This window comes from Quercus suber, unplaced genomic scaffold (assembly GCF_002906115.3).
Source record: "Quercus suber isolate HL8 unplaced genomic scaffold, Cork oak 2.0 scaffold_456, whole genome shotgun sequence".
In the NCBI taxonomy this organism is placed as follows: Eukaryota; Viridiplantae; Streptophyta; class Magnoliopsida; order Fagales; family Fagaceae; genus Quercus; species Quercus suber.
This window is the reverse complement of record NW_027069907.1, coordinates 147,347-219,435: the sequence shown is the minus strand read 5'-3', so window position 1 is coordinate 219,435 and position 72,089 is coordinate 147,347. Positions and strand designations below refer to the sequence as shown.

Below are 72,089 nucleotides of genomic sequence, written 5' to 3'. Positions count from 1 at the left end.
TGATGATAAATTTATATTAGTAATTTTAATTGCATTGAACTTTCTTTTTTTTTTGGTGAAAGTTCAAGATATTAGGTGATTTTATAGTAAATATGTAATATAGCCCCGTCTTACAAATGGCCAACATAGCATTAGCATCCAGTCTCCTAAAAAAATGCTACTTTTAACACACATAATACAACTTTTACTACTTTTAACACACCATTTCACAATTCATTCTACATTTTATTTCCTTTTTTTTTCCATTTAATCCATTAAAAATAATATAAATCAGTCAAGAGAGAGGAGAGCGAAATGAGTAAAAAACTAGTTGTAGTTGCTACTCAAGTAAGTCCTAAAGAAATTTTTCCTTACCAGTAGCACATCGAATGGAGGCCACTTTTTGGTATTTGGTGTGTTTTAGCACATTGGATGCTAGTGCTCGATCCAAACCTACTCTTGATCTTGATCTGTGTGAGGTCATTGCTATTTATAGGATTCCTTCACAATAAAACATTAGTCATTGTAGCTTCCATTCATCCATACACTTTAGTGGATCCAGAAATTATGGTAGTCGTTAAAATGCATGAATGGAGGTGTAATATTTATTGAAAGTTATGGTAGTCAGTTGTTTTTTGAAACGTTTATTGATAGCTAGTTTCGACGCACCATACTTGATCATGTAGGACACTTGTTCATTAAGTTATCAATAGGCTTTAACTCTCTTTTTAAATCTCAAAATTATGGTAATTGATACCCTCACTCTGTTAGCATTTAAACATTAAAGAAAAACCGCTACCTCATCCATCACATGTCAATCATGTTATGTTCTAGCCTTATTTAGCCCTTCATGATCTATCACACTTGTCTCATCTCTCTCATACCAATTGCCATTTCATTATAATACTAACATACATCATATTAAGTTAAGTATTTGGATATTTGTTACCATGTGTTAGTTTAACTATTATTGAAAAAGTGGGTTCTAGTTAGCTCAACTGATAAAGTTTCTGATGGTTGAATAAGAGATCTAAGCTTCAATCCCTGCCTATACCAAAAACTGATTGGTGTCTTGGTCTGATGATAAAGAGCTATCATCAAGAGCGGATGCCATAAGTTGAAACTCTCTCTCAAAAAAACTATTATTGGAAGAAAATATGATTTAATAGGCCTGACAAAATAAGTTCAAATTTTCCAAATCAGTCACTCTGTGGTTTGAATCCTAGGTCAGTCCCTAGCACTTACATTTTTTTTTTTCTTATGATAGGTAGACTGTAGGGGGTGGGATAGATGGGGAGTTAAAGCCAATTGCTAATCACTTTAAGCAAATATAAAAACATTGTATTTCAAGTATTAACCTACCTTGATTGTAATTTATAAACAAATGGTTGTAACTCAGTTTGCTTGGAATGTGAACCTCTCTTTATACTCATGGTTTTGAAGATTATTAACAATTAATTACACATGTTCGTGTCTTGTTACCTACCTGTGATTAAATAGAACACTTGTCGGTTGTGTTATCATTAGGTGTTAATACTTTTTTTGAATCTTGAAATTACATAACTAACACCTCCCACTTTTGATGATTTTAAACGTTAAAAAAGAAACTGCTACCCTATCCATCACGTATCAGCCATGTAATTTTCTTGTATTTTTAGTCCATGATCGATCACAAGTGTCTCATCTTTCTAGTACCAATTGTTATTTCATCACAATACTAACATTTGTCATATTACATAAAGCATTTGGATATTTGAGTTCATGTATTAGGTCAAACTTCATGAAGATAAAATAACATTAGATGCATTTTGAACAAGAGCTTGTTCTAGAAAGCAATAATTCTCCTGCAGTCCTACTACCTTGCCGGTAGCACTTACATATCGGGTCTTTCTCTTTGAGACCGCTAGATAATGGGGAAAGAGGTTAGGAGGGGTGAGATTCTAACCCTTCGTAGATGGATCTACAAAGGATGTAATTAGCACATAACGGTCACTTAAACTTTAACAGTTAAAAATTGGTTTGGGTAGATGATTTTTTTGCAACCATATCATATATATATATATATAATAAATAAACAAAAAAATAGAAATTCCTTCAAAAAATGAAAGATTATTAACGTAATTGTCCAATTTAGTAGTGTGTCACCTACAGTCTGTTAGGCAAAAATAAAAAGGTCATAAAGGGAAATAAAGCTAGCAACAAAAAATAAATTTGGTATATACGGAAAATTGCAAAATTATAAATAGGAAAGCAAAACAAAGTAGAGTAACAGAACATCTGTATTCTACCCAAAACAAACAAAACGAAAGAGTAACTGACCATCTGTGCTCATCCATACATTTGACCTTCAAATGCTTTGGTCGTCGACGACCGCCCAGAATTCGCTATCTGATTTTGTTAACATGTGCTCCGTTTCCCCACTCTCACCCTCATCGCGTCAAACACACGCTCACGTAACGCACGCCTTAATAGTTAAAAGTACTTAACACCAGTTTTTTGACGCGCCCGAAATTATCGAGTATGTAGTTTTACCCTCGTGGATGAAATTTGAATATTGAAAAACAAAAAAAAAATAACCGAAGTTAGTTTTCACTTTGGTTTGTTTTTTTTTTACTTGGCCTTTAAAAAAAAAAAAAACCGCAAAATAAATTTTGAGAGAGAGAGAGAGAGAGAAATTAGAGCCTGAAACACATACACACACCTGTACCAAACAAGCATAAATAAAGAGAGGATAGTCACCACTCTTTTTTGCATAAAGAGAGACAGAGAAAGAAAGAGTTTGATTGTGCGTTCAAAGCGTGCAGATCAGGTAGAAGGATTTTTTTTTTTTTTTTCCTCAGTACAAAAAATACACACAGGGTAGAGAGAAGAAAAACAATCCGACGACGAACGGACGGATCTGGTCAACGCCATTTGACCGGAGAAACGACAAATAGAAGGGTAGAAGTGTAATTCGAAGTAAACCCACTTCTTTCTCCTTCGATTTAATTGTAATAAATATTTTTTGTTTTCCTTTAAAGCATTCGGCTTTGTGTCGTTGTATTTGTTGTGGTCTCCTTGAATTTGTAAAAGCCTTCTTATGAGTTCTTAGGCTTTCCTTCATTTCTCATTCCCCATCTATATAAAAGCCTGTTTCTCTTTTGGAGAGAGAGAGAGCGAGAGACGCAAACTAGTTATAAAAAGATAAGACTTTTATTTAGATAGAGAGAGAGAGAGAGAGAGTTAGAGAGATATGAGAACAAGGAGAGGGCTTTGTTACCCTAGAGTTGTTGAAGATAAGAACATGAGGGTTGTGAAGAGAAGGAGAGATTTCGCCGCCGAACAAGTTAGTTACCGGAAAAGAAGCCGGAATTCTTCTGATATCGCTGGAAAGCGTGACTTGTTCGATTCCTTGCCGGACGATCTCGTCATTTCCATTCTCTGCAAACTCAGCTCCTCCGCCACTTGCCCCTCCGATTTCGCCAACGTTCTCCTCACGTACGTTCCCTTCTGAAAAATAAATTCCGACCATTTCACCGGAGTTTCAATCGGAACTGCGGTCTGAATTTCATTTCCGAAATGCGAAAAAACATTAAAGACTATTTTTTTTAACGTAGTAAAATACCTGATATTTGATGGGTCGTTTTTGAGTTTTGAATCTGATGTAACTGATTGTTGTATGCAACGAACTTTTACAGGTGCAGGAGGTTAAACGGTTTAGGACTCAATTCCTTAGTGTTATCAAAAACTTCTCAGAAAACGTTCGCCATTAGAGCCAAGAACTGGTCCGAGTTCGCTCACCGCTTCTTGAAACTCTGCGCCGATGCCGGAAACGTCGAAGCCTGTTACACTCTCGGCATGGTTAGTCTATACCATATCATATACATACTTCATTGTTTTTCAATTTTTCAAATGCTTTTTTTCAACACACAAGTTTTTTAATATTCTTTTTTTATCTTTTGCAGATTCGATTTTACTGTTTACACAACCGAGGAAGCGGGGCTTCTCTAATGGCCAAAGCGGCGATTAGCTCTCACGCGCAGGCACTGTACTCGCTCGCCGTGATTCAGTTCAACGGTAGCGGAGGCACCAAAAACGACAAGGACTTGAGAGCCGGCGTGGCCTTGTGCGCGCGTGCGGCTTTTCTCGGCCACATCGACGCGCTTCGCGAGCTTGGTCACTGTCTCCAAGACGGTTACGGGGTTCGCCAAAACATAACCGAAGGTCGCCGGTTCCTCGTCCAAGCCAACGCTAGAGAACTCGCGGCGGTGTTTTCCACATCCGCGAACCCCACGCGCCCTCTCTTCACGTGGAACCCACTTCCTCTCCCACACCCCCATCCTCATCCGCGAACCATGAACAGTGGCGGCGGCGGTGGTGGTGGTTGCCCCTTGTTAAGCGATTTCGGCTGCAACGTTCCGGCCCCGGAGGCTCACCCGGCGAACCGGTTCATGTCAGAGTGGTTCGAGGCTCGGGCTGGGATTCCCGGACCGGGTTTGAGGCTGTGTTCGCACGTGGGGTGTGGTAGACCGGAAACTAGGAGACACGAGTTTCGTCGGTGTTCAGTTTGTGGAACCGTGAATTACTGTTCACGCGCTTGCCAGGCGCTTGATTGGAAGATGAAGCACAAGGCGGAGTGTACACCAACGGAACGGTGGGTCGACGAGGACGGTGACGGCGAAGGAAACGGTAACGGGAATGGAGATAACGGTGGTGATGGAGGAGGCGAAGACGGAGTTAATGGGAACGATGATGTCATGCTAGACAGTTGAAGTCAAGTGTTAACGGTGAAGATGACGGAACCGTTACGCCAGATAATGTGGGTTAATAGGACAAAGTAAAAAAAAAAAAAAAAAAAAGGTTAAAGAGATAAAAAGAAAAGAAAGAAAATATGGCCATTTTTGGGGAAAAATTATAAACATAGTTTTTTTTTTTTTTTTTTTTTATATGGCCAGTATTAGGTGGTAGCACCCGTTTTTTCTTTGTATAGAGTTGTTTTTCGGAGAAAATCAGAGGGAGCCTTTCTTTTCTTTCCTTTTCCTGTTTTTTTTTTTTTTTTTTTAATGGTACTTTTTTGTACTGTAGAGAAGTTCAGGTTGTCATCAGACTTTATTTCGGTAAAGTAAAACTGCAAATTTTCGATAATGTTGTCTTCGTTATAATTCACTTTCTTGAGCCATTTTTCTTTGAATTTGGTGGATCTTGGTATTTTGGGTATGGTAATCTTTCATATATATTTTATGGTTAAAATCTTTCATATATTTTGTGTGAGGAGAACTTCTTTGTCAAATAGAATCAAATAAAAACAATTTAGGTACTGGGATAGGATGTACAACCAAACTGGCAAAATATAAATCAGCATTTATTGCTTGGAAATTGTGGCTTTCCTTTGGGGTAAAGATATGGTTTTTATCTTAGATGATAGAGAAAGTCAAATTTCTAACATTCAAAGAAAAAAAAAAAAAAAAACAGAAGGACACTACCTACTAGATAGAAAATTTAGATTTCAGTGAGTAAAAGCTAAAGACCATTCATTTTTTCAGTACAAAAGAAAGGGAAAGGCTGAAGTGAGAGACAGGTAATATATGGAGAGGAGACATAACGCATCATATCAATAAATTATCACATTATTATGTTTGTTTTCCTTTTAAGCTTTTTTCTTGGGCCTTTTGGTAGTCAAAAAGGTTGGACATAGCAGGTGATTGACCAAGAAGCATACTCATAAATATAGAAAATATTAAAAGAACTACTGCGCACTCTTGATGCAATAATTACTCTATAAATATAAATATTTGTAGGGTAAAGATCGGGTTTTAAGTCTCCAAGAGTCTTTGGGAAGGAGTTTTACACACATATGCACACATATATGCACTTAGATCAAGTTAGAGTAGATATTCCATCTTGTATAAAAAAAATAAATAAATAAAGGAAACAGAATAGGAAAATGGTATAGTGGGAGAGGCATGCTTTGTGCAAGTGGATGATATAGTTGCTGGGAAAAAAAGCTTTATGCTTGCTCACAGGACCAACAGAACATTATTTTTCTCTTTTACATTCTAGCTCTCTTTTTTGAAAGGAAAAAGAGAAAGAAATAGAGATTTATACATAAAAAGGCAAATCTCATGGTGGGAGTTCTGTTTTACCATCATTATTGTGATTCAGTTAGCTTAAGAACGTTGATTCAGAAAGTGGTCCAATCCCAGCACAATATTCAAAAATGTGCTGAGTTGGGATTCATGCAGTGTTTTGAAAAACCATTGACTGCATGTAACCAATTTCATTATGAGTCTGTTTTTGTTTTTGTTTTTTTTTTTGTTTTTAGATGAAAAAATAAAAGGCGTAAATACACTTTTGGTCCCTACATTTTGGGCCATTTCTCGATTTGGTCCCTAAATTGATTTTGCTCTTATGTCAGTCCCTGATTTTTCAAAATCGTTTTTAAAATCATCCCTACCGTTAACCCGGTTACTGAAGAAGCTGACATGGCAAACGGAAGCGCCAGGTGTCAAAGCCAACTAATAAAATAATAATAAAATATCTTATTTAATATTTTTTAAATGCCACATCAGCATTTTTTGAATTAAAAAAAGCCACGTCAGTTTAATTAATAGAATAAAAATAATTTATATTTTTTATTTCAATTTAATTCAAACTAAATTAAAAAAAAAAAAACAAACTTTTAAATCTGATTTTATTATTATTATTATTATTATTATTATTATTGCTTTCATTATTTTTTAGCTAAGAACACAAGAACATGTTCTTCATGTTCTTCCCAAATCCAAGAACAATCAAACCCAAAGCAACAGTACAATCAAACCCAGATCAATGCAAAAATTCATACAAAATTCCTATCCTCCACCGAAACCTTCAGAACATGAAAAATTCATCAAACCCAAACCAACCCAGAAAAATTATCAAACCTCCAACCCAGAACTTCATCAAACAACACCCTGCCGATCAACACCAAATCCGCCATCAACAACACCAAATCCGCCGTCAACAAACCCAAATCCACCATCAACTCGCCGTCAACAGCACCGAATCCACCTAGTCGAAGCCCAGTCCGAGTCATGGTCAACTAAACAAAACAAAAAGGACCATCGATCTCCACCCGATCAAACCCAGAAAAACCCAGAAAAACCCAACCCTCTCCAACAAAAACGACCACCCCAACCACCGATCTCCACCCCGACCAAACCCAGAAAAGAGGGGGCCGGTTGGGTTACCCCGATCAAACCCAGAAAAACCCAGCCCTCTCCAACAAAAACGACCACCCGGACCACCGATCTCCACCCCGACCAAACCCAGAAAAGAGAGCGCCTTCTTGCTGTGGTTGACCCTGGGCTGGGGCCGAAGAAGATGCCTCCGATTAGAGCCCCAAAAACTCCTCAATACTGTCGTAATCTCCGCTGGAGATGGAGGGTACCGACGCTGCAGCGGTTGACGGAAGAGGAAGCTTTGTGCATGAAGCACCTTCACCTGACCCAACCGAAGCACCTTCATCGAACCTAAAAACCCAGCTCTCTACGCACCAAGAGACAGAGAAAGAGAGGATCTGAAGAAAAAATAAAAGGAAAAGAAAAGAAGAAAGATACAGGCACAAACATGGCCCAATAATATTTATTTATTAAGTTATTTTTATTTTGATTTTTCTTTTTTTGGTTTATCTTAAAAGAAAGAAGAACACAGACACTCTAGCCTAGAATGAGAAGGTTGTTAACTTAATGTTTGTTTCTTAAGAAAGTTCAAGAAAAATTGAAACTATAAATTATTTTCTCAATATTTAAAATTGAATAAAGGTTTTTTTTTTTTGAATTTTTTCAGTTTAATTTTTTTTTATTTTTTTATTTTTTATTAATTAAAATGCTGACTTGTCATTTTTAAAAGCAAAATAAATTTTTTAATATTATTTTATTTGCCACATCAGCGATTAACAGGCCACCTATGCACTCCGTTTGCCACGTCAACTTATTCCGTAACTGGGTTGACGGTAGGGACGATTTTAAAAACGAATTTGAAAAATCAGGGACTGATGTAGGAGCAAAATCAATTTAGGGACCAAATCGAGAAATGACCCAAAATGTAGGGACCAAAAGTGTATTTACGCCAAGTAAGAAAAAGCAACAGCTAGCTAACCATGTAATTAGTACAGATAATTAGATTAGACTTTTGCCCAGACCTAGGGCTTATTGATCTAAATCAGTTACCTCGAAAGATATAGTCACCAATATTTTCAACATCACCAAAATCCCTGGATTTTTTCGATGTATCCCAAAATATCCCTAAAAACAAACCATAAACTCTTTAAAAAGAAGAATAAAACTATAAACTAAGCACTTTATGGTTCAATGACATTTTCATGTGTTTCTCATAGAGAAAACTTAGGTTATTAGTTCACTTTCTAATGAGGTATGTACTGCTAGTAGCCACCAAAAATATCTGTAATATAAACTTATCTAATATAACCAAAAATTGCTATAGAAAAATATAATACTGTTTTTAGGAAATTTATTATTTATAAAAAATATTAATTCCTAAATTCAATGTAAATCTATTTCCTGAAAACTTCTATTGTATTCAAAACCAAAGAACACTAGATTATTCATTTTTAAGATTAAAAAAAAATGAAACAAAATACTGAAATTCTTTTTAATTTTTTTAAAAACTTTCTTGTATGTAAGACAGCCAAATATTTAGTATATTACCAATAATATACCCATGAGATGCAAAAATTAATTAATACAAAATTGTAAAATTAGAAGGTTAAAATAAATAATATATTGTATAAATTTTCTAAATGACAAAGTTTAACTACAAAAATAAATATAACTTAAGCTTACAAACTTACTCAATATATTTTGATTGGAAGTGAATTTTAACAAACCTATCATTGAATTATATTTTCTTCTTATATCTTTCATGCTTGCAAAATTTCTTGAAAATTAAAGATCAGTTGCTATGTCATCAATAAATTGTTTAAATTGCAAATTTTTGTAATTTAAAATTATGTATAAAATATAAGTTTATAAATCATATAGTAAATAATATCTAATTAGCATAAAATTTGACATATATATTAAGAACGTAAAGAACATGCAATTCAACGATTACATTTTCAAAACATTTAGTAATGTTAATTTTTTAAAAGAAAAATACATCCTTAAGTTACAACTAATTTTGTAACTAAATTTTATCTTTTTCTAAATATGAATGGCTATCAGTATTTTTTTTTTTAGAGGGTAATAAAATAGTACTAATTTATGAATAAAGTAAGTACTGTCAACATGTATTTATGTGAGTTTTTGGCAGTACAATTTCAAATTGCATAAAGAAGTACCGACTTCAAACTTTTGAGAACACTACAAAATTTCAATTGGAGCATGTTTTAAGCCAAAATGTTACAAGAACGGTATGTAATACCCACTGTACTAAAACAAGACGTTTTTAGAATATAATGTTCTCACTCAATATGAAAAATTATTAACTAGTACAATTAAATATATGAACTGGTAATGATTATATACTACCAAAAAATTTGAGAGGACCACATAATAGAATGCGGTTCTACAGCCACTTGACTCACTTTTGAGTTGTATCAGGTTCCTATTTTCATCTTTCTACAGTATTAACTAGTACAATTAAATATATGAACTGGTAATGATTATATACTACCAAAAAATTTGAGAGGACCACATAATAGAATGCGGTTCTACAGCCACTTGACTCACTTTTGAGTTGTATCAGGTTCCTATTTTCATCTTTCTACAGTAAAAAGAGGAGAAAAGGCTTTATTTTTATTTTTATTTTTATTTTTTTAAGATGTAAAGAAATATCATTCATCCAAACTGAAAGTAGTCAAAGCACAGAAGAGACTGGCACAGCCTGAGCCTATTAATGACACTGGCAACTTAAGCTGCGTACAAGCACTGCAACTGAGAGCTTTTATACATCAAAATACAGAAAAAAGGGAATCCTTCAAATTAATCAGAAAATAAATTTTGTAAATAGAGAAAACGAAGTAAAATTTTTGACTTTGTTGGGCTGAAAAATACTAGCATATGATTTCAAGTAGGGATCACTTTTTCCAACAGTTGATAAACCAAAATATAGGCTCGTAAAACGTATTTAATCTAAAACACACAAAGAAAGGAAAAAAAAAATACCATGGCGATAAGAGCATTAACATTGAAGGTGTAAACACCCCCTAATTGCTATTTTAGCATTCAAAACTTCAAAAATATTGCTCAATCCAGGTATGGGTTCTCAAAAAATTTTAGAACCTGTGAACAGTTGGTACTTATATATAGAACCAACTATTCACTTGGATGTAAAAAAAAAATACTACTATTTTAATTGAGGAAGGTAAAGAGAGGAAAAAGAAACCAAAAAAGAGAGAAACATAATTTTTTATATTATTTGATGTTGTAATTTATATTATTTTAATAAGTTGTATATAAAAATAGAAACGAAGATATTGGGTAAGTTATAAAATGAGATGATAAAATAAATAAAGTAAATTTCGAGGTTGTAAAATAAAAAGATATAACTCAATAAAATGATATAACTCAAAAGAGCACTAACTTGGGGGTGTAACTAGTTGCTATTTTACCTCCTAAACTTCAAAAATGTTGCTCCATCAATGTATGGGTTCTTAAAAAATTTTAGAACCTGTGAACAGTTGGTTCTTATATATAAAACCAACTGTTCACTTGGATTTAAAAAAAAATATATACTATTATTTTAATTAAGAAAGGTAAAGAGAGGAAAAAGAAATGAAAGAAAAGAGAGAGAAACATAATTTTTTATATTATTTGATGTAATTTATATTATTTTAATGAGTTCTCTATAAAAATATAAACCAAGATGTTTGGTAAGTTATAAAATAAGATGGTAAAATAAATAAAATAGGTTTTGAGGTTGTAAAATAGAATAATATAACTTAATAAAATGATTGCTTTCTTTCCAAAAATATATACTATAAAACTCGTGGATTCCAGTTAGTTAGCTCAGCTCACCCAGTAAAGTTTTGTCATCAAGAATATCTAAGATTTGAATTATTTATACCAAAAATAAATTAATGTTTTGGGTTAATGATAAGAGACAATCATTAGGAGAATGATATAACTCAATAAAATGACCGTTTCTTTCCAAATATATATATAAAACTCATGAACTCCAATAAACTAACCCGGTAAAGTTTTTTGCCTTTAAAAAGATCTAGGATTTAATTTTTACATATACAAAAAATCAAGTAATATTTTGGGTCAACAATAAGAAATAATCATTATGAGCAAACCTCATAAGTTGAAAGAAATTCAGACTGTATATTTAAGTAATCCTGAGTACATGTAATATATTTGATGTCATGAAGAATTTATATCCCTTACATTTCCAGAAAAGTCAAATGTTTTTCAACACATGCCATGCACCCAACCAACAACAAAAAAGAACGACAAGGGGCGGCAGGTTCATGCAATAACAAATTAACATGATATCAACAAGCCAATAAAATAAGGTGTTCAAAAGCCTGATATCACAGACCTTTGATCTCTCTCACCTTTAAGATGGAATAGAATTAAAGAAATGATTGAAGGACAAGTCATGCTTTAATAAGTTAAGCAAAACGCATTCCCATTGCCAGAGTAATAACATTATAAAAACCAGTTCAACTGTACTTGCTTCCTCGATCTACACACATAGGCATTGGCTTTATACTTTTTTAAGTACGTTTAGTGTAGGCTTTTTTCCTAGCTGAAAGTACGTTTAGTCACTTCTTTATGCACACGCACAGTTATTAAACAAATGAAATGAGCCTTAGCCCAAGAAAAGAAGCATTGCCTTTCATGGTGACCCATCAGCTCTTCGAAACTGACTCACCGCTGGTTTTAAATGACCAGAAAACACGTCGTTCATAGTCACACATTAAGGTTTTGTGTATATCATAATATAGGCTTATTCAAAAAAAATATAGGCTTATTCAACCAAAAAATGTGCATATAATAAAGGCTTATTCAAGTTTCAAAAAAAAAAAAAAATATACGCTTGTTCTACGTTTTCCTCTTTGTTCTCAATAAATATATATATTCTTTTTTGGCGAAAAAATCCTTAATAGATTTGTTCAAAATGTCTATATCTAACAACTACTCAGATTTAAGGTATTTCATCCCGTATAAAATGTTTTTTCCCCCTTGAGAAACATCCCGGATAAAACTTGAATATATAACACGTTTAGGTATATATATAGTACTTTATTTTTTTGGTTATCCAATTAAAATAAAATATGTGATTCATTAGTTGATTAAATATAATTTTTCTTAATAAAGATAAGACTCTTTTTGTTGTATTCATAGATTTGTTGTATTCATGGATACAAGTACAACCATGTGATTAATTTCAATTAAGAACCTAATTCCTAAGTTTTGTTTTTCCAAAAAATATAATGGTCAGCATTTAAGATTTTTTGGGTTTGGGAGACAAAAAAAGAAAACTAGATAAATTAAGATGTTAGCTTAGCTAGGGTGGCCAAATGTAGAGGCTGCTCTAGTATGTGGTCCTAGATTTTTTCGGCTAGTTTCTTTTTTCAAAAACATACACAAAGAATGACAACATTGTATGAAATACTAAAAAAAAAGTATATATATATATATATATATAGAAATATAATAGACCCTCACGAATGTCAACAAGACCACTATAGCTCCAAGTTCCAACCACCGCTTAGACTGCATTTAGCCCCACTTGGAGAAGAGGCGGGTTTTATGATGCCAACGCAACCCCAAAATATTAAATGCCATGCGCAGCATACAAAAACCTGGCCAAAAGAATAAAGACAACTCGCTCCCAGTTCTCACTAACAATACTTTTCCCCAAACAAAAAAAACAAACAAACTTTTTATAATAATATATCGTTGATCTCTTTCATCAGCTTTTCCCAGTGGTATATAAAATTAAATTCTCCATATTTTGACAAGAAGTGATCTTTTTTCCAGTGTCCAGGCTAGTCCTGACCATAGGAATTGCTTTGCAGAGCTATATTGGTTGCCACTGAATCTCTTTACGTAACTGATATTGACATATCAGTTTCTCCCTGGAGCTTTAAAGCCCCAAACCCCCCACAATTTAATTCTGTCTGTGTAACAAATGGAAGTGGAACTGGATGAGCCATTTGGACAAACATTTTGTTTTTGCTTCTTTTACCAAAATTTGACCGTCACAAACATTCTCATACGAAAAAGGACCATTACCCAAATAAATGAAATGTATGAAGCCCTAGACTTGTAACTCTCAATTGGAGGGCAACTTCATCAATCATGGCATAGTTGGAAAGGACAATTATAGTCTGGTGATATTTTGCAGAGAATAAAATGTGCGAAAGAACAAATTAGACGAGGAAAAACAAAGAAAAGGATATAAAAAAACAACAGTCCTACATTCACAACTCATTTGACTAGTCTATGAGAAGTGTTGTGTAGTGGCCAGAAAGTTAGCGCCGTGAAATTGGGTTTGCGACCTAAGTGTGTTTTAAAAATTATTCCAAAAAACAATATCCCCTGTATACAATTTATAATAAATAATAAGTTGTGAAATTAGGTGTACGATCCCGTGTGTTTGGACAATTATTCTAAAAACAATATCCTCTGTATACAATTATAATTTTAATAAGTTGTGAAATTGGGTATGCGATCCAGTATGTTTGAACAATTATTCTAAAAACAATATCCCCTGTATACAATTACAATTTTAATAAGTAATATCTCCCTTATAAGCATACATACAAATATATAGTAAAATATTTAACACATAAAAATAATAAAATTGAAACCACAGGGAGGAGCAGAAGCATTATTCCAATTCACCAACACAAGGGATTTAAACGAGAGTTGAGTGACAGACCTTAATACCCTCAAGTTTGTGCTATTTGGGGGAGGAGCAAAAATCAAGTGTCAACACAAAAGAAACTAAAGAGCATAAAGAAAACTACCAAATTTCCTATAAAGGAATTTACAAATTGTCAGGACAATAAATGTGCCTATGACCATACAAACCAAGTGAAGAAGCTAATGAAGATATTCACTTAATGAAGATAGTAGTAGAAGGGAGCTCCCTTCAGTCCAAGCAAAGAAAAGCAAAGGATGAATTTTATCTCCCGCATCATTCACACATTCACAGTAGTAAAAATCAGTCCCTTTCTATTGTGTTTGAATGAATGAGTCGGCAGCTAATTCAAACCCTTTATCTTCCATGAGTGGACTGAAGGAAGCTCTCTTAAACCACCCTTTATGAACATATGTAAAACAAATACGTGGTATTATATAATTCTTAACATCAATGAAAATTGAAATTGGGTATGTTATGCTAATTCAGAAAAGAAAAAAAAAAAAGGAATAAAACAGACAAATAGATCACATGTTCATGACTCAAAAAATCAAATACTATATAATAACAAAGTTAGAGGTGCAGAAATGCTGTAAACACCACTCTATATTGTAATCTTTGACAACTTAAATGATGCAATTTATAGTATAATTTATGATAATCTAGACACATGTCTTAATCTATATATGATACCCTATATGCTCTAGCCTTACCAGATTAATCAACTTTTCAATTGAAAAATCAGCTATTCTGTTTGATCCATTCACACGGATTTACCTAGCGCTTGTGTTTCATGTCAAATCAAACCATTAACATAGTAATTGGTTTGTAAGTATGCCCCATGGAGAAGCCGATGCACAAGTAACTAGGGTCTTCAACCATTATTAGTGTTAAAATTACAGGTAAAAATTCCACATTTTGTTAAACCTGATGCTTCCAACAAACAATACTATCCTCCGAAGCATCAGACAAAGGTTCAACGCAATAAGACATCAAGGAAAAGTCCAGAACTTCGATAAAAACCAGAAAGTGACACCAATTTCCCGGAAGATCACAACATCTAGAGCCCTAGACCTATAGAATCAAGCTGCTCTTCTTTGTTTTCTTTCTTAAAAGTAAAAATGTTTGCATGAATGAACCCTAACCCTAAGTGTACTAAACCAACCAAGACCAGTCTATACAATGCCATTTAACCTACTCCAGCCTAGATTAACCAACACCACTCAACATAAAATCAGATCAGACAATGCAGATCTAAAACTATAAACCAAGTCACATATGATCATGCTTTCTGAATCCTAATTAACCGTGTATTCAGGACTCAAAATCTTTTTGATTCCTAAAACTGACTAAGATTTTAAAATAGCCTCAGTAAGGACTTAAATCTTCAAGTTCTTGCTCGTCCAAAAACTAAAATAAGAAGCTCTTTCTTGACACAAAACAGAGGGCTTATGAAGCAAGAATGAAAGAGGAAACAAGAAGGATAATTACGAGTTAACTTACACTGGCACAATGACTCCATTGACGCTTCTTTGCTTCCTCACCAACCCTAAATCTGATGCTTGAACAGTGATCAGCTGCACTTTCATGTGAAAAAGGAAAAACACCCAAAAAAAAAAAACCATGGCAAGAAAGCAAAGAGCTCACAAATCATAATACAATATGAGGAAAAAAAATATCAAGTGTATACAAGGGGTTAAAAATTGAACTTATATTGAAAAAAAAAAAAAAAACAGAAAGTTGAGAGAGAGAGAGAGGGAGAGTTGCAAAAATTGCGGAAGAGAAGTTTCAGGAGAGGAAATGTCACTGTCTTTCATGGGAGTCAGAGAAGGGAAAGCGATTGAATATGGCTAATCTACTAATCTGGCAAACATATAAATACTAAAACAGAAGTAATAAAAAAAAATAAGGAAGAGGAAAAAAGAAAGTGGATTTTTCTTTCTTTTGTTCTCCTCTCTCTCTCTCTCTCCCTCTCTCCTTCTCTCACAGATATTTCAGGAGATGATGTAATTTTGTACTAGAAGATGAGGATAATAAAGGGCTCTCTCACTCTCTCTCTCTCTCTCACAGTGGGCAAGAGAGAGCCTCGTATATACGCCACATATATATCCAACAACCCGGTACAGTGGAGAGAAGAAAGGGTGTGGTTATGATGGGTCTTTCTTTGACCATTAAGTTGGCCCTCTCTTTCTCTCTCTTCTACGGGGTAGCAGTAGCAGGTAGTCTACTGTGCCGCACTACTCGCCTCTACTTTCCAGTAGTAGTAGAATGAAAGTACAACACAATATATAGGGTTTGAGGTCACTCATTATCTGGCTGTGAAACTCTTGGTCATTGTGCTTATATAATATGCTTATATATCTCCAATTTTTTTAGAAATTTTAAAATTTCCGAAATTTATCAATTATAGACGTCGGCACTGTCGTACAGCCACCGATTTTTCTATAAATAATTTTTTTTTAAACTATAAAATAGTAATTTTATATAAAATTTTGTTAGCCAATGTTTTTATTGCATACATTAATTATTTATTTTTAAAAAAATTATAAAAAATTAAAAAAATTATCAAAAAAAAGTTAGTCATCTTTTTATTTTTCTATAAAAATTTTATTAAAATAGTTTACTAATGTATGTCATTTTATATATATAAATGAACAAAACTTAAGTACATTACTTTAATACTATTTTTTAGGTTTTCCTTTTAAGATTTGTGACTTTTTTTTTATTGGATTAAAGTGTGTTTAATTAAGTACAGCTAAATAGTCGAGTCTTAAGAAAGGAAACCTAAGGTACAACACCTAAATAATTCTTTATTATAAAGCAAATATCAATTGGTTGTCAATGCAGATAGAAGTCAAAACCCAGATTCCTAATTTGAGGACAAAAAAATTGACCAATTAAGCTAATTGAAAAAACTACAATAATAAAAGTTAAATGCAAAGAGATTAATGTAGTATGTGTCATTGACTTGTTATCAAACACCATCTTTTCAATGACCACAACTTACCATTCACAATCAACCATAATAGAGTTATGGCAGAAATTGTAACACAAAAGTTGAGTACCCTAATTTTCTCTATCAAAATGTTAGGCAAATAAATAAAATAATGGCACATATGGCAACCAAAATTTATTTATAAGTATTTGTATACAAGATATTATTTAAAATATAATGTTTGTATTTGAGAATAGGGTTATACTAATGAGTGCCCTTAGAGAAATGGTTAATAATATATTTTAGGAAAGTTTTGACATCATTTTTATGGGAAATGAAAAAAATTATCAAAACATTATTATTTTTTTTCCATCAAAACTTTATTTAAATGGATTGTTAATCATTGTCCTAAAGATATCCGTTAGCATTTCCCTTTAGAATAAACCATTGAGAAGTTATTAATAAAATGAAGTCCTCATGTGAATACTAGTGGCACTATAATATTGAGTAATTTATCCTTTATAAATTATAAAGTGTGAGACATCGGAGAACCAGTTTGAAGAACATGAGCGTGCGAACAGTTATGTAAGCATGTGGAAGGCACAAAAGTGTGTGAGCATTTTATCTAAGCATGTGGAAGGCAAGAAAGTGTGCGAGTAGTTATTCATTCTTGTGAAGAGTACATGAGTGTACGAGCAGTTATTTGAATACGTGAAGAGCACACGAACATGCGAGCCGTTATTATTAAAGGATCTATGTATTCTAAACATGTGACAATACAATATTTATCACAAACTCGTTATAAATATATAGAAATTAGTTTTCTTTTACAAACACACACATAATCTGACAGACTGGATTTCATTCCCCCAATCAACGAAATGATAATTTCATGTTCATAAGTATGTATCGCCTCGTATGAATTATCTAGGAGTAGGATTGTAACTTAACTTAAGAGTATTATAATTTAATTTCGGTTTTGTACTTGTGCGATCTTGTAATTTGGTATTTGTAATTCATTGCAATATCAACAATAATAATATTTGTTGTTTTGTTTCTTAGTTATTGATTGATTTGCACTTTTGAAAGTTCTAGGGAGTGTGTAATGGCAAAGTCCATCCTTTGGGTACGAAATCCTGTCACGCATATAGTGTCTTAGTACAAATAGCCCATTAGAAGTAGTTTGTACTCTCAAACACAAACATACTTCCTGTACTACAAAATTTATGTTTTAAGCTTTTGTGGTACTTTATGCAATTGACCGTTAGGCTTTCATAACCACTAGGTGGGAATCATGCAAATCAAACATGTGCTTGATAATTGATTTTTACCTAGAACATATGCCACGATCATTTTTTCGTCCAATAAAAACAAAGAACCATAATTACTGCAAGGGTTTTAAAAAGTTAATTTTATATATATTACAGATGGTGTGTTTGACAATGACCTATATACTACAGGAGTTCTCTTTGAATTTGACTCTAATAATAATAATAAACTTTGATCACATCATTTTCAATCTTTACATTGCCATTATCACTTATTATACAAATCAAATAGAAAATACAAATTTGAAGATGTTGGTCTAATGGTTTCTAATGCCTTATGAGATCTATGAGTTTTTGGGTTTAAAATATTTAACTAGCATCTTGAGGCCACCTTCAATAGAGTAGTCTTATAAACCAAATGGACCTATAGCCACATTTTTAGAAGCTAAAGCCGTGTTTTAAAAACGCGGCTATAACCTGCATTCTTTGTAATGCCCACATTATGGAGAAAAAAATCAAGATAAAACTTCATCAACCGGGGCAAATGAATTTCAATCCAACAAGAACAAATGATAAGTGTGTGTTTTGGTTTAGTTTATTATATATATATATATATATATTATTTGACTTATTTATTTATGTGTATTTTTTTTTTTTTTAAAAGAACTTTTCTCATTAAGTACAAAAGTATCTTTACCTTCATCCAACAAAGCTCTAAAAAGTTAATATAAAAATACGTTTAACAAAACTGAGATAAATGTAAAGTTGTAACTTGTAAGAAATAGAACAATAAAGTAGTGGGTAATGGATTGGAGTTATAAAACTGAAAATTTTAGGTGTTACTCTGTAAAAGGGCGTGCGATAAAGTAAAAACCCCACATCAAAAAATAACAGGAGAAATAATTATAATTATTTTTTAGATATTCGATTGGCCTGATATTCCTTTCTTTTTTTTTTTTTTTTTTTTTTTTTTTTTTTTGAGAAAATTGGCCTAATTTTCAATGGTAAAAGTAAAACTCTATCCTCAGGCTACCATATGTTTTTTAATGAACTTTCTGTGCAATATGTGCTATCATATGGTATTTTTTTAGGGTTATCATAGATAAATAAAACCCTAGAGTTTTGCTCTTAGTTTAAAATTAAATTAAATTAATATTTCCCTCAACAAAATTAAATTAATATCTGTGCTCGAATTCATGAAGTTATTGCAATTGCAACTGAATACTTAATATGTCCATATTAATGAAAATGAATAGAAATTCATCTATTGAATTAAATTCATATGAGCATTAAAAAGCTCTTTATATGAAAGTAAAGTGAATATTGTAAAACGTACAAGAAAACTCAGAAAAGTCAAGTGTCTTAATGCTCAACTAGTTGACACTTAAATTGTATTAAGAAGCTGGTAAATTAGCATAAACAAAAGCATCAACATCAGTGGCTTTTTTCTCCCAAAAAAAAAAAAGAAAAGTCAACACTTCTTAGACCTAAAGATTTTAATGAAAACACCCCAAATTCAAATCTCAACTATTGAATTATAAAATAAAATATATTGTAAAGACCTGATTTGATTTCCAAGCCCAAAAGATGGGTGGACTTAGGTTCAAAAAAACCAAAACAATGAATTTGTAGAGAATGGGTTGAAGAACTGGACTTTAGTGAATTAGTCAACAAATAAGATGGATCTCGATGACAAGAAAATAAAGATAGACAAGTTTAAACTTAAGAAAATCGTCTTCGGCAAAATCTAAGGAGATTGGTTCTTTTGTATTGATCCTCAAATTGAATCACAAATTTTGTTCTTAATTACTACAATGTTTTTCTCTCTTTTTTTGGATCTCCCTTTTCTCAAATGTCCATTACATTATATATCTCCCGTTCAATGATTTTGGCTTTCCATTTGTCGATCTACTACTTGTGTGCTTGTCCTATCAGACACTCTCTCTAACTCTCTGTGAGTTGAGATAGCTAAGGCAGCACTGTTTAGGGTCTTCTTCATATAAATGCGGCCAGAAAGTTAGTTGCAGAGTATTTAATGCGGTGACAGCAGCTTTTGCTTAGATATTTCTGAGCTTCCATCCCTCTTGTACATTTATAATCCACGTCCCTATCAGTGGAATCTCTTGAAAGATCACTTTGAATGATAGGATACACATTTGATTTGTTCTTTTTTTATCCGAGGAAATACTTCTCCTCATACCACCTTCCCCAGCCTCTCCGTTTGCATCTTATTCATGGAATTTTGAGCTTAAAACCCTCACTACTATTTATTCGTCCTCAAACCAACCAACGTCCTCGGCCAAGGCAACACTGTTCAGGGGTCTTCTTCACATAAATGCGGCCAGAAGGTTAGTTGTAGAGCATTCAATGCGGTGACAGCAGCTTTTCCTTAGATATTTCTGAGCTTCCATCATTCTTATACATTTACAATATACGTCTCTATCAGTGGAATCTCTTGAAAGGTCACTTTGAATGATAGGATACACATTTGATTTGTTCTTTGTTTATCTGAGGAAATACTTCTCCTCGAACCACCTTCCCCAGCCCCTCTGTTTGCATCTTACTCATGGGATTCTGAGCTTAAAACCTTCACTATTGTTTATCCGTGCTCAGATCAACCAACGTCCTCGGCCAAGGCCCAATATACAATTTTGAGCTCTTATCCCTACATATATAAAAACCATAAAAGAATTATATTTTAATTAAATTCTATTTGTTTTTTTTTTCTCATTAATAAACCATTTCATGGGTTTTTTTTTTGGTCAAAATACCATTTTGCAATTCATACTGAGGGATTTTTTTTAGTGCCTAAATAAGCCACAAGTGTAACTTAAATGAGCTTTTATTAGTTTTAGGGAATGTTTGACAAAACCATAAATTTAGTTCGGTTACAATATAAGCTGAAACAAAAATATATAAAATCATTCAAATTTGATTTTTTTTTATTAGTTTATCTTAGTTTGAAACTCAAAAACCATCAATTTTCTCTTGTTTCACCATTAACATATATTCTGGAAAATTAATAAATTTTCAAAAAACATTTTTTTGAAAACTATCTCTTTTTTTTTATTTTTTTATTTTTATTTTTTATAATTTTTAATGTTTGAGAGCGAAGTTAAAATAAGTTGAAAACTATCTATTAACTTCTTTTATTTAGTTTCGAGTGAGATAGAGTTATTTTTTCACAAATTTTTAGCAAAAAACATCTATATCTCATTCCAAGCTAAATGAAGGAAGTTAAGAGATAGTTTTCCTTTGATCAATTTTTTTTCTTCTTCTTCTAATACTATCAAACGAAGTGTAATTTTGGAAAAAAGATGTATGTGAAAATTCAATTTGAAACTTTTTTTTCATGAGAATATTCAGTGAAAACCCTATAATTTAAAAGCACAATTTTGGGGAATGTGCTTTTGAAAGATCATATTTTAAACTAGTCTTTTATGGAAATATATTTAGCCTAATTTGAACCAGTTTTCTGAACAAAGAATAAAAGCATTTATCTTAAAAATTAAAACCGATTATATATATATATATATTATTTATTTATTTATTGAGAAAGATTATATGTTTATATAATTTTTTGATGTGCTAAACCTTACTATTTTTTTGAGAAGAAGCTAAACCTTACGAAGGAGTTTAAACACCTTTTTTTTTTTTTTTTTTTTGAGAAGACGGTTTAAACTATATTAACGTCAGATTACCAAAAAAAAAAAAAAAAAAAAATTAACGTCAAAGTTATTATGGACATTGATGTAATTATAACTTCAATATCAAATTTTAAATTAATATCAAAATGTTTTTAATATATTATGTAATTATCCATATTCTAAAAGAGTAATTCATTTATTTATGACATTATCGTATAGGAATTTCTGTAATCACTGGATTCCTTTCTTTAGTTTTCTCATTTCATGTGGGAAACTTTATTTATTTATTAATTTTTTTATGGGAGGGAAACTTTGTATTTGTTTGGGAGAAGAGTACTATATCTACAATATTTTCACAACAAATTATAAGTGGTAAGTTATTATTGGTTTTAATTTGAATTTACAACTTAAATTACTTTTTTGCCCACCCATAACGATCAATAACAATCCATCACTTAGAATTTGTTGTAAAAATATTGTAAACATAACATTTTTCTTGTTTGGGAATAACTTATTTAACTTTTTACTAAAAGTATGTTGAATTGTATTTTTAAAAAAATACAAAATGAGGTTTTAAAAAACTGTATATAAAAGCAAAAAAGCTAGCTTATAATCTAATCCCAAAAATGAGCTTAACTAAGATTTGTTTCACCTTTCTACTATAACTTTTTTTTAAATTATTATTTTATTTTATGGTTTCATTTTTTTGCTGCACTTTTAATTTGTTTACAGGGTATGACAATAAACAATAAAAAAAAAAAAAAAAAAAACACGAGTAACATTATTATTTTTAAAAGGACTAACATTATCATAGCTTAAAAAAAAAAAAACCAAAACGCATAATTCCTTTAATTCAATAGTAAAAATATCTCTCTCTCTCTCTCTCTCTCTCTCTCTCTCTCTCTCTCTCTCTATATATATATATATATATATATAAGAATATATACCAAAATCTAAATTTTTATTGACAGGGCAAGCTAATTTTATGGGACTTATTTCATTTTAGTGATAGTATTTTTTTTTTTTTTTTTACTTCTATCACTTTAAAACACTTCCTATGCTCATTTTGAGTCTATTGCTTTCTTTATTGGATTTTTTTTTTTGGTGCGGAGGTTCTTGGAAAGTCCCTAAGTGCTCACTTTCAGAAAGTAAAAACATTTATACTTTCGTTTTTCCCTGTTATTTCTCACTAATTCAAAGAAATGATGAAGAAATGTTGAAAAGTCAACCTTTGGCCATTTTGAAAGAAAAAAGAATGCATATTTTTCCTTTATTTTTAATATTATGTCATTTCAAGAGAAAACTTTAAAATTAGGTTAAGGAGGTAATATAAAATAGTGTAAACTTTAGCTAACTTTTGAGATTTTTGACCTAAGCTTTTCCTTTGTGGTATAAAAAGGAATGAGAGAGCCAACTTAGAATGATCGTGTCTTACCTCAAGGTATTATTTTGCTATGCTTTCTATGAATGAAGCCATGGACGGAGCTGTTATTGGACTAGGGGGGCAATGGCCCCCTAATTTTTTTTTAAAAAAAATATTATCATATTAATAGATACTAATTTTAACAATTTTGTTCAATAAAATTATACTTTATCCCTCTTAATAATGCCATCAATTCTTTTGAGAGCAATATTATAGCCACAAACGTTTTTACAACATTTATACAAACTATTGAAGTAGCAAATTCTTATTGGTTCGTACATTTGCATCACTTTTTACTTATCAATAATCACTCACCATATTAGTAATTTGTAAAAAATTTTGTAGTTTTAGCATTTTTTACCTTTGAAAGGACATAAAAAAAATTAATATTAAATCTAAGACAACATATACAAACCCAAAAAAATTAGTCTAACAACAAAAATTACCAATAACAAAACTAAAAAAATTAAGCTCAATTAATATATTTTACCCAGGATAAACAACTTGGCCATTTAAAAAATTTTAAACAAAAATCCTTAGTAACAAAGCAGTAAACTCAAAGGCCAGAGCCGCCGCATGCAGCTAGCAGCAAAATCCCCTCTTCTAACTCTAAGTTCTGGCTCCATCCCTAAATGAAGCAAACATGTGTGTGTGTAATGTCTTAACATTTTCATTCACTTAAAATCAAAGCCAAAACCAAAAGGCACATGAGTGATCAACAAAAAAATGAATAAAAATGAAGCAAACATGTGTCCACTTATTCAATTGGCAGACCACCTCCAGGGTTTCCTAAGAATCTAATTGTCTGATGTCCCTGCAAAGAGATTGATTCTAAAGGGTAAAGGCATGTGTATGTGTCTCTGTGCGTATACGGCCACCAACACAATGTTTCAATCTACTATTGATTGCCGACCTTTTTCGTATATAGTTTACATCAAAATGATGAAGTTGCCACCGCCGTCAGAGCTACCCATGTTTCTTTGTCTAGGAAACAGGTGGCCACCACCACCAATTAACTCTCTACCTACCATACATGTGTCCACTTATTCAATTGGCAGACCACCTCCAGGGTTTCCTAAGAATCTAATTGTCTGATGTCCCTGCAAAGAGATTGATTCTAAAGGGTAAAGGCATGTGTATGTGTCTCTGTGCGTATACGGCCACCAACACAATGTTTCAATCTACTATTGATTGCCGACCTTTTTCGTATATAGTTTACATCAAAATGATGAAGTTGCCACCGCCGTCAGAGCTACCCATGTTTCTTTGTCTAGGAAACAGGTGGCCACCACCACCAATTAACTCTCTACCTACCATTTTTCTAATTTGGTTTTCACAAATTTTTTTACACATAAAAAAGTCGTGTAAATCCAATATGTTGTTAAACCACTTTATTCTAAGTCAATATATGCATTACCACTCATGCATGTCGCATTAATCAATTTTCACGTTAAACATCATTATTCTCTACCACACATATATTCAGATGCTTTTGAATCTCTTGTCCGATAGTGTTTGCTTTTTTTTATAATAGTCGTCTATAGCATTGAGAAGTCTATCTTGACATTTTTTTTTTTAGGTAATGAAAGTCAATTATGACATGCTGTTGTGAATGAGCTTAGCCCCAAAGACACTCGTAGAGGAATCAAACCTTGCTTTTTTTGCGTGCGTTTAGATCAAAGTTTTGTTAATTTGTTTGTTTAGTGAGAGCGGATAAAAGTACAATTATACATTCAAAAAAAAAATTAAAAGCTACGAAATTAACTAATAAAATATGTTAACTCTTAAAAAAGAAAAAAGAAAAAAAGGTTAAAAACCAAACCCTACAGATAACTTTTACCTCAACAACATTAACTTATGTAGAAATGAAACCTTGCTTCTTAATCAACATTATGAAGCTACCCTACCATCTGCAAAGGATGTCGGTATCCAAAAGTTTAACCTTGAACAATCCCTTTCCCTCTGCTGCGGCTTGTCAAGGATGCTTGTTTCTTGTAGGGATTTTTGACAGGTTGAATTCTCTCATGTTCGTAGCCAAAGTAATAGACTAACATGCATGCGTTAGGTATATTGATGATTTTTCTACTTGAATTGAAGAGAATTCTTATTTCTTAGAGCAAACACTTATCTCGGATGTGACCTCTATTTCAAACTATGAATAAAGTTTTCAGTCTTCCCATTAAAAAAAACATTAGCTTTAATTTGCTAGCATCTGGATCCTTACCAGTGGTATTATACCGGAGTTGAATCCCCTACTACTCTTACCTTTAACCCAAAAAAAAAAAAAACTAACACCAATTCTCTCTGTATGGTAGGGAATCTTTAATGATAAGGTTGGTGGTTGCAACAAACAGTCAAACACTGGTAGGGGCAATCACAAAAGTGACTCAATGGTCAATGCATCAAATATACTCTCAAGGCATATGCGTATGCTTGGAACTTTCGCCTTTGGCATACACAGTTACACACGCATCGCAAGGCCTTGATATACATGCTTACATGGATCTCTCCACTTTGAGTATATTATGTCTCTCATCCATTCCCTAGTTAATTACTGCATCAATCCCTCCAGATATACATGCTATGAGTGTGCTTGTCAACTTGATTATGCAAATCAAGACTCCTTATTACCACTAATTTCTTTTTAGTGTCTCAGCACTTTTGAACAATGTGCTCTCACTCACTTCCTGAACTCAATCATGCAACCCACCAGTCCACCACACACCAATATGGCATTCGATCTTCCTGTAGTCAATCCATATCTAATTTGTTCTCTATTTGATTTTACTTTCCTTCCAAGCTCAAGTTGCCTTAAACAATTAGTAATAGCCGCCCCAAATTATGTGGAGATAAATAAATTTGGATTGTGAATAGGTTGTGGAGGAATCTACTAATATGAGTCCTACACTAATCAAATACATACGTACTCAATCAATCTTCACTGTATAAGTGATTACAAGGAAGCATAATTATAATTAGTCCATTTAGGATATAGCAAACGTACTTAGTAATTTCTTCAGTCACTGATAAATTGTACTAGAGCTATCTTAGTAATGTCATTTGACATAAGGATACTGCTACGCAACACAGGTATTTATTAATTATTATAGAGTATAAGGGAGTTAAGGCTAGCACTTTTTTTTTTTTTTATTGCCACTTTCTCAATTTATTATTTAAACAACAAATGCAAAAAGAAAAAATAAGCATAAAGAAAAAAAGTTTTTTTTTTTTTTTTTTGGAGAAGAAATACCTCGAACTTGTATTAAAAACTTAGACATAATCAACAATGAGAACATCATAAAGGTGTGGAGAAATATGCTCCATCCACTTTGATAAACCTCTAACATATCTTGCATGTAGGGACAAAGTTAGGAATTTTACTTTTGGCGGGGTGGGGGAGAGGGAGGGAGAGGGGCAAGGCAAAGCTATTATATTAGCTTTTATCAGTTCTCTTTTAGGCCCATGCCCACTACTAACATCACTTTTTTTTTTTTTTTTCTTTTTTACCTTTAACTAACAATTAGTCATATCAACATGTGAAATTTTTTATATCTATAAACTTTCTTTTATATATATATATATATCATGCATTATTTTTCAAAAAAGGAAAAAGAAAAGTGTTTCAATTAACTTGGAAGTATGTATAATAGTGCAAATTTTTTATTAGAAATTTTTAATCAATGTAATTCTTATTAGTACCCAAAATACTAATAAAACCAAACAACCAATTGATCATTTTAAGGAAATTTTTTTCCCTTGAGTTTTTACTATTCCTTTAAACAGTAATAAGTCCATACCATTCATAGTAATAAAATATAATTAGGCTAGACTACATTGCAAGAACAAGTATTATTAATAGAAATTAAATATAACAAAATAACTGTTAGCAAGCATAAAATATATTGAATCTAAATTAAACCAAATTAGATTACTACAGTGAAAAAATAAATTCAAGATCACTTTTGTACCTCTCAAATATATAGAAATTTAACTTAATAAAAAAATCTCAAATCATAAGCATAAGATTAGTAAATAAAGATTGAACTATAATAGAAATGAAAAGGCAAAACAAGAATTGTGTACCTCTCAAAATTCACTTACTTTCGTATTATAAAATTATTTGTTAAGGAATTTTTTTTTTCTCAGGATAGCTATTTTAAGGAAGAACTTTAATGAAGTGAAATTGAAGAGAATGTGAGAATACTAAGGGCTTGTTTGGTTAAAAAAAATGGTCACTCATCACTTAATTTTCGTCACTCATCACTAATCACTTAAAATACTCTAACTCCTTACACTCCACCCATTTGGCACCATCACTCACTTGTCATCACTCAATATTTTTCAACTGTTTGTGGACCCCATACCTATCACTTGGTGCATCTTTTACTTTCTTTTTTTCTTTTTTTCCTTTAACCCCCAATACCCAAACTCACCGAATCCAATGAAAGGAAAAAAAAAATCACCGAACCCAGTGAGAAAAAGAAAAGGGAGTCAAAAGTTGCGGTTGACTTGACTAGTGGGTCCCTCAATGTATGTTTAATTACGAAAATGCCATTGAAAACAGAGTTATGGAAACTGAAAACACCTAAAATGTGTTTTCAATTTCCATAACTCATTATTCAAAAATTAGAGAATTGAGTGATGAAACAATAATCCAAAACTCATCCAAACAAATGCTCATCCGTGAGACCCACACGATTTAGATGATGGAAATAGAAAATTTAGTGATATCACTCAAAACTCATCCCATCCAAGTGATTAACAGTTTTTGGGTGACTGGAAGGAAAAAAAATATAAAGTATTTTGGGAAAAGATCAACTAAAAAGCTAGTAAAAATATGGGTGGCTGATATGCTGAGAGAGAGATGGGGAAAAACTAATTGGCAAAAGATAAAAATATGTAAAAAACCTATGGGGGCAAAAACAAGTTGGGGAGGCCAAATCTTGTGCAGGGGTGGCCAACTCATGAAAAGACTTAATTGGGATATTAGTTTTACCTACTCTAAAGCATTTAAAAAAAAAAAAAAATTGGTTTGGGGGGCCATCGCCCCCAATTGATACACACTATTCCGTCCTACTTGCATGTTTAGCTAGACTATGAGTTACAGGGTTAGATATTATTGAAAGTAATAATAGAGGGTTTAGCAAAAAGTAGGAGTTGACCAAAGGAGGCAAATGACTCTTCTTCACTTTTAAAGCCCTTGATTACAGTCTCTGAATCTCCCTCAAGAATAATAGAAGAGAAGCCGAGTTCTGGAGCGAAGTGAATGGCCTTCACCACTGCCAGAGCTTCAACATCATCTATAGAGGGAGGAAGAATAACTTTCTAGGAAAGAGAAGCTAAAGCCCTCCCTTGACTGTCACAAACAATGACTCCCAGGCCTGCTTCTCTCGACTCTCTGAACATTGCTCCATTAAAATTAACTTTAACCAAGGGAGCTGTAGAAGGTAACCATCGAACCCTGGGGAAGAAGGAATGTGTCAAATAAAATCTGCTAAAGCTTGAGTGGCCAAAGGGAGGACTTGCGAGATAGGATAGTCCTTAGAGGTTGTTCTGATATGGTTTCTACAGTGCCAAACTGTCCACACCAACATAGCAAATAGTTCTAGATTTTTTTTCTTTCACTGTTGGCATAGTGGAATAGATCACTAAACTTAGGAAAAATTCTGGATTGCCGAAACAACCAATCTGGGGTTGAATTCCAAATAGGCGATAGAGTAAGGTAATCCCACAATGCATGCATCACATCCTTAGAAGATTGTTTACAATGATCACACTTGTCTTCGGTTAGAACTCTGCATCTGCATAAATTATTAAATTCCATTTGACATTCCTTACTTTGTTAGATACTGTGAGTCCCCAAATGTCCTTCCACACATCCTGATGTTGCATCTGATTGCCTTGTACCCGATTATTTATGGAATTTTCCTTAGCAAGGAAATTATATCCAGACTTGACTGAGTAAACTCGCATAGAGGAATGCTTGATATCAACTCAACTTCAAGAGGTGCAAATAAACCATTGAGTAGATCAATATCCGGACTAGTAAGAGCACTCACCTTAGTTTCTTCAAATCCAGCTACCAGAGGTGACTTACATGTTTTTGAAGCATTGAAAATCAACACAACAATAAAGAATATTTTGTTGGTTTGAAGTGGATTAGAATTCTCTAGATTTATTTAGGTTAATTAGGCCATGTAATTTTTAAAATCTTGCCTATTTATCGTTGAACAAGTAGATTGGATTTTGTGATGTTATCAATAATTAAACAATTATATTTAGTAGTAGTACTATTTGAGTATACATATTTAAATTTAAATTGGATTCTGTGATGTTATCAATAACTAAACAAATACATTTAGTAGTACTATTCGAGTATAGTGAATCAGATTTTGTTGTTATCAACAATTTAACAACAATTTAAAATTGTTGATAACAACAACAAAATCTGATTCACTTATTTTACTATGGATTGTTAGGATTTTAATGTAAGTGGGGGTAGCTTTTTTGGTGAACATCTTATCTTAGTAGGCAAGTATAAAATTGGATGCAAAAAGAGCATATATCAGAACTTCTGATTCAGAAGTTTACCTAAACAAAGTGAAAGTAGTTGTATTAGTGAACCCTGGGCCATTACTAGTGACAAAGTTATTGGGCTTTAACAAAGCAGCACAGCTATTCCTTAAAATGTGTAAGAGAAAACCCAGCCTAGCAAAAAGAAAAACAGGCCATCAAAGCCCATATAGAAAAACTTTTACTAACTAGTAGTAAGAGCTAAGAGTAGAGGCATGGGCTAAGGAAAAAGGATCAAACATAAAAAAAAAAATGGCAAGCACCGACTGGTCCCAGATCAGACCGGACCAGACCAGACCAGACCAGACCATGTAGTATTTACATAAATAAAAAATGGGTTAAAACTAAAAAACGAATCCAGAATCCGGGACTAGGAACTAGGAACTAGGTAAAAGGATAGATACATAGGAAAGAGTGCGTTGACGACGAAGGACAAAAAATTTGAGCCAAAAAAAAAAAAAAAAAAAATAAAAAAAAAAAAAACCACAACAACAACAGCAACAACAATAATACTAGAATCCCAGTTCAGATCTATCTGTCTTTGACTGTATTAGTATTTCGGAGAAGAAGAAGAAAAGAAGGGAAATTTCCTTTTGAATGAATCCTCTCAAAATCAAATCATGTAACGTTAAAAGATTTGATTTTGAGAGGTATAATGGCGTATAGAAGGAAGCAACAACAGCAACAGGGAATAACATCATCATCATCATCGTCTTCGTTATCAAGACATTCCCCCATTTTTCTGGAAGACGAGGAGGATGAGGACATTGATGCTGAACCACAAAAACAACCACAACATCATCAAAGAATTCACAAGCCTCAGCTTCAGCCTCAGGCTCAGGCTCAGGCTCAGGCTCAATCTCCGGCATCTCTAGCGGCAAAGGCTATAAGAGCATCTTCGGCCCACCGTGACTCTTCCCTCTCCTCTGCTTATGGTTATGGCCACTCTTCTCCTCTCTCTCCTTCCACTTCCTCTTCCTCTTCTCGCTCTCCCAACCCCACCAGATCTTCTCCTCCAGTCTCCCTCCAGGTGCGTTTTCTCTTATCTTTTGGTTACAGCTCTACTGATATAAATGTGTTTGTTTAGTTTGTGTTGTTGTTGGTGTGTCACATCACTCTGAACTCAAAGAGAGCTCTACAAAAGCATTATTGCCCTTTTGTGTGTGTGTGTGTGTGTGTGTGGGTGTTTTACTATTTGGGTTTCTTTTTTATGTGCCAATTGTGTTGTGTTATTTGTAAATGTAGGATTCCAAGCCTTATGAGTATACATCAATGAAAAGTATGAATGAATCCAAACATGGGTTTTGGGGTGTTTTGGCTAGAAAAGCTAAAGCCATTCTTGATGAGGATACTGAACCCCAACATTTTGAAACGCCTGAAAGGAAAAGGTCTCCCATGTCTGCAGCTACACCCACAATAGGCAAGGTGAGCTTTTCAGTATTGTATTTGTATTCCCCACCCCACCCCCCCCCCCCCCCCCCCCCCCCCCCCCCCCCAAAAAAAAAAAAAAAAAACAATCTAGAAGGAAAATGGTCCAAAATGGTGAAAATATTTTATGATTATTCTTAACTGTAATTAGCTGCTCAACTTAGGAAAGCTTATATTACATGTTAGTTCATCATACTTGACCAATCACTATATATTGAAGATTGCAGTTTCCCAAAACTTTGTGGTTGGATCCCTGTATGTCTGCGGACTTGTAATGTGTGATGCTATTTGTATTTGTTTGTCCTATTTGCAGTATGAAAATTCAATTCACTCGGATGAGAGACGGCAAAACACAGATGGTCCTGCGCGACAGAAGGGGTTGGGTGCCATTGCATCTTCTCTTAATTATATTGGTGGCACCATTGGTAATGCCTTAGAGGTTAGTTTCATTCCTTAGGGCCGTAGTAGTTGCAAATTTTCCTGCTATTTATGCCATTTTCTGAAGCATGAAGTATAATCTATGTTTGTTTGGTGATAATGAATATCTCTCTCTCTCTCACTCTCTTTCTTTCTAGGCAAGCATTCATCATTATGCAAATTTCTCCACTTGTTCCACTTATACATCTATCGTTACATCCGTAAACTGCTCAATAATCAGATTTTGTACCAATTCTATCATTTGAATTAATGCTGTTTCAATTTTCAGGAGGGTCTTACTATCGTGGAAAGTCGGACTGCAGACATCATTCAAGAAACTCGCAAGCATATGAAGAAAAAGCCTGGTGGCTCTGAGGCACAGAATCAGGTGCCAAACCGTAGTAATGCATGGCAACAACCACAGACGCAACCCCATATGCAAACTGACCAAGGACTTCAACTGAAGGCATCTCGCGACGTAAGGTGGCAACCTTGTATCACTGGTTCATACAATAGAAATACTTGAGTTTGTTAGTTTCTTGAAAATTTGTGCAATTTTTTTCTTCTGGCCCTAGAAGCAGCTCTAGAGGTTGGCTCTTTGTACGGACATGTTAACCTTGATTTGTTTAATTGATATGCAACAAGTCCTATTTGTCTCACATTAGGTTTTCTGTATTTTGTGCCCCCTTCCGTATATAGAGTAACCTGCACTTACAGTGAGCAATTTTTATTTTATTTTTAAATTCTAGAACCCAATTAACTGCTCTACTGAGTTTATTCATATCAGCTTTCTTTGCTCCCCTAGATCTCATACATAAGCTGTATGTTACTTTAAAGTGGCAAAGGAGAGAAGGAAAATAGATTAGAGGAGGGTTTTGGAACTTTGAAATTATTTCCAGGATAACAAGGGCATGCTAATTGTCTTGATGTTATAACATAGTATTTATACTGAGATCTTAATTTGCTCTTTGGTTTTCATTACAGGTTGCCATGGCAATGGCTGCAAAAGCAAAGCTTCTTCTTCGGGAGTTGAAGACTGTCAAAGCAGATCTGGCTTTTGCAAAGGAGCGATGTGCTCAGCTGGAGGAAGAAAATAAAATTCTTCGGGAGAATCGTGAAAGGGGAAGCAACCCAGAAGATGATGATTTGGTATGCATTTTTTCCCCTTTATTCTAGGATTTTCTTTCCTTTTAGTTTTCCTTTTCCTTTTCCATTTCCATTTTTTAATTTATTGAGGCAATCTTGAAGGTGGTGATCTGAAACTATTTTCTTCTCTTCTTATGTTTTTATTCTTTTGATAAATTATACACAACCGCCCCCCATTTAAATTATATTTTTAAAGAACCACTTAATGCTTTAGATATTAAAAGTTGCTGTTCTGTTACCAACAATTATCATCATCAGTCAAGTTCTCTATTAGTGCTCAAAACCCAAAATTCTCACCAAAATAAGATCGCATGTCATCATTTAATGACTTCTTGGTATAAGATTAACCAAAAAACTTATGCATACCTCGAAATTCATATTATAATCAGGCAATAAATTTTATTTTCCAAATCTCTAGGCAGTCTTTTCCAAAGATAATGATAGATGAGGCGGATGCATGCAACTACCCTCTTTCCATTTTTTTAATATAAGCGTAATATCACTGCCATTTTTTGTACTTAAAGCTGTACTGTTCCCTTTAATGCAGTGCTTTATGTATTAACATGTTTCAAACCATAATTGTTGATGGAGTCATTGAAACCTGTTTGTTGGGGAAAATAATAATAGAAAGAAGAAAGGAAGCAATTGATTTAAATGTTACCAATGGCTTGTAAATGCACACCTCAGGATAATTTGATTTCATTGAGAGATAAACCAGTGGTTCTTTCCCATTTTGCAAGCAAGATTCTAGGATTAGCCCCCCTTTCTTTTGGATAACATATTTACATATGTAGCATTCTTGATTGCCTCCACATAGGGCAAATTTGGTTAAATCTTTTTGCAGTACATCACTTGGTACATGACTTTGAAACCCTGTAACTTGATTGTTAACCTTTTTTTTTCCTAAGACAAAGGTTCCATTAAACTAAAAGGAAGCCAAATCCATACTCCCTGCACCCAAAACAGAGTGAGGCAAGCAAGAAATATTACAACAGAAACTTGGGTTGTGGCATGAGCAACTAAATTTAACTCCCTTTTAACTCAATTGTTAACCTAGTTGCTCAAACAACTCATGTTTGCGTTTGCAATCCATTTTTAGTTGTTATTTCTATTAGTAGGCAACATTCTGTTGAAGCATTTTGCTATTGGTGCATCAAATAATTCTGAATTCTGATGCCCATATTTCTATTCCAGATACGGCTTCAACTTGAAACACTTCTGGCAGAGAAGGCCAGATTGGCCCATGAAAACTCAGTCTATGCACGTGAGAATCGCTTCCTAAGGGAGGTTGTTGAATACCACCAGCTCACTATGCAGGATGTTGTATACTTGGATGAGGGCACTGAACAGGTCACTGAAGTCTACCCCATCTTGGGAACCTCAGGGTCGAATCTTAACTCTGTTTCCTCAGCACCGACTCCACAACCGCCTCCTGGGGCTGTCTGCAAGTGACGGAAGACCACGCTGAGCTGGAAGGTCATCTTCCCAAATGCCACATAAACAAGCTTGTACAACTGCATTAGAATTGCAAAAGATATTATAAATGCTTATCTTTAATTGGGAATGTCTTGTATTCCATGTTTCAACAAAGGTTTAACAATGTGATTTTCTTGTTTTTAAATATTATTATGATTATTATTGTTAGTCTTGCCCATTGCCAGGCTGATAAGAACTATTAAGAAGTAAATTTTATTCCTTTTATTATTAGCTTTTAGGCTTGTCACCTATGAACTATGATAGTCACTACAGTGGTTCTTTCTGAAAGCTTATCCTGTGCTTTCTTTCAAATTGGGTTGTAGATTCTTGGGACTGTTCCAATCAGCGAGATTTTGTGCACAATTTCCAGAGTTGAAGATCAGATATAAATAGAATCTGCATATTCAAGTATAAAGAATAAATGATGAATGTTTTGCCCGGAGACACAGTGAGACGTTTTACTTATACACATATTTAAAGTTAATAATATATGAACAAGAATGTCTCTGTGGTTAACATATATTATTTGGCCTGGGGATTATATCCACCTCATAGATACAACTTATGAACGAATGCTGCCACCTTTAGTACCTCTTCTCAACTAACAGCAGTGGTGGAAAGAATGGAATTATAAGCTACAGCAGTGCACCAAGAATATAATATTTGGCAATGATCTTTCATTTCCAAAGCAATTCTTTACTTCTTTTATCTTCTTTAGCAAGTAGATCTTAAAATAACTGGACAGACAAACTAGTTGATCCATCACCGTAAGATTTGATATCTGCTGCTTTAACCAAGACCCTGCACAATGGGCATGTCCTTTCTCGCTCAAACCTGAAAACATGGTAAAATAAACTCCCTGTAAGAACTCAAGCAAAAACAAACATGTATAATCAATCTGTATGAAGTTTGGTACCCAACAGCACAAGCAAGCAACAAACATGCATACATAAATTCTTTTCAAGTAGACAGCATTTTTTTTCCATAGTACTTTACAGTGCCGCAGCCACCATTTGAAGGAGGAAAAAAATAGTAGCAAGTGATGTGATTGGAATTGTAGCTTCACTATTGGATATTCATTTTCGGTTAGATAGTAAACCAATTATCATCAAGCAGTTTGTTGAACACCGCTGCTAAGACATGAGGGAGTATAGCAGATGGAATACAAGTAAACGACTGAAAGGCTCCGAGTCTACAATGCACGCACAAATAGAATAACAGCAATTAACAAGAGAATTCAAGGCTAAACTTATCAGCATTGAAGGCTACATGTAACTATAAGATGTTGACAACAAACTAGTTAAAACATCACCATAAGATTGATGTGCAATAAGAACATGTCATTCAACCCAAAAATGATGTTTTTTTTTTTAAAGATAATTACAACATGTTGCTAACCCCACAACTCGAACCATTTCCCCTCTAGACCTCCAAACACTTTGTGTATGGGGAGGTGCCAATTTAGCTACAAGGCCTTTGACAACCCAAAAATGATGTTGATAAATCATCCAAAATCAAATTACTCTAATGATAGTTAAAGAAAATAGATTTTGCATAGCCAGAGACCATTATGATATGCAGGTTTTGGAACCTTGATCTTTAATAGTAAAATATAAGGATTTGGACAAATTTTCACTAAACTATAAAAGAAACCATTTCATAGAAACCAGGACTCAAATCCTTCAAATATAAGACATTAAACATATAGCCTATTGAGAACTAGACAAATGTAAAAGGTTTTAGACACTGAATTTCTCATTATTTAAGGTTCTATAAAACCACAAATCAGTTATTTCTGGTTCAAAAAATTGATCCAGTATTTAATCAAGTATATTGTGTACAACAAAGTGAAAAAACTCAAGCAGATACAGAAATCAAAAAAACAAATTTAACTCCCCCCCCCCCCCCCCCTTCAAAAAGCAATCCACCCAAGTAGAATTAATAAACAATAACATTCACATTATATAACTGTGCCTTTATCCTATATATATTCATGACTAGTGCTGTGGCTAAGATACTACATTCAATCAAGGGATAAATTATCAGATTAACATCTAAACGCATAGAACAGCAATATGGTAATAAGTATGGATTAAAAAAACTATATTCCTAATTTGTATAGAGAGACTGGAGTTAAAAATATGACCATTCTGATACACATTCTTCGCAGAATATGTGTTTACAGCGAAGCAAAATTGGAGCATGCATCTTTTCCTGGCAGATAGCACAGAGATCCCCTGCTGCATTGACCTACAGTTAAATTAATGACAACTTAGAACGTGTCAATACCTCTGATGAAACAAATGAAAGAAGAATAAGAAAATCATGGCACCAGGCACTGTCCATGGTGGTCATCTTATAAGTTAAAGTGAATGAGAGAGAGAATTATATCCACTAAAGTCTCTGTCTAAGGACAAGAACGAGAAGGATATTATCTGTGTGCAATTTAAAGGAGATCATCTCAGCGCCACCCCACCCACCCCCCCCCCCCCCCCCAAAACAACTCTTTGCCGTTTTAAAAACTAAGGATTGAACTAAAATGAATACTCTGTAGTTGCAATGATCCCTTAAAAATATTACTCCAATATAAAGGAAATAACATATTTGGAAGATTACCATATGCTTACCTTTTATTAATAATTATCTCTTCTCAATTGTGTTATTTATTGAGAAATGCAGATAGACCAACTGACCTGTTCTGCTGTGGCATATGAGCCGTAATGCATCTCCTTACGGCTTAAGGCCTTCAATGCAGCAAAGAAGGGGTGGACCTTGAATTCCATATCATTAAGTAATAATATAAGATAATACTATCAAAATTCTGTGGCCTTTTGAGGAGTTCTTATAAGAAGAGCAGAAGAAAGCATGAGAGAGTTCATATAGATGGGATTACGTATATGAAGAAAATCATACCTTCTCTATAATTGATTTAAACTTGAGGGTTAAATACAACCCTGTTGTTAAGGAAGAAACAATGCTTCCATATCCTTTATTTAAAAAGAAGCGATACCAAACAGGTGTAGGCAACAAGGCACGGTACAGCAGCAAGGTATACTCAACAAGAGTTAGCATTTGACCCTGGATAAACGGAGGCCTTCAACAGTCACTAGAATTTAACACATCAAAAGAAGAAAATGAGAAGTAGTTCATGGAGAGCACTGGCTAAATGTAACATAAGTAACCTGTTTACGGTAGTCACGGCCTCTGCAATTCTTGTAATATATCAAAAGCATACATTTGAGGGCCATTGCTGCCTGCCGCACCATAATGTCTGAAAAGACAACCATTATTGAGACCTCAGTTGAAACAAAATATATGGCATTCAGTTGAATGGATCAATGCACAAAATGTCTAGAAGTAGAGGTATATTTGTTCGCCATTCTTGAAGAAAGTATCAATTAATATTACATAAGCTAATTTTCAAAAGAAGGTCTATTCAAACCCAGCTAGATCATACACTGATACACATAACATAACAAGCATACCAAGGTCTATCATTATATGGGTATAGGATTTATGTCCACCATTCAAGGAAGAAAAGCAGCTAGAAACAAACAGAACATGATATGGGACCATTTTTTAATCTCAATTCAAAATCATAATAGCAGAAAAGGTTAAATGTACCATTAGTATATATTTTCATCTAATTTCCTGGTTTATTACAATGGAGCACGGAATTATAAGAAACGAATAACCAAGTCATAAGTTTATAGAAATCTTCATAGATATAGATAGCTAAGTGATTCAAAGGCAAATTTAAGATTTGTTAGTCAAAAAGCAATAAAAAAAAGTGATCCGCTGAATTACATACGATACATACCATTCACTGTGATGATGAATATAGCGTGCAAAAAGGGAGGTACTGCTTTTGGGGGAAGTAAAACCAAGGGGTATAGGAGATCAGTATCTCGAAGCCACAAATAAATAAAAACCACTTGAAGCATAAATACCAGAGCGATGCTGACAACCACAGAGGTTTTCCTCTCCTCCTGTGAAAGTGGAACCATCAAATCAAAAACTTTAAACCAAGAAAAATTTTAAAAAATAAAAAAAGGAACAACCGAGTAATAAACTGAATGCGTATAACAGAGAACCTTAAGAGCAGTCTGCTTTTTAAGAATATCATTGGATTTGAACATGATAGCAGCGATCGAAATAACAACAGCAAAACCTGAAGTTGATGCACAACATTAGATCATAATGGTCATTTGAAAGAGAAGTGAGACATTAATAAATACCTTTGAGATGCTGACGAATGAAGACGACCAAAAGAAGCAAAGAATAAGGGAGGATCTCCTCAACCCACTTGGCCAAATGCTGAAGATCATATCTGCTACTGCTACTGCTACTGCTTCTCCCGGAATTAGTAAGATCATCCGGTGACCCATTTCCGGCATCTGATGCAGATTGTTCATGTTCTGAATGAGCCATGAAATGCTCTGCCTCTGACTCTGTTGCACCAACAATTCTGATAGAGAGCTCTTCCTCCTCTTCATCCTCGTCCTCGATTTGATCAGCTGTTTCCTGAGAATCAGACATGATAACTGATCTTCTGCCTCCTAGTAAACCAGAATTTTCAAACAAGGATGTTAATGGACTCTGTACGAAATTCAAAACCGCCACTCGAAACCCGAATCTTCGAAGTCCAATGCCACTACTGTCACTACTACTACTACTATTCCCAGAAGAAGAAGAAGAAGAACTGTTGGCAGTGGCAGTCACGGGTGTCTCCATTCAAGATCAAATCTTTATTTCTCTCTGAGTTCTGGTTTAATCAAATCTAGTAGGCTAATTTAATGGGTGATGATGATCTATGATTTTCATGAAATGTGATTGTTGAGCTTAATCACAGTCATTCCGTATTCAGTGCACTGATTGTAATCACGTATCTTGGCCTAGCCATTAATGCCTCTGCGGAGTCTCTTTCTGTGTGCGTCTCTCTCTCTCTCTCTCTCTCTCTCTATATCTGCTTTCAGCTTTTTTTTTTTTTGAGAAAGACTGCTTTCAGCTAATACGCGTATTCCTTAATAAATTCATACCAAGAAAAAAAAAAAAAAAAACTAATTGATAGATCCATTTGCTCCTAATCAAGTAATAATAATTGAAAACTATGGTTTTACTTTATAGAAAAAACCTGGACAAAGAAACCTGCAATGGGGTACTTTAATTGCGGTAGATGAATGATGATACTATAGAATCAAAAAGATATTTGATATAAAAAAAGTGAAAAACAGATAGTGAGGGCGTGAGGCAGAGTGGTCCAAAATCAATGAGACAGCTAAGAGTATTTCGTTATTTCTATTCAAAATATAGACTATCCTAGATATCCTTTATTACTTGATATGTTTATTTTTAAAATTTAAACACCCATCGATCTTTGAGATCAGATGAGATCCCTTACCATTTTTGAAAAAGCTGTTTGTTTTAGAAGAAAATTTTCCCACCATACATCTAAATTGGCGGGAGTACTTATTTATAACAGAGTTTGTTCCCTGAGAAAATAGTTCAGACTTCAAACACAATCTCTCATCCCAAAAAATTGTTCAAACACAATCTCTATTTTTTTTTTCTTTTTTTTTTTTTTCTTTTTTGGTGAATGAAACACAATCAAATCAATATGACACGTATTCATTAAAAAAAAAAAAAAATCAAATATCGGCACCCATTTTATTAGGCTCCCTTTCTTTTCATTTAAGATTTTTTTTTTTTTTTTAAATTTGGAAATGCTATATGACAAGATCCACGAAATTATCAAAACACCTTCACAACAAATTATAAATGGTAAATTGTTATAGATTTTAATTTGAACTTATCATTAAAATTATTATTTTTGCCCACCAATAATAACATGTATAATCGTAACAACTTATCACTTATAATTTGTTGTAAAAATGTTGAAAAAATATTACTAATATAACATTTCTCTTTTTCTAAACCTTAGAAGAAAAAAAAAAAAAACCTTTTTCATTGAAGAACTTTTTTTTTCCCCATTTAAGACCTAGTGCTATGATTGTCACCAAAAAAAAAAAAAAAAACTAGGGCCACCATCATTATAGTGCGAAATGGCAAAAATGTCACTCAAAATGCAACTACTGTTTTTTTTTTTTTTTTTTTCAGGTACCACGTAACAAGTACTCAAGTTTACCTAAAAATAGAAAAATGAAAACGTAAATTGCAATAATCACATGAAAACAATGTCGCCTTTAGTTTTTTTAATTCTCGTTGGCATTGCTTAGGTATGAGGTAATGAGGTTTAAAAATCACTTGCCGACAAAAATTGTCCATTATATTAATCAGAATAGAGAAATGTACCATCGCTCCCAAGTTGAGCAATCATCGATCAATATCAAATGGAAGATCTTGACCAAGAAGCTGTTCAACCACAAAGCCTTTCTTTTGCTATAATTGTATCAGTATGTATGAGCATGACTACTATATTGTCGATTATCAAAAAAAAAAAAAAAAAAAAAAAAAAAAGACTACTGTATTGTCAAAAAAGAGGACCACTTATACGATCATACTACTGATCATAAAAATGAAAAAGACAGATTTAAATGACAGATTATTATAGCTCATAAGTCATAATGATATTCTACCATTTTTTTTGTTTTTGGGTAATTAAGATAGTCTTTCATTAGAACTATAGTGATAGTAAAGTCTTTGATGGTTGAATAAGAGATTTGGAGTTCAATCTCCACTTACATCAAAAACTAATTAGTGCATTAGTTTGATGATAAAGAGCTATCATTAAGAGCAAATGTCATAGGTTGAAACACTCTTTTATATATATATATATATAAATAAAAAAATAAAAAAACTATAGCGGCAGTAATCACTTCATTTCCTCAAGACTGTGCAAAAGCATGAATAGTTAAAGAGTTATCTCATAATGGAACCGCCAATCAGATAACCAACTTGTTGGAGCATTGATTGCTTTGTTCATATTATTTGTCTAGCAAAATTTCTCAAGGTGCAACTGCAAAGTGCAAACAGTGAAAATAAAATAGTCTTCTCTTAAGCAAAGTTTGGCATAGAATTGTGCTATGCTTATTAGATGTCTATTAAACCTATGGGCTATGGCTTAAGTGAAGGCTCAATAAGAATCTTTTTTAGGTGGTTATTAATAGCATTTATATTAGTCTGATAAAATGACATAAGGACAAATTTTGCACAACTAACTACAAAATCATCCCCAAACAAGAAGTGACATTTCTAGTGATGTTCACTTGGTAGCATATCTGATTAATCAAGATACCAGACAATGAGATAGAGGTAAACCTTCAATATTGTTTGAACCTCCCATAGTAAATAAAATCCTAAACACCCATCTATCTCATCAAACCATGAATGACCAAGTATTCTGGTGTCTTACTCCTTCAGGTGAGTTTTCAGTGAAATCCGCTTATAATGCTATAAGAGGGCTGAATCTTCCAAGCCACCCCCACATGCTCAGTAAAGATTGGAAAGATTTATGGAAGCTAAAAGTAAATGCCAAACTTAAAAACCTTTTGTGGAAAATGTGTTGGAACATTCTTCCAACTTGTTCTATTCTTAACGGTTATTTTAACATTTCTTCTTTAAATTGTTTTTTGTGTAATAATGCCCTTGAAACTATTGAGCATTTGTTTTTGTAGTGTGATTGGGCTGTTCAGCTTTGGTTATTAGCCCCATGGCCTATAAATATGAGTAAGTTATCCTCTCTATCTATCTTGGGTTGGATTAAGGTTATTTTAAATCCAAAATCCATGTTGGGGTTTAATGAAGAATCAGTCAAAGGCTTCTAGCTTTATGCTTCCATTCTCTGTGATCATTTATGGATGGCTAGAAATAAAGCTAGAGTATGAAGGAGCAAAATGAGAGACCATCCAAAGATGTGGTTTGGTCTCCCCCTCCAAAGAGCTGGATTAAGCTAAATTTTGATGCTACAATCTGTGAAGAGAAAACCATAGTTGCAGTTGTGGGAAGAGATATAGCTGGCAACCTTTTGTTGGCATAGTCAGAGCAATTTGAGAGTGGAAATTCCCTGCTAAAGGAAGCGAGAGTAGCTTGGTATGCCATGAGGTGTGCTGTGAATGAAGGATTTCAGAATATAATCTTGGAGGGTGATGCTTGGAATGTCATTGAGCCGCTAAAAAAGTTTGATGTAACCCCGCATTGGAGTATCAAGTCTATTCTAGAAGATATTTTGTTCTTTGTTAATAGTTTTTCAAATGTTGAATTTTCTTTTGTTCATAGAAAGGGTAATGTATCTGCACATTTGCTAGCCCAATGGGCAGCTCTTGTAAACTGGTCTGGGCCAGTTCCTATCTCCAATCTGCCTTTTCATGTATCTCAGGCCTTTTTTAGAGATGGGTCCAGGCCCGATCTTTTTGTGTCTCCTCTATATTGGGTTGAGTTTTTTGAGCAATAAAGTTTTTATTTGGCAAAAAAAAAAAAAAAAAAACCTACAAAATCATCCACTTTAACTTATGTATTATTGTGCAAAATACATTTGTAGTAATAGTAACCGTGTAAATATAAATAGCTATAGTTCATATGCAAATTTAGTTTTTAATACTTTTAATTCTTTACTCATATATAGAGTGAGATGATATAAGAGAGTAGTAAAAAATTTATAAAGAAATAATACTTTAATAAAATATAGAGTAAAATAAATAGTTTGATGTGGATTTTGTTTGAAAAGTGGTTAGGTAAAGTAGAAAATTTAGGTTTTTATGCTACAATAGATATAAAAAAAATTTCTACACTAGGAAGTTTTGTTGTTACTCAATTTATTGATTTTTGAAATTGTGTTTGCCCTTCTTGGTCTTTGTAACTGTATTTTAGGGTGTTCATTTTTTATTTAAGGTAGAAAAAAAAATATATTTCAAATTATATATGGAGGGGTGATAGGCTCAATAATATGTATCTATGAGTATATTGGGTTCAAGGCCCAATCCGAGGATGGGCAAAACATTGTTATGGGAGTCCGTGTTAGTGAATGAAGAGGTGAGGTTTGGTCATAAGAGTCCAAGAAGGTGGTTCGAGGATGAATGCCTACTCGGCCGATCAAAGCTGAGGTCCGATGGTGTTGTCTGCCATTCAGGGCAACGTTTCAGGAAGTTCTATTGATAAGGACAAGCATCCTAGAAGCACAGGATAGAGGGAAGCCATATAATATATAAGAGAAAGGTGTTACCTTCACATTGAATGCTCTATAGCTAACTCTCTGGCCACATTAATGAGGAAGTGATACCTGAATAGTAATTTTCAACCTTACAGCTATTCCCCAAAGACTTCAAGAAGGTGCTGATGGGAAAAGGATCAACGCTAACAATCTAATCTACATGTGGAGGGTAGAGATGAAAGGATGAAGATAGTACAAAATAGAAGGGAGGCCCTAAGAGAAGGGGATCGGAGAATTGAGAGAAAAATGCTATAGCACTAAGAAATGTACTTGTAATTAAATTCAAGAAATATATACAAGAATTGATCTCCTCTGATTGTGCTGGGGACAATTTTCTTTAGATAAAATTAGTCTATCTTTACTTTATTGTTATTGGAATCCTCTATAATTGTTACCCAACTTGTTAGAACCTAATTTTCAACTCATTCTTTACAAATTTATTGTATTGGGCTCTTTGGGCCTAGATCCTTTTACATTTTGGGCTTAGGACTCAAATTGTGTCCTTACAATATATAATATTATATTTTTTTCAAGGTCAAGGTGTTCAAATCCTAACCATAACATGGAGCCACCCCTGTATGGCTTACACAATAAGAAATGTTTTTGTATCTTTGGTATCTTATTATTTAGAAACGAAATTTAATCTTATGTGCTCATTATTTATTTATTTTTAATTTTTGAGAAGAAGACAGGAAAATATCATTGATAAAACTCAGTCATAGTCAGTTAGAAGTACATCATTGAGATGTGGAGAAATGATGTAGGAAACAATTTACTATTTAATTATTGTTATTTATAAATTTTGGTATTTGATTTGTAATTTCATTATTTTAGGTTTATGGTTATTTTTCCTTGTTTTCTTTTTCAGTCAAATTTGGTTTCTATTATGGTTAGAAATTAATTAGAGCTTATTTTAAAGTATATTTTCTTGTCTGTCAAGTTTTATGAAACTCTTAAATAGGCCTCAAAGTCTATAAATGTTTTTCAACATTATTGATATTAATAAAAATTTAGACTTTTGTTTATTGTTTCTCTGATGGATTCCATAACCCTTTCTCCTTGTGGATTCAAGGAACTCTCGTGAATTCAATGTTATTTTCAGAAGTAAACGTGTTTTGTTTCTTGTTTTCTAGAAGTACACATGTTCTACTTTTTGATGCTTTTGCATCCCGCATTAGTTGGTGTTAGAGCCTTGACTTTATCCTAGTATGAGACAGTAGCAATTTCAATTACAAAAAACTTAGCAAGTATTACGTAATGTACAACTAGCACTCACAAATATCTTTGCTAGGATGCCATCGTTGGAGCATGGAAATAATAGGGATAACTATTGCGGAGACATAACTCACGGGCAACCTATTAGTAAGCAAATTCCATATAGATTTTATAAAAGAATTGCAAGTTTTAATGATTATTTTTATAAAGAAGATTTTCTTGATTGGTTACTTGATTTAGAGGATTTATTTGACTTTGAGAATATTTATTATGAGAGAAAAGTTAAACTTGTTTTGTATAAACTTAGTGAGTATTGATAATAGCTTAAAAGTACAATATTATCTTAGTTTTGGTAGGCATTATCACATCTATTTTGTGTTTGTTTTCACATTTATATGTTAATTTGAGAGTTTGCAAGTTTTTCCTAAAATATACTCATTACGTGTATTTTTCTCTTGTAGGAGATTTAAACTAATGAGCTAAGCACGCAAACACAAAGCCAAGAAAATCCAAGGGTGAAGATCAATTGAGAAGTGGATTTTGAAGAATTAGTGAGTCAAATATGTGTGTAAACATAAAAGGAAAGAGAGAAATTCATTTGAGCCAAAGATGGAAAAAATCCTGGCATGGAAATATTCTGACCAATTTGGTATTTTGGCCATATCGTTTTACTCCGATATTGGATTGACTTGATTCTTGTAACCACGAAAAGAGGACTTGAAGATCTAAAACTTTTAGGTTTATTAAAACTTCATAATCTGTCGTATTAAAGGCCAAAATTGACTTGGAAGTTGATCCACTGTTGAAAAACGAGAATTGACATTTTATATTTTCCTTTTTAGGAAACATGTGTTTTAGGGTTTTGAATGTTATATATATTAAAGGGATACAAGGGTAGCCACATTTTTGGCTGCTGGGAAACCTTATTTTTCATCAATTTTGAACCAAACAGCCTCTAAAGCTCTTATTGTTACCAATTTTCACAAGGATGAGTTTGAAAACTACACCAAGTAAATTCCTTCACCAGTTTCAATTTATATGTTTATAATTAGATTTGTTGCTAAATGGCTAAATGAAAGTGGGTGGGGAAGCAATTGTGGACTTGATGGAAAAATCATACAGTATTTTAGAAATAAAATAATGCAGTACTCCTTTATCTTACGTGAATAGTGGGTTTCTTCTAAAAAAATAATGGGCCATTCATAATACAAATATAAGAACAAAGTTTATTCATAATACAAATATAAGAACAAAGTTTAACTAAAAAGTTGGTTGTAACCTAAAGTTATAACTTTACTAAATATCTTTTTATTGGAGATGAATTTTGACAAATTTACCATTGGATTACATCTTTTTCTTATATCATCTATGCTTGCAAAATTTCCAGAAAATTAAAGACTAATAGCTATGCTATCAATAAATTGTTTAAATTGCAAGTTTTTGTAATTTGAAATTATGCACAAAATTTAAGCTTATAGATCATATAGTAAATAATATCTGGTTGACACAAAATTTCACATATGTATTAAGAGTGTAAAGAACATGCAATTCAGTGGTTAGATTTTCAAAATATGTAGTAATATTTATTTTATTAAGTAAGGTTGTAGCCTTAGGATACAATCAATTTTGTAACTAAACATTGTATCGAATATAATTAGTGAGATTAATTATTAGTTGAGATGAGGTCCTATAACATTATTGTACTCTCCTGTGTTTGGTTGGAGAAAATCAACATTATTTTCAACATCTAGATTATTGAAAATGTTATAAGATTTCGAATGCTCAAGAATGTAATTGTTCATATATTTGGTTTAATTAAGAATCCTCATAATATAAGATTCTTATTTTTTTTTTAATTCCTAAAAATATTATAGAAATTATTTATTCTTTCCAAAATATCCTTAAATTTATAATATCAAGTATTTTTTTTTTCTTTTTTAGTATCTTCCTATAAATTATAAACAAATAATGAGAAACAAAATACAAACTATAAATTGTGGTCAAAAGTCTTATAACTCAATTGGTTGGCACATTATGATATTTCTAACAAAGACATCCAGACTTCAAATCCCCATTTTCTCTAGCTATCAAATTATCGAAATAAAACATTGGCAATTCTATTAAAACAATAGTCTAACAATTTATGAATTACATGTATAATATAAAAATAATTATTTAAATTATTGTGCTTCATGGCAATCACAACTAGGCTATCCACAGGTTAAGTTTATACCCAACCCAAACTCAACCCAACAAATTCAGGTGGATGAAAACGCAACCCGAAACCGACCCAAAAGATTTGTTCGAATTTGCTGGTTTAGGTCTCGTTGGTTTCGAGTTTTATTGGGCCAGTCTCGGGTTTTATCACCTAGGCCAATATCTTGCCAGATGCAACGAGATCTGGCTGATATCTAGTTAGATCCGTCGATATCTGGCCAAATTCATCAAGATTAGGCTGATCTTTTGTCGGATCTGATGAGAACTAGCCTAGATTTTGTCAGATAACAACAAGATCTCGCCGAATCTAGTCTAAAATACTTGAAAAAATTGCCCCAAAGAGTAAATACTTATAGGCGGGTTGGATTTCACGGGTTTTGAAAGCGAAAACCTGCAACCAACCTGTTGGGGTCAGGTTTAGAGATCTCCGAACTCGTGTTTGACCTCTGGAGTTGTCGAATTGGGTGGCAGCAAGTTAGGCGGGTGGGAGAGCCACTTGGATACCCCTAATCACAATCTCTTGTCATGTTAATTTAAATTTAAATAAAAATATAAATAAATATATATATATATATATTAGCATCCAAATCAATCCCAAACAAATATATAATATATATTAACAGTAATAAAAAAAAGATAATAACATCTAAAATTATCCATTTATTAAAAAATATGTAACTTTTTTGCAAATGTGGATACCCACTACCAACTTTTTTTTTTTTTAATATTTATTGAGTGTAGCTTTGTAGGAATATAGTTACCTTGTGATTTACAAATTACAACTAAATATGAAGGGTTATGTTAACAGGTGCCCTTAGGACAATTGTTAATAAACTATATTAAGAAAATTTTACCACTTTCATGGGAAATATGAAAAGCTGACTAGAAAAATTAAATTTTTTTTTATCAATTTATTATAAAATATTTCTAAAAATAGTTATTAAACTAAAACCCTTAGGCATTTATTAACATTTCCCATATGAGAATATTAGAAAATCTTTTAATCTATGTTGCACGGACACGGACACGAGGATACGGTAATTTTTGAAAAATAAGGACACGACACGGCGATTAAGTAATTAATTAAAATTTATATTTAGGCANAACAGTTTTTTTTTTTTTTTTTTTTTCTATGAAAGCTTAAGAACCTAAGCTAGGGTTAGGGGTGAATCCCCAATGTTGTAAGTTGTCCACTATTCAATCCAAGCATGTTTTTCACGTCTTAATTATTAAAATCAATTGTTCTCTTTTTATAATTGTTTTATTAGATTGATATTTGATTTCTAATTCTTTCATAAGGCTATTCTTGAATCTTCTTATTGTTAGAATAGAGTTTTATAATCTCTCTAATACAACATGGTAATCTTGTTTGATATTACTTTTGCCATAGTATTGCCTCCAGGGTATGCGATGTTCTTGAGTTTTTCTAGCAATTCTAGACTAAATTGTTGGAAAAATTGATGAATATAATCAACCAAAGAGAGTTTTATTAATAAAACTTAATTCTAAATCTTCCAATCAGATAGTTTATGTGTTTACTTACCCGATTGTGTACTAAATTGGATTGATTGTAGATGCTTAACAATATTGGTAGTCAAACCCTAACGCCCTAGTGATTTTAATTATTGAATTTTACCAAACTTTATTTTTCCTAAGTTTTAATCATATTTTTCTACATATTATTGGTGCTTTTGACGTGTTCTTGTTTTCCTTTTCTTGGTGGAACGACAACCTTAGCAACACTACAATTTAAGTTACAAAATTGGACGACATCAAGTATGCCTTACGTTGGTCGGAACGAATACAATTTGATAGAATTAGATGAGGTAAAGACAAAATTCGTTCATGGCCAATAATGAAAAAGATGCTTGCTATCAACTTTTATCCTTCGGATTGTGATAAACTTTTGTCGTATAAGAAACAAGATTATTATTGGCCAGGAAGTTCATACTTGAATTATTTTAAGGAGCCATATATTTTGCCATTAAGAGAAGAATTACATGTTGAAGAAATACTTTTCTTGAATAATGTGTTCAAGTCAAAGAATAAAATATAGAGATTTTTGAGGAAAGTAATGAAGGCCTTATTATAGAAGAAAAACATTAAATCAAGATTGTAGAGGAGAATAATGAAGACCCTATTATAGAGAAAGATCTTTAGGTCGAGATAGTAGAGACCATTAAAGAAGAAATTATAGAGGAAGTTGTCAACGATTTCGAAGAACTAATCACAATCTCTTGTCATGTTAATTTAAATTTAAATAAAAATATAAATAAATATATATATATATATATTAGCATCCAAATCAATCCCAAACAAATATATAATATATATTAACAGTAATAAAAAAAAGATAATAACATCTAAAATTATCCATTTATTAAAAAATATGTAACTTTTTTGCAAATGTGGATACCCACTACCAACTTTTTTTTTTTTTAATATTTATTGAGTGTAGCTTTGTAGGAATATAGTTACCTTGTGATTTACAAATTACAACTAAATATGAAGGGTTATGTTAACAGGTGCCCTTAGGACAATTGTTAATAAACTATATTAAGAAAATTTTACCACTTTCATGGGAAATATGAAAAGCTGACTAGAAAAATTAAATTTTTTTTTATCAATTTATTATAAAATATTTCTAAAAATAGTTATTAAACTAAAACCCTTAGGCATTTATTAACATTTCCCATATGAGAATATTAGAAAATCTTTTAATCTATGTTGCACGGACACGGACACGAGGATACGGTAATTTTTGAAAAATAAGGACACGACACGGCGATTAAGTAATTAATTAAAATTTATATTTAGGCATATTTTTAAATTCTAAAAATATGTTTATGTCTAAAATTTAAATTATGTAAGAACTACAAATAAGTAAACTAACACTCAAAGTAGTACAATAATACACATAAAATGTTTAGAGTACAATATTTAACTTTAATAAATGAATAAAACTATAGCAAGACACACAAAAACAAATTTATAACTTATAAGTTATAACTTAATAAAAAATAAAAATAAAAATAAAAAAACAAACAAAAACAAACAAACAAAAACAAACAAAATGCGTTATAACTTATATAAATAAGTAACAGTACACCCATTCAGTCATTCACCAAATTCAATATCTGAAAGAGAGAGAAAAAAAACACAGAGAGAGAAGTGATTCGGACTTGTTGTCCACGCTGAGAGAGAGAGAGAGATCGGAAGGGACAGAGGACAGAGGGCACAGCGTCGACGTTGGAGCTCGCCGATCGGCCCGATCTAACTCCAACGAGGGACAGATGGCAACGGCAGCGACAGAGGGAGGGTGGGTTAAGAAGAGATGTGGTTTCAACTTTTAGAGACTCTAAACTTGCTTAAATGATTTAGGGTTATCACAAAATCAATGGTATTGGTAAGTCACCTGTCAAGATTTGTGTATGTGTGTGTGTGTGTGTATGTGTGTGTGTGTGTTTTTTTTTTTCATTGCTGGCGTGTTAGATGCATCGCGTTGGCGCCGTGTCGGAGAATCGAAAAAAAGAAAAAAGAAAAAAAAGAAAAAAAAAAGGGACACTGCTAGACACCTGAATCTGGCGCGTCGTACACGCGTTGGTGTCTGACACATGTCGGACACGGACACGACGCCAAAAATGGCATGTCCGTGCAACCTAGCTTTTAATATATGGTAATCTTTTAAGATTCCTTAAAATATTAAAATGTTTAGGGATGACAATTTTCCCTTGCCCCGCTTGACCCGCCTCTCCCCGCTTCGCCCCATGCGGGTTTTCCCTGCCCCACAAAGGTGGTGAGGCGGGGATGGGGCGAGATTTTAGCCCCGTACCACAGGTTGAGACAGGGATGGGTTTAGACTTTTTAGACCCAACCCATCCCGCTCTGCCCCCTATTGATAAGGGTTAAATTGTAAATTTTTCATACTCTAAAATACTACTGTAGGGACGCAGTTTGAGTTCTAAGCCCAAAAAGTGAGTGGATCTATGCCCAATGAGCCCAATACAATAAATTTGTAGAGAGTGGGTTGGAAAACTAGGTTACAATGAGTTGGGTGACAATTATAATGGATCCAGATGATAATAAAGTAAAGGTGGATTGGTTTTATCTAAGGAAAATTATCCTTGGCATAGTCCGAGTAGATCAATTCTTGTATATATTACTTGAAGTTGGTTACAAATACAATTCTAATTGCTAGAGTCTTTCTTTCTTAATTCTCCGATCCTTTTCTCTTAGGGCCTTCCTTCTAATTTATACTATTTCTCCCTTCTTATCTCTACCCTCCACGTGGACAGTAGATTGCTTGTATTGATCCTTATCCCATCAGCACCCTCCTAAAGTCTTTGGGGCTAGTTGTAAGGCTGAAAAATACTATTTAGATATCACTTCCTCAGACCACTCAACGTCCTTGGACAAGGCCTAAGACCCAATATATATATATATATATACACTTTTGGGCCCCTTACCCTACAATAGCCCTTCAAAACTCTAGTTTTTCCCCTCTTATTCGAGGAGAAAAAAATGGGGTTTTGAATCTGGAGAATTAAATCCATTTATTTCTCTGATTTACACACGTGAGAATATCACTTCGCATGTCCTGTAACTATTCCTAACGCTTCGAAGCCCGCGATATCTCATTAAATGCTTTAGGTGGCGCCTTGTTCCCCGCATCCTACGGCTGGCATTTCTCCTTGAATTTTAAGCGGGATAACTCCCACTCAATTCCGCCTCCTATATAAGGCACCTAGAGGGTTTAATTTTCTTCACTTCACAAATTTGCAAGCCTTTAAGAATTCTCAAACTCTCCAGCTTTCAAGAATTCCTCAATCTCCCAACTCTGAAGAAGTTCCTGAAGTGTTACCTATTCTCATTCTCATAAGTTTTCACGTGTCTAGGTTCTTTTCTCCTCAGCCAATCTCCTCGGCCTCCTAACATTCACTCATTTTTCAAAAACATTTCCTTCATTTCCTTTTAGCTTGTTAAGATCGGTAGATTCAAACACCTGGTAGATTCTCCTGCCAGGATGGAGGGTTTCAGGGCCAAATATCACATTCCACAGGGAATTTCCCTGCGGTATTGTGCTCCAGATCAGGTGGTTACAAATAGAAAAGAGAGGGTGGTTGTCATTCCTATGATCGCCTTCATAGAAGGAGGAATGACGCTTCCCATGAGTAGGATAACCTAAGATTACCTAATTAACCATAGGTTGTGTCCTCACCAGTGCGCACCCAACCTATTTAAAGTCTTAGGTAGCGTTGATGCTGTCAATGAGCAGATGGGTTTAAGACTCACCTGGCACGACGTCTTCCACATGTATGAGTGCCATTCACTTGATGACTCGAGGTATTACCTCAAGTCTAGGTCCTCCATTGTTAGGCTTATATCATGTCTTCCCAAGTCCAGCAAGGGCCTGAAGGACGACTACCTAATCGCCTCTAGGGAATGGCAGTCTTTATTGCCCAACTCGGGAGGGAGAGCCAGGTGGGATACCCTAGGGTTAGGTCCCATGACATGGGATTTAGTTTTTTTCAGCTTTGCTACTCTTCCCTCTAGCATTTCATTTCCCTTTGATGATAGGTTTTATTGGTCTGACCATGATTTTGCTTCTTGGTTGTTTTTGCAAATAAAAGGCATGTAGCGCCTCACCTCAATTTAGTCAATGTAGGGACGGACCTAGGTAGAGGGCTAAGGGGGCCCAGGCCCCAAAAAAAAATTTTAGCAAATAAAATTTTCCAAAAAAATAAAAATAAAAAAGGCTTAGGCCCCCCTAAGTTTTTAGCTTGGGCCCCCTAGTTTTTAGCTCGGGCCCCTCCCAAAAATCATGAACCTCAGCTCATAATTCGACCAGCACAGAAGCCCATGACCCATGTAAATTAAAAATAAATAAATAAATAAATAAATAAAATAAAAACTCTTAGCTCCAGCAGTCCAAAACCAAACGAAGACAGCAAAAAACGAAGGAAAAAAAAAAAGGAAAGTGAAAGGCGAGAGTGCAAGACAGAGAGATAGAGAGCCATGTCGCCATGAGTCGTGATGCTTGCGAGACCGAAGACCCACTTGCCGCCGCCGCTGCCCACGGAGACCCCTCACAGGTATTTACTCATCTTTTCCTTCAAAACCTAATAAAATGTTTGTGATCTAAGAATCTGAGATTCACAGAAACTGTGCTTGTGCCTTGTGGACTTGTGATTCATGTTTGTGTTTTTACTGATAATTGATGAACTAAACTGATGTTGGTGATTATGAATTGAATTTGAATCTATGCTACCTGTGGTGTTTTTTTTTTGTTTTTGTTTTTTTGAGATTTTTGGCTTTGTGACTCTGTGTTTGTGACTCTCTCTCTTGCATTATATAGATAAGAGAGATAGAGAGAGAGAGAGAGTAGAGCTTGTAGAGATAGTTTTTTCTTTGTTGACTGGTAGTTGGGCATAATAGGGACAAGTGGAGTTAGGCAATGGACAAATTGACAGAAAAAAAAAGGTAAAGTTAAGAAAATTTTTTGTTAGTAGTGTCGGTAGTAGGATTCATTGGGTTAGTGGTTCAGAATTAGAAAGATGGAGACAACACAAAGACACAAAGACATAAATAAAGGCAGAGACAACACAAAGACATAAATAAAGGCAGACCAAAGACAAAAAGAAAAAAACAAATCATATAATATAGAAAATTGTCACACAAATTTAAGAAAATAACGGTGATTCTTATATGATTTTTCTTTTTTTTGTAGATCATGAAAAAATCAACTACAATGCTTGGTTTTTTCAAAAGAAAAGGTTCAACTTCAAATTCTTCCGTAGTCAACATGGAATTGCCAATAACTAATGTTGTTATTCCAATTCCATAAAATGTGGATTTTCCAATTTCGGAAAATGTGGATGTTCCAATTCCAGAAAACATCGATGTTCTAATTCCGGAAAATGTCGATGGTCCAATCTCTCAAACACAATTTCAAAGAATTGACATTGATTCTTTGGATTCGTATTTGAAATTTTTTTTTCACCTATCTCCGCCCCCCCCCCCTCAACTTAAAATCCTGCATCCATCTCTGAGTCAATGTCGCGGATTTCAACAAAGTCCAAAGGTCTAAGGTGTTCGTGGGTGAGGACAGGCAATTGAGAGCAGTCCACCTCATCATTGATTTCGAGCCGCTATCAGACGCTTTCCAGGACATGGGCCATGCAATCAGGGCAGGCGATCCTCGGCTATGTAGGATAGACGTCTCGGTTACCGGGTTCCTGGCCCACGAGGATGTTATGCCAATTGAGCTATTATCTCAACGTGCTCTCCCTGAAGCAGCGATCTCGAGGGAATAGACTGCTTCCTCACACTTATCACTCGATGAGGAAATAGATCAATTCCAACTCGAGGAAGAAGAAGAGGTGCGAGCAGATCCCATCAAGATCTTGGATTCTAAGGGTGAGCTTGACAATTCCTGAGTAGCTTGTTCCCCCCAATTGATAATCGCCGAGGTAGATAGCAACTTTGAGGAGGAAGACGCAATGGCTCTGAATCCGAGGAAAGGCTTAAAGGACCTTATGGCTGGGAGGAAATAAGGGTCATCATCCAAAGAGACCCCTAAATCCTAACTTCCCTTTAGTCTCCCCCTCCCCCTCTTTCTCCTGCAACCACAGTCGGCCTGCTCCCCATCCCTAACTTGAAGAAGAAAAAGAAGGAGCAGGAAATGGAGGAAGGTGAGGTGGTCCCTCAGAAGGGGGCCAAACAACAAAAGACGGCCAAGGATAAGCAGGCCTCCTTTGTGGATAGTAAGGAGGACCCAAGTATGGCCGAGGTGCGCCAACAACAATGTACTTGGGCTCCTCGGTTGGAGCTGGATGGCGCTGCCATCCTATGGAACTCCTTCATTAGGGAGTTCCAGAAAGGGCACTCTGCCTATATTGCTGAAGCCCTAAAGTAGCCCTTCCTCTTACCAAAAGACATGGATGCTCTAAAGCACATGAGGTAGCCAAACCTCTTAATGTCCCTGAAGAGAGATCTTGCCATGGTAAGTTTCACCATCATATCTTTTAGCTAAATGCTAAGGTGCCATTTCCATTTTCTCTTCTTTTTCTTTTTTACATGGGATTCCTTTGTCATTTTTGTGCAGGCTATCCAGGAGGTTTTTGTAGCTGAGGAATGGGTCAAGGATGCCCGGAACAAGGCCAGGGTTAAGGCCAACCTCCGCGTTGAGACCAACAAAGCCCTGGGAGTCATAAAGTAGGAGAACCAAGAATTGGCCACGAAGCTGACTGCCGAGTAAAGGGCGCAGAAGAGCGCTGAGGCTGGCCTAAAGAATGTCCAAAACCAGGCTAAAGATCAGTGTAAAAAGCTTTATTTTACTAAGATAAAGTTGCCACATAGAAGCAGCTGATCCTGGACCTTAAAGCTGATTTGGAGAAAACCAAAGCTGCCGCTCGGACAGCCAAGGAAGCTGCGGAGGCCTTAAGGCAAGTGTCCTATAACCTTGGGGTAGAAGAAACTGAGATCCGGCTTGCTGAGGAGCTGGTCGAGGTATGCAGGGATTACTGTAAGGAGACATGGATTGAGGCCCTCAACCTTGCAAGGATCCCTGCTGCCTCGAAGTGGAGGTAGGCTAGGAGTGTTTACTACCCTCCCAACATCCACGAAGTCCCACCTCCCTCTGCCTTTGCTCCAGAATCCTCTGAGCAACCCCTGACTGCTCAAACCCTTCCTCCCCCCTCTGAGGCTTCCAAAGGATCTAGCCAAGCTGGTGATCAAGGCCAAGGATAAGGGCAAGGGCAAGGAGGCCAAGCCCCCCTCAGAGGCTAAGGATGCTACCAAGGCCAAGGATGCTGCAGTCAAAGCGAAGAAGGCCGAGGCCAAATCCAAAAAGGCTGACCCCAAGGCCAACGATGCTCCTGCCTTTCAGCCGAGCAGGAAAGAAGACCCTCCTTCTCCAGCCAAGGCCTAGCTCTTAGGATTTTATTTCCTTTCTGTAATTTTTCTTTCTTTTTATAGTTTTCCTTTGTATCTTTTCTTTTGTGGTGGCAGTTTGCCATTGTATATAATGAACATTTCCTTTATTTAATAAAAAGGGCTGCACTTTTTACTTTATGAATCTTTCCTTTCTCTGTAATAGTTATTTTATAGTTGGTGTAGTTATCATTTTTTCCTCTGATGGGTCTTAAAACTAATGATGATGTTGACAATAGTGAATTATTGCTACCTTGAACTTCACCAAAGCTAACAATAGTGCACTGCTGCTAACTCAGACAAATTAAACACGTATAAATAATAAGGAAAATGATCGTGTACTTAGGCAAATAACCAAGAACATTAACATAACCAAGAACATTAACTTACCTAAGGCAAGTGATTCAAGGAGCTGAGTATGAGCTGGGATCCGTTTTAACATTTAGAGAGAAAAAAAAAAAGTGTTAATTTACCCAAGGCATGTGGTTTGAGGGGAGCCAAGCGTAACCAAGGCTCTATTTAACACTTAGAAAGATGTCATTAAGTTTTAATTTACCCAAAACATGTGATCCGAGAGACCAAACATAACTAAAGTTCTGTTGAACACTTAGAAAGATGTCATTAAGTATTAATTTACCCAATGCATGTGGTTCGAGGGACCAAACATAATTAAGGTTTTGTTTAACACTTAGAAATATGTTATTAAGTATTAATTTACCCAAAGCATGTGGTTCGAGGGACCAGGCATAGCTAAAATTCTGTTTAATATTTAAAAATATGTCATGAAAATATCAATTTACCCAATGTATATGGTCTGAGGAGCCATGTATGACCAATATTTTGTTTGATATTCAAATAAATAATAGAAAGTACAGCACATAATGTAATAAATAAGAATATGACAAGGGAAACTTTTATTATTAATAATACCTTCTCAAGTTGTTTACATTCTAGGGGCATGGTACAACATTTTTATCTAGGTCTTCAAGATAATAGGCACCTATTCCAGCCACCGAGGTGATGCGATACGGCTCTTCCCAGTTGGGCCCTAATTTTTCCCATGCTGGGTTCTTTGCAGTACCTAAAACCTTTCTTAATACCAAGTCTCCAAGTGCTAGTGGCCTTAACTTCACATTGGCATCATACCCTTGCTTGAGCTTGTATTGATAATACACTAATTGAACCATGGCATTTTCTCTTCACTCTTCAATTAAGTCTAATCTCTTCCCTAACAGCCTATCATTGTTGCTTGGGGTGAAAGAACTTGTTCTTAGTGTTGGGAATCCAGTCTCCAAAGGGATAACAACCTCAGTTCTATAAGTCATTGAAAATGGTGTCTCCCTCGTTGACCTACGAGGTGTGGTCCGATACGTCCAAAGGAAGTGCGACAGCTCTTCCACCTATTTTCCCTTCACATCATCCCATCTTTTCTTAATTTCATTCACTATAACCTTATTGAGAACCTCGGCTTGTCCATTCCCTTGTGGATAGGCTGGGGTGGAATACATATTCGTTATTCCTAAGTTATAACAATATCTCCTGAAGGCCTTGCTATCAAACTGAAGGCCGTTGTCTGAGATTAGGGGTGGCAAAATTTGACACGACCCGCGAACCCGACACGACTAACCTGTTTATAAACAGGTCATGGGTTGAGGATAAATGGGTTCGGGTCATATTCGGGTCGACACGGCTGACCCGTTTAATAAACGGGTCGTGTTCGTGTTTAACATGTGAACCCGTTTGACCTGTTTGACCCGTTTAGGTAATAAAGGTATTAAATTTTGTTATTATTACTTAATTTTTGTTGTTGTAATTATATCTTTATTATTATATTTATGGTTGTAATTGTATTTTAATTTTAGATATATAGAAATTAATAATAGATTATTTAAATCATGTATGACCTATTAATCAAACAGGTTATTAGTATTAATTTTTACATGACTTATTAATTAAACAGGTTAAACGTGTCGGGTTGGGTCAACCTGTTTAATAAACAGGTCGGGTTAGGGTTGAGGATTCTTGACACGTTTACTAAACAGGTCGGGTTCGAGTCAACCCATATAGCAGAGTACTTATGGCTCGACACGACACGAACCCGACCCGCGAACACGAATTGACACCCCTATCTGAGATGAGGGTATGGGATATCTCAAACCGAGTGACAATATTTTTCTAAACAAACCTCTTGGCATCCACATCCCTAATATTCACCAATGGTTCAACTTTAACCTACTTGGTGAAGTAATACGTGCCGGCTAGCACATATCTCTTATTCCCTGCTGCCTTAGGGAAAGGGCCTACAATGTTCAAGCCCTATTGAGCAAATGGCCAAGGGTTGGATAGAGGATTAAGGACTCCTCCCGGTTGGTGAATGTTTGGTGTAAATCTTTGGCATTAATCATACTTCTTCACATACTCTTGTGCTTCCTTCTGCATGTTCGGCCACCAGTATCCTTGAGTGAGGGCTCTATGAGACAAAGATGTGCCTCTTGTATGGCTTCCATAAATCTCTTCATGTAACTCTTCAACGAGTAGCTCTAATGCTTCAGGTGTATGCATAACAAGTATAGCTTAGAAAAAGAGCGCTTGTACAATTTTTGGTCCTTAAACAGCCAAAATCGAAAAGCCTTTCTTCACATCTTGTCAGCTTCTGATTTCTCCTCGAGCAAGATATCTTCCTTAAGGAATAGCACTATAGGGTCCATCCAGCTAGGCCTCACCCTAATTTGATGGATATGGACCGTCTCCCTCTTCACTTTAGTTGGCTTGCATAAGTCTTCAACCAGGATGACCCGAGGTAAACCCTATGTCGAGGAGGTTACAAGAGTGGCCAGAGAGTCAGCATGTGTATTTCCATGCCGAGGGATATGTAGCAAGCTGAAAGACTCAAATCATGATTGCAAATGCCTAACTTGATTCAAATATTCTTGTATTGTCACATCCCTAGCCTCTAACTCTCCTTTCACTTGGCCTATGACCAATCTTAAATCCGAGAATATCTACATTGCCTTTCCACCCATTTTTTGAACCATGGCCATCCCTACCAATAAAGTCTCATACTCAGCCTCATTATTTGTGGCCGAGAAACTCAGTCTTAAGGATTTCTCAATAGTAATCTTCTCAAGAGATACTAGAACTAGCCCAACTCTAAATCCCCTTTGATTTGCTACACCATCAACATATACCCTGCAAGATAAAGGCTCCTACATGGAGACTATGCCAACTGATTTTCCATCCATGTCCTGCCTCTTTACCTCTTCTTCCAATAGGAATTCAGCGAACTTAACCACCAAATCTATGAGGATCTGACCTTTAACAGAGGCGCAAGGCATATACTTGATGTCAAAAGCCCCTAGTATTGTATCCTATTTGGCAATCCTCCATGTGAAATTAGCGCTCTAAAGTAGTGATCGAAGTGGAAGTTGGGTTAAAACAATAACTGTATAGGATTGTAAGTAATGAGGGAGCTTGTGTGCAGCATGTACTACCACCAAAATGGCCTTCTCCAATGGTAGATAACGAACCTTTGCTTCATGCAACGACTTGCTTACATAGTAAACTAGCCTCTACACACCATTGTCAATTTGCACCAGTACTAAGCTTATAGCATGAGAAGCCACAACAATGTAGGCAAATAAAACCTTGTCCACCTCGGGCCTAGACATGACAGGTGGCCAAGAAAGGTACTCCTTAAGTTGTTGGAAGGTTGAGGCACACTCCTCGGTCCACTCAAATCCCTTCCACTTATTCAATAATTAGAAGAAGGGTCTACATCTGTCCGTTAACCAAGAGATGAACTGATTTAAGGTAGCAGTCATTCCTGTTAGCTTCTGGACTTCTTTAGGATTCCAAGGTAATTGTAGATTGTTAATTGCTTTAACCTGATCAGGGTTAACCTCAATTCCGTGATGGGTGACCATATAGCCTAGAAATTTGCCGGATCTCACACCAAAGGAGCACTTGGAAGCATTAAGGTGTAGCTTGTATTTCCTCAGTATTTCAAAAATGTCCTCGAGGTCTCCCATATGCTCGGACACCACTTTACTCTTTACCACCATATCATCTATATAAACCTCAATATTCTTGCGCAATTGTGGTTCAAACATTCTAGTCATCATCCTATGATAGGTAGACCCTACATTCTTCAAATCAAAAGGCATCACCTTGTAGTGGTAATTTCTAGTAGGAGTGACAAAAGCCGTCTTTTCCTAATCACCGAAGGCCAGTGGTATTTGATGGTATCCTTAAAAGGCGTTTAAAAAACTCATCCAAGGATGGCCTACAGTTGTATCTACTAGTTAGTCTATCTGAGGCATAGGGAAATGGTCTTCTAGATAGGTCTTATTTCAATCTGTGAAGTCCACGCACACTCGCCACTTCCTATTTTTCTTCTTCCCCACTACAGTATTAACCAACCACTCAGGGTAAAACACCTCTTTAATAGCCCTAGCCTGCTTGAGTTTCATCACATCATCTTTAACAACATCAGAATGATCCTTAGATAAGCGTCAAAGTGATTACTTTTTGGGGGTGATAGATGGATTGACATTCAAATGATGATATATGAAGCTCGAATCCACCCCAAGAGCTTCGTAAGCACTCCAAGCAAACACATCAATGTTCCTCCTAAGAAACCCTAATAGCTCTTCCTTCTCTTGAGGAGGTAGCTGAGTTCTGACCTGAATAAACTTCTTCGGATCATCACCTACAACAATTTTCTATAAATCCTCACATTTTGCCTCATCGGCTATCCTTTTCACAGGTAACACCGGTGTCTTTGATTGCTATAAATCCCTATCAGTAGAGGCCGAGGACCCGGTTTCAGGATGATGCATAATTGCAGCCACCAAGCATTGTCTAGCCACAAACTGGCTCCCAACTAGCTCTTCGATCTGGTCCTTGGACAAATACTTCACTTTCAAAAGGAGGGTGGAAGAAACAGCCCCTAGGGCATGGAGCCAAGGTCGTGCCACAATGGCTGTGTATGGAGAATAAGCATCCATCACAATGAAATCCACCTCCACCACCTCTGAGCTAACCTACACAGGTAGTCTAATCTGACCTTTTGGAATAACAACCTTCCCATCAAAGCCTAATATTGGTGAATCATAACTTGTCAAATCCTTTGGCTTTAAGTTTAGCCTCTTATATAAATCAGGATACATAATCTCTGTCTCACTACCCTGATACACCATCACCATCTTCACATCATACCCCATATCCTAAAGGTGATGACCAGGGCATCGTCATGTCGTTGTATGGTTCTGACTTTATCCTCATCCTAGAAGCTCAACGCTGGTCGATCCTCCATCCTAGCCCTTTTTGGCTCATGTCCATAGTCCTCGGCAAGTGGCCGAGCCACAGACATCATCCTGGACGGATGAGAATCAGTCCTCCCCGGAGCAGCAAGGATAACATTGATTGTGCCCAAAGGGGCTCTCGAAGAAGCATCACTCTGAAGCTTTGATCCTTCCTGGCCCCCTCTAACCATTGGGAAGATATAGAAATTGCTTCAAACTTCCTTCTCGGACCAGCTGATCCAGATGATCCCACAAAGTTCTACAATCCTCTGTGGTATGTCCTCGGTCTTGGTGGTATTGTCAGTGAAGGCTTTGATTGCGCTTCATGGGGTCACCTTCCATCTTATTTGGCCATTTAAGGAATGTCTCATTCTTGATTTTCTCCAAAACATGGTGTATAGGTTCTCGAAACACCGTGTTAACCATCTGAGCATTGGTAGACCCCAATTGCCAAGCAAAGTCTCTCCGAGGCCGGTTACTGTTATATCGGTTTAACCTAAAATCCCTCATCTCTTGAAAGATAACCTTAGTCTTCCCCTTCCCCTGTTGTTGGTCTTCCTCGACCCATTTATACTTATCAATCCGGTCCATAAGCTGACATACACTAGTAACAAGTTTCCAAGTCAAAGACTTCCTCAAACCATGCTCAGCAGGTAGGCCAACCTTGAAAGTCCTTATGGCAACATCATCAAAGTCACCATCTATCTCATTGAACATCTCCCAGTATCTGTCCGAGTACATTTCCAGGGTCTCCCCTTCTCACATGGTCAAGGATAGTAGGGAATCTAAGAGCCAAGGAACCTTACTACAAGTAATAAAATGAGATCTATATGCCCGGGTAAGTTCCTTAAAGGAATCTATAGAACCTGCCCCTAGGCCATTAAACCGTCTCATCGCTATAGGCCCCAGGCTGGACGGGAACACCTTGTACATCAAGGCCTCAATCCTGGAGTGGACACCCATTCTTTGGTTGAAGTGGCTTACATGCTCTACAGGGTCGATTCAACTATTGTAAATGGTGAACGTTGGTTGAGTGAATCAATGAGGAAGTTTTGCCCCTTCAATTATGCTTGTGAAAGGCGACTTGGAAATTTGGTTCAAAGCCTTGCTTATGGCATCGCTTCCCAGGCCTTTGCGAGATAGGCTCCTATTTTTATGCTCATGGTGGTAATCCTCGTCACACGAGAAAGACTCACTAGGTGGAGTTATCAATTTGGGTCTATAGCTGGCACCCCCCTCCTCACCAAAAGAAACGTCAGAGTTAGGGGGAGTTCACCTTCGCTGTTTATGGCGCAACTTCCTCTTCAAATGATCAATCTCTAGTTGCATGGCTCTGGCATTTTCCTCCTAGGAGACACGACTCCCACCTTGAGAGTGCCTTTTACTAGTATAGGTGGTATGCACATTAGCCTTCCGGTCCTTTCTGCACTCAAGATTGAGGAAATGATCTTGACGTTGAGACCCTGTAGATTCCTCTTGGTTTGGACTTGAACCTACCATAACTGATCGTTACACTCACTATCATACTAGGATTTCCCACAGACGGCGCCAATTGTAGGGACATAGTTTGAGTCTTAAGCCCAAAAAATAAGTGGATTTAGGCCTAATGAGCCCAATATAATGAATTTGTAAAGAATGGGTTAGAAAACTAGGTTACAATGAGTTGGGTAACAATTATAATGGATCTAGATGACAATAAAGTAAAGGTGCAATAGTTTTATCTAAGGAAAATTATCCTCGGCACAATCCAAGGAGATCAATTCTTGTATATATTATTTTGAAGTTGGTTACAAATACAGTTCTAATTGATAGAGTCTTTCTTTCTTAATTCTCCGATCCTTTTCTCTTAGGGTCTTCCTTCTAATTTATACTATTTCTCCCTTCTTATCTCTACCCTCCACGTGGACAGTAGATTACTTATGTTGATCATTGTCTCATCAACACCCTCCTGAAGTCTTTGGGAGTAGCTGTAAGGCTTAAAGCACTACTCAGATATCACTTCCTTATTAATGCGGCTTGAGAGTTAGCAATAGAGCATTTAATGCGATGCTAGCAACTTTCTCTTAGGTATTTCTTAACTCTCATCCCTCTTGTACGTTCATAATGCATGTCATTATCAATAGAACTTTCTGGAATGTCACCTTGGATGATAGGACACACATTTTGATCTTCGCCTCGTTTAGCCGATGGAATATTCCTCCTTGGCCAACCTTCCCCAACCCTCTCATTTGTAGCTTAATCATGGGGCTCTAAGTCTTACATCTTTAATATTGTTTATATGTCCTTGGACCACTCAACATCCTCGGCCAAGGCCTAAGGCCCAATATATATATATATATATACACACTTTTGGGCCCCTTACCCCTACAACTACTATTTAAACAAACACGTCATCAACTTATTTTATTCTACCCAACAAGACTTTCTGCCTTTTTTTTTTTTTTTCTTTTTTTTTTTCCCCCTTCTCTAGCAAGGTCGAAAATAAGGTATTAATTTTAACATTTTTCTTATCTTTATTATAAGCAAATTTACATACTATTGAATAATTAATTTTATATTATGAGATTTTTGTTTTTGTTGTAATATTGTCTTGTTAAACACTTTAATATTATTATTCAATTTTTGCTAAAAATTAGTTTGATTTGATGGGATAAATTTATTTGTAATTTTAAGTATATTTTTATTAACGAAACAGGTTTTATTAAAAACAATTGTAATAGTTGTGGACAAATTAACAAGAAGTAGAGTTTTACAGAGTGAGGCGGGGCTTCGTGAGGCCCTAAGGGGCGGGGATGGGGTAAGACAAAACCATGAGGGGCGAGGGTGAAGACCCCATCATTTGGACCCGCCCCGCCCCATTGTCATCCTTAAAAATGTTCCTTAATATTCTCATATTTAGTTTTACGGAGTGAGGCAGGGCTTCGCGAGGCCCTAAGAGGCGAGAATGGGGTAAGACAAAATCATGAGGGGCGAGGGCGAAGACCCCATCATTCGGACCCGCCCCGCCCCATTATCATCCCTAAAAATGTTCCCTAATATTCTCATATTTAGTTATAAATAACATTAAAATCATATACTCATGTCAATTGACCATAAGAAACTTACCGGTTACCAGTCCATCACATTCACATTAGTTCGCCTTCCTCCAGCTTTTTTTCTATCACTTTCCCTAGTTGGCATAAAATCTTCTTAGTTATGTCCAATTTGAAGAGTCATATTAACGAGGGTTATTAGGGTAATTGTTAATAAACTATATTAGAAAAGTTTTAACGCTACATTTATGGGAAATATAAAAAGTCAACAGAAAAATTAATTGCTTTATCAATTTTCTATAAAATGTTTCTAAAAATAGTTCCTAAATTAATACTTTTAAAACATTCGTTAATATTTTTCATATAAAAATATTAGAAAATCTTTTAATATATGGTAATCTTTTAAGATTCCTTAAAATATTAAAATGTTCCCTAATATTCTCATATTTAGTTGTAAATAACAAGAAAATCATATACTCATGTCATTTGACCATAAGAAAGTTACCGGTCAATCACATTCACATTAGTTTGCTTCCTCCAACTTTTTTTTCTATCACTTTCCCTGGTTGGCATAAAATTTTCTTTGTTATTTCCAATATAAATTTTTAGATTTATCTTTTTTGGGTTACTTTATATTTCAAAAATTAAAAACCCCATCATACATTACAGGGTGATAAACATCTTGCTGTTCCTTTGACCTGGAGGCGTTACAACAGTGAGTTTCAACTTTCAATGCCATACACTCTTCAACCCAAGAAAGAAAAGGAAAAAAAAAAAAAAAAAAAATTTTTTTTTTTTTTTTTTTTTCATTTTCCTTGAGACCAAAAAGCATATGGAGATGAATCAAATCAAAGCCAATGCGCTCTACAAGTTGCCTTAATTTGCCACTACATTTTGCTGATTATGTTAAACAGATACAGTAGTTCTCTTTCAAGAAAATGCATGATATGAGTAATGAGAATCCTGGTGCCTCTACAAACTGAGTTTCCCAAGAACTGATCTTGGTGCGTTATTTCTCACAGAAAGACAATATGCTGAGGAGATGAGGGAGGAAAAAAACAATCTGCTTGTTATAATTGGCTTTTTTCTCATCTGGGTGCCTCTCTTCAATGCTCAGCTACCAGGGCTTTCAACACGCTCCCTAGATGCGCTTCTTCAAGACAATGCTTTCATGGCCTTTGGTGCTCACCCCAAAACAGGCATTCCTTATGAGAGCCACCACATTCCCAGTAATCTCACTGGAATTCAAGTTTCAGCTTTGAGGCTTCGGAGTGGTAGTTTGAGAACGAGAGGGGTTCATAGTTTCAAGGAGTTTCAGATCCCAGTTGGTGTTGCTGAGCAGCCTTATGTGGAGAGGCTTGCTTTGGTCTACCACAACCTCGGTAACTGGTCTAATTCTTTTTACCCTTTACCTGGATTTTCATATTTAGCTCCTGTTCTTGGTCTCCTAGCCTATAATGCTTCTGATTTGTCTGCTTCAAATGTGCCTGAATTGAGTTTAAGAGCATCTGATAAGCCCATTTTGGTAAAGTTCCCAGATTTGAAATTAGGTCCTGATGGGGTGTCACCAAAGTGTGTGTATTTTGATTTACATGGTTCAGTGCAGTTTGACAATGTGTTGCCAGGGAATGTATGTTCAGCAATTCAACAAGGGCATTTCTCTATAGTTGTAGAGTCTATTGCTCCTTCACCAGCTCCAGGTGTGGAGGTTGTTCCTCCTATTGCTGCTAAAAATGGTGGAAAGGACCAGTCTAAGGTGTGGAGAGTGTTTGGATCTTTACTTGGTGGGTTTATTCTATTGGGTCTATTGGGTTTATTGGCTGTGTGGTTGAGAAGGTTCAAACATGGGAAGAAGGTGCAGCAAATGGAATGGGTGGCAGATAGGGGTGAGACTTTGCAGATAACAACCTTTGGGAATGCCAAGGCTCCTTTGGCAATGGGAACTCGGACAAGACCAGTATTGGAGAATGAATATGTGCCTTAGATTAAACTCCCCAAAGTTTTTTGTTTCTTCATTCGTAGTTCAGTTCAGTTCAGTTCAGTTCAAGTATTCAATTCTCATATTCTTTCTTTTTGAATATCAATCAGTTTGTTTTCTTTGTTTTGATATCTAGATTAAACTCACAAAAGTTTTTTGTTTCTTCATTCATAGTTCAGTTCAGTTCAGATTCTCATATTCTTTCTTTTTGAATATCAATCAGTTTGCTTTCTTTGTTTTGATATCTTGGTTGCTGTTGTACTTATTTATAACACATACAATGATGCCCATGAACCTCAATGGTATGATTTACATACTTGTGTACTTGAACCCAGAAAGATTCAAAGACAATCAGTGTGTGGTTGTTTCCATCATTCAAAGGATAAAATAGGAGTTCCCAAATTACAAATACAGGACCATATTGATATTCTATTTGACTCTTCAATATCATTTACATTTATTTCCCACTACCAATCAATCTCCTAATTTCTCTTTCTTCCCCTTTCACCTCAAATCTTCTGTCCTCTTAATGAAAACATTTCTCACTACACCTAACTACCTAAGAATTTTCCCTACCTAAGGCCCATAATGTTCACCAAGATAATGCAGCTGTGAGGGATGGTTTGGGTGTGGCACTAAAGTTGTGTGTTATTTGTCTAGAAATTGAATTGGATGCAGCTGATGATGTGACTCAAATGCTCAACAACTTAAAACAAAAGTCAACCAGCTGTTGAATACTAGATAGGGAAACTTTAAACTGTGATAACTCTGATGATAGACTACTGAATGTCAATTCATCCTTCTTTAAGTTTACACGCTCAATTTTCTTTTACATGATTCTTTTCTCCCTTATGCTGACTGCTGAGTAGGGAAATTTTACAATTTGTCGTGAAGCATCAATTTTATGTAACATTAATGGTATGGAATATAGAGAGACATACCATGAATTTACCAACTAGTCAACTATATCCATTTTCCTATGTCATTACTTTGTGCATCATATCTAGGGCGATTCACCGATCGATTGGAGCTGTTTTCGTTTGTCCCAAGGAAAATTTTAGGCACCACATTGAATACGAAATAAACTTGAAAGACAAAACAGAAAGAAAAAAAAATCATAACTTCGAAACAAAAATTAAAGGCACTAACTATTAACAAAGCCTTAGAAGGGTATAATTTATAATTAGGCCATAGTTTTTAAGTGTCAAGTATGCAAACAAACTTAGCAAAAAAAAAAAAAAAAAAAAAAGTATGCAAACAAACTTCCGCTTGATCAGCTAGGCCGAAACGAGGTCCACCTTTGAATATCAGATTTTATGAGCCCATCTTCGGCCTTTGTAATAAGGTCCTACTTACTACCAAGCCCGGCCATTTTGGCGCAATATCTAATCCTGCTCTTCTGTTTGTTATGAGTCCAAATCTTCTGTCTTATCAATTGTGTTTTACTTCATGCTCTACCAATAAAATTTAAACAGCTAACCTTTTTTATTAAATGAGATATCTCATTCAATGAGACAACTAGTTTCTCTCATTAAAGTCAAAATTATCTTATTTAATGAGAGAGGCTAGTTGTCCAAGTTTTATTGGTGGAGCATGAAGTGGAACACAATTAATGAGACAGAAGATTTGGGCTCGTTTGTTATGAGCAAATGGGTTATGTTAACAAGTATTTTTAATGCATTTATTAATAAATCATTTTTTAAAAGTTTTGATATTATTTTTATGAAAAATATAAAAAATTGTCAAAAAAATTCAATTGCTTTTTGTTTCCCCCCATAAAAAGTTTTTAAAAATAAATTTTAAACTAATACCTAGGCTTGTCCACGGGTCGGTTTTGGACCCAACTCGGACTTGACCCGTCGACGTCGGGTGGAGTGCGAAGGAACCCGAAACCGACTACTGGCATCAATTGATCAAGTTGGTTTTAGGTGAGGGTGAGCGCCGGTTGGTTGTCAGAATCTGCAAAAATGTCGCTGGAATCTACATTTTTTTGTCGGAATCTGCATTTTTTTGTCAGAGTCTACAAATTTCTCTAAAAATTGTTGGGATTTGGCTGGATTTTTTATATAGCTCTTGTTGAGTTCGGGTTGCTTGGGTTTTGGAGAAGCAAACCTGCCACTTGACCCACCAGCATCGGTTCTTGGAATCAAAAACCCGCTGCCGATTGACTGGAGCTTCAGTTCGAGCTGAAATCGGGTTGACGTTGAGCGGGTTGGTCAGTTTTTCGGGCCATGGTCGGGTCTGGACACCCCTACTAATACCCTTAGGGCATCCATTAATTTTTACCTTTAGTAAATAAAATGTAATAAAATAATATTCATTTTGATATTATTAAAAAAATTTGAGAAATTGACGAAGAACTGTATACGCTCGTGTTATATATATATATATATATATAGACACACACTCTCATGTTCAATTACATGGGAATTTAATCACCTAGGAGCACCGCTGACTTGAAAAAACAAATGCAATGAAATTTTAAGCTCCCCAATCATTTTCCTAGTACAATGCAAAAATGAAAGAATATACTTAATACAATTTTTTAAAAAGATCAAACCAAAATTAAATGCAATGAATTTACATATTATTTTTTATTTCATAAATTTATTTAATTATCATCTTTATATTAAAGTAATCAGCAAATTAGTTACCAAATCTATTATTCACAAATCTCAATGAAAGTACTATAATGTATCACGAAGTATGCCCTAATGCACATCTTCATGTTACATACATATCATCCGTAGTAAGAAGGATAGACACAGGACATCGTAATCACTTAAGGGTAAGACTTAGGTACAATACTTAGGTGATATTCCTTATGTTCCTTTCTTAAGATTTTATCATGTGAATTTTTTCTCATTTGATGAAAGTATATTTTTTAGTTAAGTAGCTACATGGTTGAATCTTAAGAGAAGAACCTAAGGAACAACACCTAAGGCACTGTACCTAAGTTTTGTCCATCACTTAATCATCCCAACGATATCACGCATATGGATGATTTCATGGTTTATAGTTGATGAGATTTATGAAAAAAGTATAAAAACCACACTTTTTTTTTTTTTTTTAATGAAAACCTCATTGAAATCTATTGAAACCTACACTTTTATCATTCTATTTTCAAAACCTATTGTATCACCCTTCTCAAAATTATCACATAAATAGTAAGTCCCACATAGAAAGATATAAATACCGCATTAATTAAAATTACTTCCCCTAGGTTGGTGACTAGCAGCATTAAATAAGTTGTCGCACATGGTACAATATCATTAAGTACGAGAGGACCACTAGGCATAGCTAATGTGATCCTCCCGTTGGAGTGAATAATTTCTCAGGTTGAGAGTCTTGTAACCTAATGACATCATCTTGTTTCCTTTATAAGGAGAGCCAAATATTCTCTCTCCCAAGTATTGAACCAAAAAAAAAAGAAAAAAAGAAAGAGAAAGGTTAAATGGTGGTGTAGACCAATGGTTCATTGGACATTTCCGTTAAAAACATTAGGAGGTGTCTATTGAGTTATAAAGCTTTGGCGTAAACAAACAATTAACTAAAGACTAAAGGAAGCAATTGTAAGGAATCATATATATTTAGTGAGAAAACTATTGAAATTGTAATTTTTAATTAACCTTACAAAAGTATTAAAAATTTCCTTACAATCTATAGCATTGTTGTTGCTATTTTATTATTATTACTAGTATGTAACTCGTGCTTACGGATGAGAATGATGAATTATAGTGGTACTATTGATGTTAGCTTGGGTTATAAAACATATAGAATATTAGTTCGACCATAATATTTGGAGGTACTAAAATAGTTTTTTCTTACAATTTTCATGATATTTGCATCACCAAGTTTCTTATTACACTGCTATTATGCATATAATTTTGAAAATCACTATTGGCTACTACATATACAATATCAATTCACAATCATGGTTCATAAAATTCTACTAAATACAATACAAAAAAAAAAATTGATCCAATAGTATCTCCTAAATTGAATGAGAATAGGTGTATGAGATCGTTTAGCTCAATTACAATTTGTCACATTCAAGATCCTGGTATACAAAATATCTAAATAGAAACAAAATAAAAAATATGCTCATTAGTTTGGAGAAAAAATAGCAATAAAAATCTAAATAATTCAATTTTGAATCTAATTAAATTTTCTCTAAGTATTGGTTTTATATATATATATATATAACATAATTAGTAATGGTCCGCATATAGTCATGGTATAAATATAATTAGGTTTTTTTTTTATGATTTATTATATTAAACTTCTTGTTTTTTCCATTGAATTAACTCACTTAATACAAAAATTAAAAAACTTACATTAGATAAGACACGTGGTGCAAAATTAAACTCTAATTGAATTCCAATTTTTAGACTAAATTAATTAACTTGACACAAAAATTTAAAAACTTAGATTAACACATGGCGCAAAATTAGACTCTAATTGAATTTTTTCTCAGTTTTACTTATTAATATATGTATAGATTAGTCTACTGCTGCATTGTATACATGACATGTGGATTGAGTATAAAGATTTCTTTTTCTTTTTCCTTTTTGTTGAGAGCAAGGGAGTCAATACCGTGCCGGAGGTTGTATCGATTTGGCCAGCGGTACAATATATTTCGGATACTGGTCAATAACGGTGTATCGTTTCGGGTTTACCGCTATTTTATATATATATATATATATGTGTGTGTGTGTGTGTATTATAATAAATATAAAATTTTACCATAAAATATTTCCTCAATTCAGAATTAATTATTCATGATTTTAGACTTTAGTATCAATTAAAAGAAGAAAAAAAAAACACAATATAAAAAATAGAAAACTTAAAAGTTACCATTGCATACTAAGAAAACAAATAATATTAATAAGTTAATGCAAATAAATTACCATTCTACCCTAACAAAAATTCAAAAATTACAATACTTAAAAAAAAAAAAAAAAAGGGTTTTTCTGTACCAACTGGGATTGCCCGAAATTGGCCGGTACGGCTAGTATTTAAACTGGTACGAAACGTCAATGTTTCGATACCGGTATACATACCGGTACGGCTAGTACGGCCTATACTAGTACGGTATTGACTACCTTAGTTGAGAGGGAGGTTGATTGTTTTATTTATTTTTTAGAAACAAACACATTAGGAGAGAAGAAATGAGGTTTTAACACGTATATGCATCACAAACTCTACATATCAATCTTACATAGGGCGCATGAGCCTAGTGAATATAAACATTCCATCCATGCAAAAATTGTGATCATTTTTAAAGGAGGGAAGATGTTAGATTTTATAATGGGTGGAGGTGTACGAGCGAGGACATAGAATCATTTCCACCTAGATAATGCGCTAGGATAGACAAATAGACTGTTTTGTTACATAACATTGCTCTATAAAACAGCATGTGTTACAAGATGGTGAGTGATTTTTTATAATTGGGGGCTTCCCCATGGTTTGTTTTGATCCATATGTTGTTGTCCCTGACCCAACCTGTATTGCTGACTGCGATGTACTTTTTCAAGCACACCTTAGAGGAATCCTATGCTTGATAATGTCACCCATTTCTTATGATAAATAATGTATATGATTTATTTATCTGTACAAAATTTCTTGTGATATATATATATATATATATTTATATATGTACGTCGCATCATGAATTTTACTGGTGCCCAAAAAATAAGAACATAATACATACACCTGATGAATGTTTGTATTCCTAATTTTATAAGGAAATCTGTCTGCTTCTTAAGATAGAATTTTAGGTAGGCAGGCCAATAATGTGGTGGTTTCAAGGGTTTACATCAGATCTGAACAAATTAATAATGGGGTAACATTTCTAACACTAAAATAATAATAATAATAAATGGTAACATTTCTACTTCTACTAAAGTATGGCAGCAATTATTTTTTGTAAACTTAAAATTTTTGCTTTTGAGCCGAGAGCTTTGTAATTCATTAGCATATTTTGGCGTTTCCAACAATGATATTTAAATCTCTCATCTTTCATCTCTCAATTACTAGATTACCTTTTTTTTTTTTTTAAATTGCTTTTGAAGACAATGAACCTTCAATATAAGTTT

The 72,089-nt window shown here is 34.5% G+C and overlaps 4 protein-coding genes across 4 annotated transcripts; 3 read left to right on the top strand and 1 right to left on the bottom strand.

The window, feature by feature from the left end:
• Positions 1–2,766: 2,766 nt before the first annotated feature.
• Positions 2,767–5,103, top strand: LOC112001537 (F-box protein At1g67340). The gene is made up of 3 exons (XM_024033721.2): positions 2,767–3,456; positions 3,657–3,819; positions 3,924–5,103. The coding sequence occupies exons 1-3, from the start codon at positions 3,212–3,214 to the stop codon at positions 4,728–4,730; spliced, it is 1,215 nt and encodes a 404-aa protein (XP_023889489.1). The 5' UTR covers positions 2,767–3,211; the 3' UTR covers positions 4,731–5,103.
• A 24,970-nt stretch (positions 5,104–30,073) lies between these two features.
• LOC112007272 (uncharacterized) lies at positions 30,074–34,380 on the top strand. Its single transcript, XM_065762388.1, has 6 exons — positions 30,074–30,712; positions 30,928–31,107; positions 31,424–31,549; positions 31,817–32,005; positions 32,512–32,676; positions 33,868–34,380. The coding sequence occupies exons 1-6, from the start codon at positions 30,338–30,340 to the stop codon at positions 34,123–34,125; spliced, it is 1,293 nt and encodes a 430-aa protein (XP_065618460.1). The 5' UTR covers positions 30,074–30,337; the 3' UTR covers positions 34,126–34,380.
• Positions 34,381–34,535: 155 nt separating this feature from the next.
• Positions 34,536–39,588, bottom strand: LOC112007257 (uncharacterized). Its single transcript, XM_065762389.1, has 8 exons — positions 38,388–39,588; positions 38,244–38,320; positions 37,970–38,138; positions 37,332–37,420; positions 37,063–37,227; positions 36,843–36,920; positions 36,296–36,399; positions 34,536–34,983 (listed from the first exon to the last, which is right to left on the bottom strand). The coding sequence occupies exons 1-8, from the start codon at positions 38,881–38,883 to the stop codon at positions 34,878–34,880; spliced, it is 1,284 nt and encodes a 427-aa protein (XP_065618461.1). The 5' UTR covers positions 38,884–39,588; the 3' UTR covers positions 34,536–34,877.
• A 25,467-nt stretch (positions 39,589–65,055) lies between these two features.
• LOC112007237 (uncharacterized) lies at positions 65,056–65,997 on the top strand. Its single transcript, XM_024039556.1, has one exon. It carries the CDS (start codon positions 65,056–65,058, stop codon positions 65,995–65,997), a length of 942 nt encoding a protein of 313 aa, XP_023895324.1.
• Positions 65,998–72,089: the final 6,092 nt, after the last annotated feature.

What these genes read in the sequence shown, in the direction of transcription:
- LOC112007272 (XM_065762388.1), top strand. Translation starts at nt 30,338, where the DNA reads ATGGCGTATAGAAGGAAGCAACAACAGCAACAGGGAATAACATCATCA. An exon ending in CCATTGGTAATGCCTTAGAG is followed by an intron (nt 31,550 to 31,816) that starts GTTAGTTTCATT and finishes TTCAATTTTCAG; the next exon opens with GAGGGTCTTACTATCGTGGA. An exon ending in AACTGAAGGCATCTCGCGAC is followed by an intron (nt 32,006 to 32,511) that starts GTAAGGTGGCAA and finishes TTTTCATTACAG; the next exon opens with GTTGCCATGGCAATGGCTGC.
- LOC112001537 (XM_024033721.2), top strand. Translation starts at nt 3,212, where the DNA reads ATGAGAACAAGGAGAGGGCTTTGTTACCCTAGAGTTGTTGAAGATAAG. An exon ending in TTCGCCAACGTTCTCCTCAC is followed by an intron (nt 3,457 to 3,656) that starts GTACGTTCCCTT and finishes GAACTTTTACAG; the next exon opens with GTGCAGGAGGTTAAACGGTT. An exon ending in CCTGTTACACTCTCGGCATG is followed by an intron (nt 3,820 to 3,923) that starts GTTAGTCTATAC and finishes TATCTTTTGCAG; the next exon opens with ATTCGATTTTACTGTTTACA.
- LOC112007237 (XM_024039556.1), top strand. Translation starts at nt 65,056, where the DNA reads ATGAGGGAGGAAAAAAACAATCTGCTTGTTATAATTGGCTTTTTTCTC.
- LOC112007257 (XM_065762389.1), bottom strand. Translation starts at nt 38,883, where the DNA reads ATGGAGACACCCGTGACTGCCACTGCCAACAGTTCTTCTTCTTCTTCT. An exon ending in TTAAATCAATTATAGAGAAG is followed by an intron (nt 36,921 to 37,062) that starts GTATGATTTTCT and finishes ATGGAATTCAAG; the next exon opens with GTCCACCCCTTCTTTGCTGC. An exon ending in GAAGAATGTGTATCAGAATG is followed by an intron (nt 34,984 to 36,295) that starts GTCATATTTTTA and finishes CCATGTTTTCAG; the next exon opens with GTTTGAGCGAGAAAGGACAT.